Here is a 72089-nt window from a genome sequence, read left to right on the forward strand (position 1 = left end):
ATTACGGGATTGTCTGTGTACAGCCCCTGCTTTGGGAATGCCTGATTATTCCAAGGAGTTTGCTCTATTCTGTGACACACAAGACAATTGTGCATTGTCGGTCCTAACTCAGGAACATGGCTTGACTAGACGCCCCGTGGCATATTTCTCTGCCACGTTGGATCCAGTGGCTGCTGGATTACCTGGATGTTTGAAAGCAGTGGCTGCAACATGCACAAGTTTAGAACAGAGTGAATCTATTGTCATGGGACATCCGGTAACTGTGTATGTTCCACACGCAGTTGTGATTTTACTAACCAGAACAAAGACTCAGTATCTCACCCCTAGTCGGCTGACTAAATACGAGAGGATTCTCGTGGGTGCTGCAAATGTGGCCATCACTCGGTGTAATATACTGAACCCAGCCACTCTACTCCCTGACTCAATGGTTTTAGAAGACCAGGGAGAGAACGAGTATGACTGCATTGACCTGACAGAATTCAGTACTAAACCCCGCCCAGACATTAAAGAAACACCCTTGCCTGTACATGATGAGGAATGGTTTGTGGATGGTTCATGCATGAGACATGAACTTGTAGGCCTAAGTGCTGCCTACGCTGTGGTTGCGTTAGACAAAGTTAAAGAAGCATCCTGTTTATTTGGAGTAAAGTCTGCACAAGTAGCCAAACTAATTGCCTTGATAAGAGCTTGCAAATTGGGAAAAGACCAAAGAATAACAGTGTATACTGACAGCCAGTACTGTTATGGGGTTGTGCATGACTTTGGCAAATTATGGCTACAAAGAGAATTCCTGACTTCATCAGGTACTCCCATTAGGAATGGAAAGGTTATACAAGACCTTCTAGAGGCAATCCAATTACCAAAAGACTTGGCAGTGGTCAAATGTGTTGCTCATAAAAGGGGCCTTGACCCTGTGTCATTGGGAAATGATTTTGCTGATCGAGTGGCAAAACAATGTGCTATGGATCGCATGTCAATAAATATTAAACTGGGAGGGACTCTAAACAGCTGCCAACTTATGATGTTTGAAGAAGTGCCTACCTGGGATGAAGTGAGAGAATGGCAGCATGCTGTGCCCTGGGAAGAGAAAGAGAAGTGGAAGGAACTTGGTTGTCGACCAAGACGTGAAGATGGTGTCATTGTAAGCCCGGATGGTATGCCTGTGTTACCTAGAAACCTGCTTGCCCCTATGGCCAGACTGATACATGAAGGATCACACATTGGTAGGGATGCCATGGTTCTGGTATTTCAACAGACCTGGTACAACCCGAAATTCAGGAAGGTAGCAGAATCCTTTTGCCAGAGGTGCATGACGTGTCAACAGTTCAACGCTGGCAAAAGAACAGTAGTCGAACTGGGGAAAATTGGGAAGTCAGGGGGTCCCTTTGTGAGGATACAAATTGACTTCATCACCATGCCCCGTTGCGAGGGAAAAAGATATGTCCTTGTCATTGTCTGCCTATTTTCAAAATGGGTGGAAGCTTACCCTGTCCCACAGAGTGATGCCTTAACAGTAGCCAAATTGTTACTACGGGAATTGATACCTAGGTTCGGGGTGCCAGTCACTATTGAATCAGATAGAGGCGGACATTTTCAGAATGAGGTGATGGACCAACTCTGTAAAGCTTTTGGAATCACACAAAAGTTGCACTGTGCACATCGTCCAGAGGCTTCTGGAGTGGTAGAGCAAATAAATGGCACTATAAAATCGAGGTTGGCCAAAATGTGTGACTCAACTGGAATGAATTGGATTACTGCCTTGCCTCTTGTTCTGATGGGACTCCGAAGTATTCCAGATCGGAGAATAGGCCTGAGCCCCCATGAAATCTTGATGAGAAGAGTGATGAGACAAGCATGGGTACCAGGAAACAAACTGTTAAGCATTTCTGATGATTTGGTACTTGAGTACTGCAGGCAACTGGGTGACCAAGTGCGTTCTATCTCTTGCCAGATTGGGGAAGACGCCGTCGCCAACCCGACAACTCCAGTTCACAAATTGGTTCCAGGTGACTGGGTTAGAATAAAGAAGCACACTCGTTCGAGTTGCCTTGCACCGAGGTGGGGAGAAAAACGCCAAGTAATACTGGTGACCACGACAGCAGTGAAGTGTGCAGGCGTTCCCAGGTGGATCCATGCCAGTCATACTCAAAAGGTAATGCCTGACAAGGAGCCTGGAGCTGAAGGTTGTCTAGCTGAGGGGTCTGCGGATGTCGGTCCTGAAATAGCTGAAGACGAACAACCGAGCACCAGTCCAGCTGAGGGTCCTGCAGACGTTGGTCCGGAAGTTGCTGATGACGAGCAACCGAGCACCAGCCAAGATGATTGGATACCTATAATCGATTTCATTGAAGACCCAATCAGAACAAGAGAGCGAATCTACGAAGATAGAGAGTGGAATAGAGAGGTCGAGACAGGCACAGGCGAAGACCCTCAGATCATTGAGATTCACGTCAAATCTGAGGACGAAGAGGGAGGTCAGACAGGGACAGAACAAGTGATCGATACTCCTCCACTGACTCCTGAAATTGAAAAGGGACAGACTAGAACTAGTACAAAAGTTCGAGCAGAAGAAAATCAAGAGATCGAAGTGCTTGAACAGGATCAGGATCAGATAGAACTAGAAAAACGTGTTCAGGACACAGAAACAGAGACATTTGAAAGCCAGAACCAAAATTCACCTGAAACAGGCCAGCTTAGTAACCAGGCAGAAGAAATAGATACAAGACCTGGGACTAGTCAGACAGGAAGGGAAGGGACAGAAGAAGTGCCACAAACGAATGAAAACAAAAGAGCATTAGAAGAAAGTCAACTAACAGTGCCAACCAAAAGACTCAAGAAAAAGAAAAATATCGAACCAAGATACATTAAGAGACTAAGACTGAGAATAAAAACCGTAGAAGAGAAACTTGCTGACAGAAGAAAAAGCATACGAATAGCAGAGCAAGCTGGAGAAAGCTCCAAAAGAAGGAGTGATCGAATAAAAAGACTGAATGAAAAATACCAGGATCCTGAATGGACATACCTGATTCTGGAAAATTTGGAGGATCTTGATATTACTGACGAAAGCGACGGGGAACCGATTGCTGATTACTCTGCAGAAGAAGAGGACGAACCGCCGTGAAATTGCTTAGCATAAAGATACCTGGGCAAGGCCACAAAGAGGGGTTGAAAACTTCTTCTGAGCCAAAATGTCTGATTCAAACGTGAGTGGTAGACCTAGCCGCAGTTGTTGCAAAACGTGCTGCAAGGTATGTATATGTAGTATAGTTATAGTTATATTAGTTTGGATAGGACTAACAGTTTTCATTCCTTTTATGGTAAGCAAGAATACTGATATTGACCCTACTCAGACTACCGACACTGAAGAACTGACAACACGAAGTGTAGAAAGACGTGAAAAAGCACTCAGACAAACAAAACGAGACTTAGAAGCATCAGATGAGGAAGGACTACATTATCATGGAGTTAAGAACCAGACTCATTTAAACGTTTTCGCAAACTTGTTAGTGCATTATGTAGAAACTATGGAAATAGAAGATTGCTATGTCTGCATGAAGCTACCTACTTCTGTAGCTGAAGGCGTGACTTATCATCACCTACCTCTGACCTATGGAATTTCCTGTAGCATTTTAGCAAGCTTATTTTATAAAAGAGGACCATTACAGTATTACTATTCTAATTCAGACGTGATATTTTCTGAACTTCCCATACGTGGAAACTTGAATCCTGTACATACTAAAAGTGACATTACACGGTATATGGGAGAATACTTTCTGACTATAGGTACCATAGACTTAAATGAAGCACACAGAGACAACTTGACCTGTTCATTACATGAACAAGAAAAAATATTTTTGAACATGGCAGAGAAGAGAAGGGAGAGTTTCCAAAGAAAGGCAAATGACAAAAGACAGAAAACCCCAAAATGGGCTGAGGACATGGAAAGCACCTCAAATGGCGGGGCAGGGCCTGCTTTGTTGCTGGATTTCGAAAAGAAAGGGAAACTCTGTCTTCATCGCGAGAAGACTAGTTATTATAATAACATTTTCATTGGTTCCAGTCAATGTGAACACAATTACAAGGTAATTGGAGGTTGGGGTTTTAAAAATGGGTCAGAACCAGTGTTTCCCGGAATTTATTATGTATGTGGAAACAAGGCTTATTTCAAATTGCCGGATCACTGGTATGGAAGCTGCTATTTTGGCATTGTTTTCCCGAAAATATACCACGTGAATGAAATTGCTGGAAGCAATGAAAACACTAATGGCTTAGTGCGTAGTAAAAGAGAAAGCGTAGGAGAAATAATGGGTAGTATTTTTAGTGCACTGACACCTGGAGTGGGAGTGGTTCTGAACACTCACAGAATTTGCAAATTATCCACAATAGTGGATGTGTTGTCTACTGACATGGCTCATGGATTTCTGCTGGTCAATACCGAGATGGTTGCGATCAGATCAATGGTTTTGCAGAACAGACTTGCTCTTGACACCTTATTAGCAAAAGAGGGCGGAGTCTGCCGGATGTTGAAGGCGCAACATTGTTGCACTTACATTCCGGACAAAAGTGTACAGCTCAAAAGGTATGTGAAAAACATTACTAATTTGGAAAAGGAACTCAAACCACTCGAGGTTGACAGTGCCTGGAAGAGACTGGTTGATGGTCTCTCCAATGTAGGTCATTGGTTTGCTAGCTTAGGTAAAAGCTTATTGTTTAAGGTACTGATGCCAATTGGAGTGATAGGTCTTATCCTATTTCTCATATTCGTCTGTTGCAAATGTCGCAAACACACAAAGAAGTACCAAGTGAATGCGAGAGGAGTGAAACGGAGTGCAGATGAGCTTGAATTAGAAGAAATGAATAATCAGATTTATAAAAGGGTGAAAAATTCTCACCCTACCAAAAATGAGAAAGAGAAACTGAATCGCCTGTTGGAAGAGATAGAAATGTACAAAGTGTGAAAGAAAGTTGGCATCTGGTTCCATTATTTTATGATGATAGTAAATATCATCAAAGAGGGGATTGAAAGAACAAGATTTCGCATTGCGACTTGCTCGAGTCATGAACCTCGATTCTGTTGTAACCCTATAAACAAATTGTGCGTTTTACTAATCTCCTTTATTTTTGATATGCGTGTGTATTAGTGAAGCTTGCCTATGTGTTCTACTAATACAACTAACCCTTGTATCTAAAATGGCCGCTGCTTGAATTTTTGCTTCTGCGCATGCGTTAGTCATACTCACGTGACTTTACGTAGAGGTAGTTCTGGAGGGAAAGGGTGCGCATGCGTAATCGCCATAAGATGGCAGCTTAATGTGATAATGAGGTGAAGCTCGTGCTGTTGCTCATTGTGTCGTTATGTGTAGCACTTACCCTTAATCGCATAGTATATTTTTATGATGATAAACCTGAAGTGTGAGATCATGACATGTAATACATTCATTAATTTCTATGTTTTAATTTGTTTTCGCTTACTTTTCATGTATCGCGGGAAATGGGGGTCTGAATGTACTAAGAGCCATCTTGAAGGTCCCTTCCACGCATGCTCACGCAGCCCGGGAGAGATGTAGCCTTGAGCCGTGGAACTCAGCCAGCTGGCAGCCACAGTCAAGATGCTCATGTGAAAGCCACCTCTGCCCCAGCAAGATGGAGTTAAAATGTGCTGAAACTGTTACAATGATATTCTTCTATTGTATTCTGTGTATTCTCTCATGGGAACCCCAATCTTGCTAGGCGGTACCCAAGCATGTAGATTAGGCCTTAGAAAAGTCTGTTCTGATTGGTGTGTTAACCCATCCTACCTTAGGACCAATCGAAATTGGGGATTCTGACACTTTGCAACATTTGGGGGTGGTACACTGACCCAAAAGAGTATATCTAGCCTAGGTTTAGCTATAGAATTTGTCCGACTTGTCCGAATAGCTGACCTGTCACTGACCCAACGCACTCAATAGGTGACTGAATATACAGAGCGCTGCGGAGCACTCTGTCCGAATTTGACCATAGACTAAGGTTTTACTGAACCTTAAGTGCTGGCGGAGCACTTTGCTGGGGAGTTCGCTAACCCAATCGGGGTTCCGACTGATAGCTGCAGAGAGGGTGGAGCACAGGCGTTGCTTCCGAACTGCGGGTGCTGGTCGTATCCTGGTGGTCCTGTCCTGATCCTAATCTGGGTTTCCTGTCCTGTCCTGGGTTGTCCATTCTGCACCTGCTGTCCCATTGATGACTGCTATTTCCTTGGGGTATTTCCTGTCCTTAACTGACCCGTGGCCAAGGTTGGTTTTCACACCAGTCTAGGTAAATATCTTGCTGAAACTCTAAAAACTGCACCTTTCTATTTTTCCGTCTTTGCTTCAATAAAGACATTACCTTTGCATATGATAATTTTCCATGCTTTCCGCAACCATTGCATATCATAAAGTTGTTTGAATTTAATTTCATAGCGTGTTCCTATGTTACCCTACCTTTTAGAAATCATTTTCTCCATTGCAGTTTGCAATTTCCTGATGTGGTCTATAATTTTCTCTTATAACATTGACTGAAGTACTTTACTAGAGTTATAACGTGTTTCACTTTTCACCCTTAATATAGCTATTTAGGATTCCTAATTTCCCTTGTATATTCATGAAAACTGTTTCCATAGTATAAATTCTGACTATTGACTGTTTTTACTGTAAACATTATGATTTTCCGAAACTGAATTCTAGATAAAATTCCTAAAACTTCCCAGTTGTCCGTGGTCATTTGATGAAACATCGAAATTATTTTATGTTGGGTTTTGTACTTTGCTGCCTTTCCTTTTACAGCTAGCTCCCTGACCCATCGTGGTCATAGGTACCCGTAACGGTGGATGGTAAGTCGGGTACATTGGGAAATAATCGAAAGGACTCATGATTATTGGTAGTGGATTGTAAGGTCATCTGATCAATGTATATGATGAATTGAAGTATATGGGCCCGAAAACATAAGTGGTGAAATTATTGGTCGGGTGACCCGCGATCTCTATCAACTGTACTCTGTACCTTCCCGAGTATGAGCTGCATTCTGAATGGCTGCCAATGTCTGTCAACACTCCAAAACAGAAATTGTTGGCAGCCATCTTGTACCTCGGTAGACTGAGGCACAGGAAAGCAGAAAAACAAACGTGTCTTTTTAAATCGCAGGGTACCGAACGAGTACCGTACGAGTACGGTGCGCGCACCCCGTGATTTTTAAAAAAACAAACAATTTTTGGGGGGCCTGGGGGGTCCTTGTGGGACCCCCTGAGCAGGCCTAGGGGGTCAGGGTGCTTCTACCCTGCTCTCTTTGCGTGTTTTCCACCTTTGTTTCACTGCTTTCTTGTGCCTTGGTTCTACCGAGGGACAATATGGCTGCCAACACTTCCTGGTTTGGAGTGTTGACAGAGAGTGGCAGCCAATCAGCATGCCTTCCCGAGAAAGCTGCATGCTCATTGGCTGTCAACACTTCTAACCAGGAAGTTTTGGGATCCATCTTGTGCTCAATAAACCGAGGCATAAGAAAGCAGAAAAACAAACGTGAAGAACACAAAAAGGGGGCAGGGTAGATACACCCTGACCCCCTAGGCCTGCCCAGGTGGTCCCACAAGGACAAAAAAGGCCCAGATTTTTTAAAAACAAAACCTGGTCTGTTTTTTTAAAAATGACCCCCCCCGGGGGGACCAAATCACAGTGGCATAGTGATAAAGAAGTGTGGGGGGTCCACAATCCCCCCCCACACTGCCCCGGGGACCGCCGCCCCCGGGGCAAAGCAACGCAGCCCCTTGGCGCATACTGGAGGCTCCTGGTGGGCTACTTGGCCCCCAGGGACCCCCAGTATGCAAGGGGAATTAGTTCCTATTCTGCAAACACGCCAGGGGTTGCGCTGCAGAGACGTGTAAAAAAGGGTGTGGCCACATTACACCTCTCTGCAGTGCAGCCCCCTGGCGCATACTGCAGGTTCCAGGTGGGCTAGTTGGCCCCCAGGGACCCCCAGTATGCAAGGGGAATTAGTTCCCCCTCTGCAAACACACCCGGGGGCTGCGTTGCAGAGAGGTGTAAAAAAGGGTTTGGCCACATTACACCTCTCTGTAATGCAGCTCCCTGGCTTATACTGGAGGCTCCTGGTGGGCTAGTTGCCCCCCAGGAACCCCCAGTATGCAAGGGGAATTAGTTCCTCCTCTGCAAACGTGCCAGGGGTTGCGCTGCAGAGTGTTGTAAAAAGGGGGCATGCCCTCTCAACACCTGCCTGCAAAAATGTAGTAAATCAGTATAAAAAAATAACAATTAATACATTTAAAAATTGTCATTTAAAAAACCTTCGAAATTCAATGAAAAAACCATAGGTTTCAGGCCTTATATAGTTAGGAATTAGCATTTAAAAAACCTTGCAAATTCACTTAAAAAACCATAGGTTTCAGGCCTTATATAGTTGGGAATTAGCATTAAAAAAACCTTGCAAATTCACTGAAAAAACCATAGGTTTCAGGCCTTTTATAGTTAGGAATTAGCATTAAAAAAACCTTGCAAATTCACTGAAAAAACATTAGGTTTCAGGCCTTATTTAGTTAAGTATTAGCATTTTAAAAAACCTTGCAAATTCACTGAAAAAACCATAGGTTTCAGGCCTTATATAGTTAGGAATTAGCATTTAAAAAACCTTTGAAATTCACTGAAAAAACCATAGGTTTCAGGCCTTATATAGTTAGGAATCAGCTTTTAAAAAACCTTTGAAATTCACTCAAAAAACTATAAGTTTTAGGGGTGTTATAGTTAGCTGCACATTTCACTCATACAAACCCATTGAAATTGCTCCTTTATAGTTAGTTGTACTAACTAAATTTCGCGCACCCGCAATCCACTGCTGTTGATGTCACATATTAGATCATTCATGACATGGTCAGTGACATCACTGATGACATCTCAAATGACATCACTGATGACATCATCCACGTGACAATCACATACACCTTTTCATACACCATTAAAATCTTTCATCACTCTTTGTAAAATATAGAGTATCATATTTGAATCCATTGTCACAGCAATACAAGTATCTAAAAAAGTATACATACATCTAATCACTTACTTGTAGATTCACTCATACATGATTTCAATGAACAATAGAACACTATCAAAAATACTTATACACCTATATCGACATTAAACAAAAGCACACATCCTATTCACATATGAAGTCATCCTACTCACTTATGCAAACAATGGATCATACTTACATATTTACTTAGCAAAACACTTATACAAACACCACTTCATCTATTCATTTAGATAGTAAGTCATACTTAGTGAATTATAAAATCATTATTACAAGTATACAGTTATCCATACAGTCACTCACACAATCATTGAGTCTTATGTATACTTATTTATATACAACAACTGACACATACACTGCCTTTTATTTTTCTAGTTTGTTGGACATGTACCATTGAGAAATATATTTGCTCATCAACACACCCATAAAGAGATTCACTCACCCAAACTGTTAAAACATGTAGTTTTAACTTCATATATCTACTGAATCAACTATTCACACATCTTTGGACAGTCACACACCCCCCACCGAACCACACACACTTTCACACTCCCATACAAATACTCAGTTAACTAATCAATAAATAATATAGACTTTCACATAGCTAGTAACCAACTGTAGAATCAGTTTACACAACAACTGAAAAAGTGATACTGATATTCACACAGTTTATTCACTATCCACTATATTTAGTGTGACACTATAAATTGGTCAAGTAAACAGTGAATTACACTGCTACTAAATCCTCCATCCAAATATTTATTTATATATATCCACTCATTCTTCAATGCAAATTGCTATATATATAATGTATATTTAAATAACGAAGCAAACCACATTCACTGGATGATGTCATCAGTGATGTCATCAGTGATGTCATTTGAGATGTCATCAGTGATGTCACTGACCATGTCATGAATGATCTAATATGTGACATCAGCAGCAGTGGATTGCGGGTGCGCAAAATATAGTTAGTACAACTAACTATAAAGGAGCAATTTCAATGGTTTTGTATGAGTGAAATGTCCAGCTAACTATAACACCCCTAAAACGTATAGTTTTTTGAGTGAATTTCAAAGGTTTTTTAAAAGCTAATTCCTAACTATATAAGGCCTCAAACCTATGGTTTTTTCAGTGATTATATATATATATATATATATATATATATATATATATATATATATATATATATATATATATAGTACCATAATTAGGTCTCTCAACCTACAAACATATAACTTGAATAGGGGCAAAAACCAGATCATCCTTTACTAATTAGGATGGGAAGCAATCCATGGGCCCTACAGCTAATAGAGACTATCACTACTCCATCTGTGTCAGTCCTTCTGTGGTATTGTAGTAAATGTCCTCTCCACTGTTCTTCTCTGGATAGACTGTACTATGTTATCTGTGACATCTTAGAATGCCTGGCTGTCACTCTGGCTCACAGTGCCTCTCTCTAACTGACTGTGGCAGTTGGTCATCTCAGGCTGAGCTGCTAACAGCTGGCTCCTGGTGGGTTTTACTTATGATCTTAACCTGTCTACCTGACTTGGAAGGAACTTGCAATAATGGATCTTAACTTACACAGTGGACTATGCATATTCATTTACCACAGTTTGGCGACGAGGATGGGATGCAAACCCACGTTTGTTCATTTTTTTTTTTTTATCCTCATTAGCCTCATAGCCACCCATATGCAAAAATGAAACTCAATACGATACCGTCCATGGGCTTTTATCTCATACGCCGACTTTAACATCCAAGGCTTGTGCTGCCGCCCAGTAGATATTAAGCCTCTAACTTCATGCTAGCTGAAAAACCCCGAGACTTCAATCTTCTGGCAGCTGCTACCTTATCTGTATAGCCTCCATTAGAGTAAAAGGCCGCCAGCGAGATAGGCCAAGACCTTAATCATCGGATTTTTATTTTTCCCCCCCTTAACCAAAATGTTGTAGAAAAGGTAACCAAAATCTATACTTTCTCCTTTTCTGACCCAAAGAGTCTAGTTTAGCAAAGTATCTCATGGCTTTTACCCAGTCCAGTAGTGTTGGGGATGTAGGCGAAACCCATAATTTACAAATCTCCCTACGGGCAAGTAAAACTCCATAGAACACCAATTTAACCTTATCCGTAATATTCTTACTTTGCAAGTCATATCTTCCAGTGATAATAAGTTCAGGGCTTACCTCCATATTTACATCAAGCACCTTTGACAAGCTCTTCCTTACATCCTCCCAAAACTCTCTGTTGTTTGGACATTGCACAAACATGTGCAGATCGTCTACGTTGATACTTCTGCATTTAGGGCATTACACCATACCTCCAGCCTTGAACTTCGAGAGCCTTCGAGGAGACCAGTAAGATCTGTGGATAGTGAACAAAAGATTTCTCCTTAAATTTGCAGATTTGACCACTTTATACAACATAGCCATCGTTACTTGCCATTGTTCTTCTGTAGCGATGTCTGGCAAGCAATCTCCACACAGAGCCTCTGGAAGCTGGAACGCGCCGTCTTCAGTTTCCAACATTGCCCAGTACCATAAAGCAACTTCTTTCTTGTATGCTTGACTAGAAAAAAGTTTATCTTCCAAATCGTTTTGCCGGCCAATATCGATCTCCAGTTTACTTGCCCAACTTTGTATCTGGAGGTACTTACATTTTGAAAATCCCTTCCCCCAGGTAGCCTCGCCCTGGCCCCAATCAATCAGTTTTCCGCCCGGAAATAGATCTCCCCAACAGTCTAACCCTGCTGCTCTGAGCGGTGTAGCCAAGGCATCCTGAGACCAGAGTGGAGAGCCTGGGGCATCCCATATTGGTGCCCTATGTCCATAATAGGAAATCTTTATAGTCCTCCTGACCTTATACCACAATTCCGCTGCATCCCGCAAAATTTTCAACCTTACTTTCTTGAAGAATTTGGGGTCAGAAAATTTACACATATAGCCCTCCTTTTTATAGTTACTTTTTTCAAGCATAACATAAAACATGATTCCAACATCTGTATCCTTTGGAACTCCTAATAAGATCCTAAAATTCTTTAACTGAAAAGCCATGAATATAACACAATATCCGGGGCCGCCAATCCACCTTTACATAGTCTCCTCCTGAGTTTTTTCCAGGACAGGCGAGACCCTTTCATGGCCCAAGTAAACTAACAAACCTCACTTTGAAGTCTCTTAATCCAGACTGTATTAAATAGCAAAGGTATTGTCTCAAACAAGAAGGTCATCTTTGGAAGAATCATCATCTTTACCAGATTGGTGCGTCCGTAAAGAGTGAGTGGTAAGTGGCCCCAACTTCGCAGAATAGAGCTTATTTCTTTTTGTATCTTCTTAAAATTAGTTCTAGTCATGTCTGCTATGTCATGGGTGATCCTTACCCCCAGGTAGCGCATGTCTTTTTTTACTACTATGTCTTCTGTATCCAAATTCCATGACATAATTTCAGTCTTATCCTGATTAAGTTCATATCCAGACACCTGACCAAACTCCTTAGTTATTCCATTTAAGCTCGGCAGTGAATAATGCAGGTTGGGGGTATAAATAATAATGTCGTCTGCATACAGACCTATTTTTTTCTCCCATCCTTCTACTACAAATGGTGATATTCTGTCTGAATTCCTAATCCTAGAAGCAAGAGGCTCAATATATAAATTAAATAGTAATGGGGATAGGGGACACCCCTGCCGTGTACCACGCTGTACCTCAATAGATTTTGTCAAAGTACCATTTACCAAGACCTTGGAGGTAGGGGAGCAGTAGAAAGATAATATAGTGTTGGTGAAACTTGTGCCTAAATCAAGGTGCCCCAAAAGAACCTTCAAAAAAGACCAGTTGACACGATCAAAGGCTTTAGCAGCATCAAGAGCGATTACTGCCAATGGAAGCCTATAAGTTCTTGCAATATCTATAGCACCAATCAATTGAAATGTGAGGTCCTTTAAAGATCTTCCCCTGATAAATCCCTTTTGGTCCTCGCGAACTATCTGTGATATAACTAAACTTAGCCTATCCGCCAATATCTTAGCAAAAAGTTTATAATCACAGTTAAGCAGTGATATCGGCCTATATGACTCTACATTTTTTGGGGATTTACCGGGTTTAGGAATCATGACTATAACCGCTTCATTCCAAGAATCTGGTATTGTTGCTTTTCCTTGAAAAATACTGTTGAATAGCTGATGAAATATTGGAGCAATTAAACTTGTCAGCGATTTATATACTTCCGATGGAAGGCCGTCCGGACCAGGTGCCTTGCCTCTCTTGCAGAGACTTAAATATCTTTCAACCTCCATCAAAGTTATCTCAGAGTTCAAAATCTCTTTACAGTGTGATGGAAGTGGGTCTACCAGTTGCACCCACTCTCTGACAACCCGGAGGTCCGGCTCTAAATCTTCTTGATAGACCTTTGAAAAATACTCAAAAAAAGCCTCTGTGATCCCTCTGCTATCTGATATTGTAGTATCTACATCAACTTTTTTGATTTCCTTAATAAAGTTGCGGGTTAGATCCTTTTTTGCCTTCCATGCCAATAATTTGCTGCTTCCCTCCCCATAACTCAAATGTGCCAAGTTACTAGCATCCCATTTCTCTTTGATTCTGTGTGCCAGCACAGCCACCAAGTCAGATTTCAAAACAGCTAATTCCTGTACCTCCTGCTTTCTTTTCATTAAATCTCTCTCCTCCAGGACCTTCCCTTCTATTTGCCGAATCTTCTCTTCCAAGTCTGCCACCTTTTTATAATACTGTCTACGTTTTCCTGCACCCAGGGCACCCAACCTACCCCTTAAAAAAGCCTTACGAGCTTCCCAAACTATCTCAGGCTTAGCCGATCCCTTATTTGCTTCCAAGAAGACTTCTAATTCCTCCGTTACAACCTTCAAATACCCCTCATCTAGAAGAAGAGTTCAGTCAAGCCTCCAAGCTGTGTCCCCCCTCTCTATTTTAAATCCCAAAGTTAATATTATAGCCGAATGATCCGAGAGATGGACTCCTACGTGGTTGATGTTTATTAACTGATCCATTAATCTTAGGTCCAACAAAAAATAATCTATTCGAGATTTATGCTTGTATTTTTGATTATAATATGTATAACCAAGCTGTTGACCAAATTTTTTGCACCATATATCACATAAACCAAACTGGGACAACAACAACCTAACCCTGTTCGACATCTTCACATTACCATGTCCTCTCTTCCCAGAACGGTCTAGATTACCGTCGTCCATTACTGTATTAAAATCGCCTGCTATAATAATCTTCCCTGAAAAATTTAACAATTCACAAGCCAGAGTATCCAGAGGTCCAACATCGTCCTGGTTTGGTCCATAATATCCAATAATAATCAATTTCTCTCCTGCCAGCTTGGCCTGCAAAATCAACCACCTTCCTCTAGAATCAGCTACCATAGATTCAAAACTAAAATTTACACCTTGCCTTATCAAAATCGGCACTCCTTTAGTTACAATAGATTGGGATGTATAAAAAGAATATGCAACCCAACGTTGTTTTCCAAATATATCTTTAGACTCGGTGGCGGTTAAATGTGTCTCCTGTAAAATGATTATATGGGCCAATGAATCTTCTAAATATTTCAAAATTAACTGTCTCCTGGTCTTTACACGCAATCCATTGACATTCCATGACAAGACTTTTATTTCCAATAGACTAGCCCCACTCATTGGTTAACTCACCAAATACAAAAATCAACCAGGCGACTATTTGGCTTTTGAGGATCTTTTTCAATTTTTCCGCCCAACCCAATCCCGCCACCCCCTATCCCACTGTGCCCCCCCAACCCTCCCTTGGAAAACCCCACCAGCCTACCCATGGCCTAGGCCCTTCGAGTGTGGCTGGCGGTGGTGCTCAGCTTTTTTATCATCAAACTATTTACATACTTTTATGCAGGTCTATTTACCAGCCTAGATTAGATTCGGAGCTAGGGATTAAACCACTGCCTCTTTCGATAGCTCACGACATTGCTCAATAAATATGTCAACCTCCTCAACAGTGCGAATAGAGTACATTTTATTTCTCCACATTATTTTCAAAAATGCCGGAAATCTAAGTTGGACAGTTGCTCCCAGCTCTTTAAGTGGAACTATCCGCTTGCCTATCTCCCACTGCCTATTAGCTGTTACTGGGGACAGGTCGGACCTTACTTCAACTTTTATTCCATCAACAGTTATGCTTTTCTTCCTTAGAGCAGCTGACAAGATTTTCTCCTTTAAATTATATGTGAGAAAATTAATTAATATTTTCCTAGGCTTGGTTCTATTTACATTTAACCTGAAGGGATCCCAATGCACCAGCTGAATATCTATAAAGATCTGCTCCTCCTCCTCTTCCAATTCTAACTCTGTCTTCAATAGGTGAACTAAGTGGTCCCAACTTCGCAGAATAGAGCTTATTTCTTTTTGTATCTTCTTAAAATTAGTTCTAGTCATGTCTGCTATGTCATGGGTGATCCTTACCCCCAGGTAGCGCATGTCTTTTTTTACTACTATGTCTTCTGTATCCAAATTCCATGACATAATTTCAGTCTTATCCTGATTAAGTTCATATCCAGACACCTGACCAAACTCCTTAGTTATTCCATTTAAGCTCGGCAGTGAATAATGCATTTTGGGGGTATACATAATAATGTCGTCTGCATACAGACCTATTTTTTTCTCCCATCCTTCTACTACAAATGGTGATATTCTGTCTGAATTCCTAATCCTAGAAGCAAGAGGCTCAATATATAAATTAAATAGTAATGGGGATAGGGGACACCCCTGCCGTGTACCACGCTGTACCTCAATAGATTTTGTCAAAGTACCATTTACCAAGACCTTGGAGGTAGGGGAGCAGTAGAAAGATAATATAGTGTTGGTGAAACTTGTGCCTAAATCAAGGTGCCCCAAAAGAACCTTCAAAAAAGACCAGTTGACACGATCAAAGGCTTTAGCAGCATCAAGAGCGATTACTGCCAATGGAAGCCTATAAGTTGTTGCAATATCTATAGCACCAATCAATTGAAATGTGAGGTCCTTTAAAGATCTTCCTCTGATAAATCCCTTTTGGTCCTCGTGAACTATCTGTGATATAACTAAACTTAGCCTATCCGCCAATATCTTAGCACTAATAAATCCAAGGAAGTGTTCAGAGTTCTAAACGAGCTAACCACTGATGAAAGATCACTCCCAGCTCAGACCCCTACCCAGGCTACCTGTGATACTTTGAATTCCTTTTTCTGGGAAAAAGTCATCAAAATTAAAAATTCTATCCCCCACCCTTGTCCAGCTCCCCTTTCTTGACCCTTCCATTAATAATACCTTGACCTTCACTACCTTGCCTGTCTTAGACACAACCTCCTTAGTGGAACTTGCTACCCGTGTGAAATCGGGCTCCCCTAATGACTGCTGCCCTCCTTCTGTTCTGCGCAGCATCTGCCTTAATTTGCCAGATAATATTCTACATTTACTTAATAGTTCGCTCACCAGTGGCAGTGTCCCTACCTCCTTCAAGGAGGCTATCTTGGTGCCCCTTCTCAAGAAGCCCGGTGTCGACCCAGCCGAGCCATCAAATTATCGTCCCATCTCCCTCCTCCCCTATTTTTCTAAAATCTTGGGGGCTCACGTCACCCGCTGTTTATCAAACTTCGTCGAATCCTCCCAGTACCTCGAGCCTAACCAGGCGGGCTTCCGACCTGCCCACTCGACCGAGGCGGTCATCCTGGCAGTTCTCGACACACTCAGGAACAACGCCGACATCGGGAATCCCCAAGCCCTCGTCCTCTTGGATCTGTCTGCCGCGTTCGACACGGTGGACCACAACATCCTTCTCCACCGTGTCGAGCAGGCCGGCATTCGGGGCCTTGCTCTCGAATGGGTCAGATCCTTCCTTACGGGAAGAACACAGGCGGTTCGCCTGGGTCCTTTTACGGCCAAAAAATCTCCTACGTTCTGCGGAGTCCCCCAGGGCTCCTCTCTCTCCCCGCTTCTATTTAATTTGTATCTCCGGCCACTGATCCAATCCCTCCTCAAATGGGACATCACAACCTTTAATTATGCTGATGATTTGCAGCTCGTTTTTTCACTTAATTCCCCACTAGCTATCAATACTTTCCACGCAGTAATGACTCACATACAACTCTGGATGGACCAGAACCAATTAAAACTGAACCCGGGAAAAACTGAGCTCCTTCTCCCCGGCCTTAGCCACACTCATTGGGGCCCTCAGTTCTGGCCGCCGGAGCTCGGCCCCTCCCCTACCCCGGCTAAAACAATAAAAAGTCTGGGCGTAATCATTGACGTCGAACTCTCCCTCAAAGCCCAAGTTGGAGCAGTGATTTCATCATGCATGTTCCAGCTTCGGAGGATCCGGAAAGTCCGTCACCTTCTCCCCCCTGCGGCACTTACCCAATCTGTCACCTCACTGGTACTTTCCCGTCTTGATTTCTCCAACTCCATTTACCACGGTCTCCCACTTTATCTGCTAAACCGCCTCCAGGTCTTCCAAAATCAGGCAGCTCGCCTGATCCACGGACTACCTCGATGGCAATCCGCTAAACCTCTACTTCATAGCCTTCATTGGCTCCCAATGCATCAAAGGGTCGCCTTTAAGGTGGCATGTCTCACCTTCAAATGTCTTCACTGCCCCAGTCCAGGGTTTCTCAACTCCCTCATTCGACCCTACCGCCCCTCACGCAATCTCCGTTCCGCCCGCAATGACCTACTAATTACCCCAACAAACAAAACCAAGAAATTTGGCGGTCGCCGTTTCTCTCACTTGGCCCCCACTCTTTGGAATTCTCTTCCTCTGCCTATTAAATCTTCCCTCTCCCTTCTCTCATTCAGAAAACACTTAAAGACCCATCTCTTCCCATCCTTATACTAGGTTGGTCTGTACTCTGTTTTTCCTTACTCTGTCTAGCAGCGCCAGGAAGCTTCGGCGTTTGTGCGCTTTATAAATAATCACTTAACATAACATAATCACAGTTAAGCAGTGATATCGGCCTATATGACTCTAAATTTTTGGGGGATTTACCGGGTTTAGGAATCATGACTATAACCGCTTCATTCCAAGAATCTGGTATTGTTGCTTTTCCTTGAAAAATACTGTTGAATAGCTGATGAAATATTGGAGCAATTAAACTTGTCAGCGATTTATATACTTCCGATGGAAGGCCGTCCGGACCAGGTGCCTTGCCTCTCTTGCAGAGACTTAAATATCTTTCAACCTCCATCAAAGTTATCTCAGAGTTCAAAATCTCTTTACAGTGTGATGGAAGTGGGTCTACCAGTTGCACCCACTCTCTGACAACCCGGAGGTCCGGCTCTAAATCTTCTTGATAGACCTTTGAAAAATACTCAAAAAAAGCCTCTGTGATCCCTCTGCTATCTGATATTGTAGTATCTACATCAACTTTTTTGATTTCCTTAATAAAGTTGCGGGTTAGATCCTTTTTTGCCTTCCATGCCAATAATTTGCTGCTTCCCTCCCCATAACTAAAATGTGCCAAGTTACTAGCATCCCATTTCTCTTTGATTCTGTGTGCCAGCACAGCCACCAAGTCAGATTTCAAAACAGCTAATTCCTGTACCTCCTGCTTTCTTTTCATTAAATCTCTCTCCTCCAGGACCTTCCCTTCTATTTGCCGAATCTTCTCTTCCAAGTCTGCCACCTTTTTATAATATTGTCTACGTTTTCCTGCACCCAGGGCACCCAACCTACCCCTTAAAAAAGCCTTACGAGCTTCCCAAACTATCTCAGGCTTAGCCGAACCCTTATTTGCTTCCAAGAAGACTTCTAATTCCTCCGTTACAACCTTCAAATACCCCTCATCTAGAAGAAGAGTTCAGTCAAGCCTCCAAGCTGTGTGCCCCTCTCTATTTTAAATCCCAAAGTTAAAATTATAGCCGAATGATCCAAGAGATGGACTCCTACGTGGTTGATGTTTATTAACTGATCCATTAATCTTAGGTCCAACAAAAAATAATCTAATCGAGATTTATGCTTGCATTTTTGATTATAATATGTATAACCAAGCTGTTGACCAAGTTTTTTGCACCATATATCACATAAACCAAACTGGGACAACAACAACCTAACCCTGTTCGACATCTTCACATTACCCTGTCCTCTCTTCCCAGAACGGTTTAAATTACCGTCCATTACTGTATTAAAATCGCCTGCTATAATAATCTTCCCTGAAAAATTTAACAATTCACAAGCCAGAGTTTTCAGAGGTCCAACATCGTCCTGGTTTGGTCCATAATATCCAATAATAATCAATTTCTCTCCTGCCAGCTTGGCCTGCAAAATCAACCACCTTCCTCTAGAATCAGCTACCATAGATTCAAAACTAAAATTTACACCTTGCCTTATCAAAATCGGCACTCCCTTAGTTACAATAGATTGGGATGTATAAAAAGAATATGCAACCCAACGTTGTTTTCCAAATATATCTTTAGACTCGGTGGCGGTTAAATGTGTCTCCTGTAAAATGATTATATGGGCCAATGAATCTTCTAAATATTTCAAAATTAACTGTCTCCTGGACTTTACACGCAATCCATTGACATTCCATGACAAGACTTTTATTTCCAATAGACTAGCCCCACTCATTGGTTAACTCACCAAATACAAAAATCAACCAGGCGACTATTTGGCTTTTGAGGATCTTTTTCACTTTTTCCGCCCAACCTAATCCCGCCACCGCCTATTTAAGTGGAACTATCCGCTTGCCTAGCTCCCACTGCCTATTAGCTGTTACTGGGGACAGGTCGGACCTTACTTCAACTTTTATTCCATCAACAGTTATGCTTTTCTTCCTTAGAGCAGCTGACAAGATTTTCTCCTTTAAATTATATGTGAGAAAATTAATTAATATTTTCCTAGGCTTGGTTCTATTTACATTTAACCTGAAGGGATCCCAATGCACCAGCTGAATATCTATAAAGATCTGCTCCTCCTCCTCTTCCAATTCTAACTCTGTCTTCAATAGGTGAACTACATATTTTTTAATATCAGTTCCCTCTCTGCCTTCAGGTAATTTCAAAATTTTTATGTTGTTCCGCCTCTGCATGTTTTCCAATCTCTCCACTCTATCTTCCTGGAGCCTCTCTCTGAATTTAATCTCCTCAATCTCTTTACGGTTTCCTATTACCGTCTCCCTGTGCTGCTTTGTCTCATTTTCTAAAACTTCTGTGCGAGAGTTTAGGTCACAAAACTTAGCCTCTAACAAGTTGCAAGAAGCTCGAATACTCTCTTGGTTGGCCCGTGATATGTCGAAGCCTTCATGCATGTCTCTATCAAGTTTCTGCAGTAATGCTATTATAGGTAAATCCGGGTTGTCCTGCTCTGATTCATCTTCTAAAATATTCTGCTTTTCCATAGCCTCCTCCTTTTTTCTTAGATCCTCCACCCCGTTTACAAGTAGCTCCCCTACCTCATCTGGTGTGTGCACTAAGGTGTTATCTGAACTGTCTTGATCCGTCTTACTTACTAGCTCTAGAGTATCTAAAGTATCTACGCCTTGCATCTCGATATCCATCTCCGTTGCTAATATTTGAAACCTATTGGGGCTTATGTGGGGAGACCAATCTTGCCAGCCTTCTAAATCTGAACCTTGCTCCTTAGTGTCCGCTCTTAAAATTAATGTTTTAGGAATGGGCTTAAAGTACGCGTTAAGGGAGGGGGTTGGTTTTGTTTTATGCACCACGGAATGTTTCACCAACTTACAACTTTGTTTACTGGCAGTTCTATTTTTAAGAGCCTTTTTCAATGATCTAGCCCCGTCAATAGTAGGTACTTTCTCCACACCTTTTGCTGCACTCCTCAAAATATACGCCTGTTTAGTTTGCTCCACTTGTTCTACTTGTCCTCCAGCGGTCTCTTCTTCTATTTGAGTCCCGCACTGAGCCTCTAGCCTAGACCGATTATTTTTATTTTTCACAATCTCTTTACACGAGAGTCCTAGTGCTGCCTCTGCCCCTATTCCACGACCTCCTGCCGGTATCAGGGGAATCTTAGCCACTGCTCGCCGCCCCCTTCCTACCTTCTTTGCTGCCCTTCCCCAGCCGACTGAATCTGCCCGAACTCCCGCAGCTGCTGCCGCTTTGATCTCCTGCAGGGTTTCCACGGCTGAATTTGCGCTCCCCAGCGCCTCCGGCGTCTCCCGCGTCTTCGGCGTCCCCGAGCACTCGCTAGCAGCGCAAGTAAGCTCTCCGTTGCCTGGCTCCATACGGAACCGTTGATTCCAGTTAACCACTCTGTGTAACAGTTGCGACAGTGAAACCGCCGTGGAACCACCGTAAGCCAATCTAAACTATGTGGTATAATTTAACCAAAGAACCGCTATCCTGTCCCTCCGCTAGACAGCGATTAAGCCGCCTGCAGAAAACTAACGCACCACCGCCTGTCCTCACACCCGCGACCTGCTACTAGCCGGCCGCCATGTTTTCCTCTCACTAATCCACGTTTGTTCATTTTTGTAGCACTTAGCATCCCAGTGCATGTTTTGTGTGCGCGTATGTTTTGCATAGTGTCTTCTTGATGTTACATTTTGGGGGAGGAAATTCACCCTATTGTGTGTTTTTTGGGGGAGTTTCAATTCTGTTTTGAAAATGGTGTAGGTTTTTCATTAGGAAAATATGTAATGCCCTTATGGAAAGTGTCTTGTGTGCTTTGGGGGCTCCATGGACCTACAACTAGAGTTAAATGGAACTCTCTCTAGGGTGTTTAGTACTTTGACTTGTACACTATTTTGAGAACATTATCTTCTGTAGTTTGTTTTAAAAGAATAACACATTTTAACCCTAGGTGTACCCTTCTGTGGGGAGGTTGTGGGGCCAGTCAATGCCCAATTTTGTTTCTAGGCTGATATTATACCTTATGGTGTACCCTATTTATGGGATGTTGTAGTATGTGGGTGGATGTGTGTTTGAGGGTAGTCAATGCCCCATTTCTATTGTTTTTTTTGTGAGGTAGTGGTGTTTGCGGGTAGTCCATGCCCCAATTTGGTTCCCAGGTTTATCGTCCTGTGGTGTACCCTACTCAGGGGATTGTGTCTTTGCGGGTAGTCCATGCCTTAATTTTTGGTCCAGGGTTATTGTCCTTACCCTGCGGTGTACCCTTTTCAGGGGAGGTTGGGTATTTGCGAGTAGTCCATGCCCCATTTTTGTTCCCAGGATTACTGTCCTGCGGTGTACTCTTTTTAGAGGAGGTTGGGTGTTTGCGGGTAGTCCATGCCCCATTTTCGGTCCCAGGGTTATTTTGCTTACCCTGCGGTGTACCCTTTTCAGAGGAGGTTGTGTGTTTGCGGGTGGTCAACACCCATTTTTGTTTCCAGGATTACTGTCCTGCGGTGTACCCTTTTCAGGGGTGGTTCAGTGTGTGCGGGTAGTCCATTCTCCATACTCTGCGCTGTTCCCTGTTTTTTGGTGCAGATTGTTTGTGCACTATGTTCTTGTCAAAGTCTACCTTCTTGCAGCTACTGGCCAGGGTTTCATTTTGGTAAGATTTTGTGCTGTGAATTTATCTTACGTTAGTGTCAGCATATCTTTATCAGGGGTAGTTTGTTTATAAAAAATTTTTTTTCTCTTTGGTGAATTCTTGTTAAGGGATCTGCTCTCTTGGATTATCTTAAGTGAATCTTACCCCTTTGTGTCTCTCCCAGTCTACGCTCATTTTTATTTCTAGGGTGTTTACCCTGTGGTGTACCCATGTGTGGGGAGGTTATGAGTGTCACCAGCTAACTTAGCTGTTGGTCTTGTATTTTCGAAACCATGCTGTTTCGTTAAAGGAGGGGGATGAGACATATAGTGACATAATGTTGTTTTCTTTGTTCATTTCTCTGCTTATCATACCTCATGCTAATGTCATCTCATGTCGTACATTATTACTTTTGGTTCACCTCAATTCGGTACTTTCCTGCTGATGTTGCATTTGAGGTATTTTGCCTATCGTTTCTTTATTCTGTTCTTGTTCCATAAGGGAGGAGGATGTGTAGTAAATGTCCTCTCCACTGTTCTTCTCTGGATAGACTGTACTATGTTATCTTTGACATTATAGAATGCCTGGGTGTCCCTCTGGCTCACAGTGCCTCTCTCTAACTTACTGTGGCAGTTGGTCATCTCAGGCTGAGCTGCTAACAGCTGGCTCCTAGTGGGTTTTACTTATGATCTTAACCTGTCTACCTGACTTGGAAGGAACTTCCAATAAAGGATCTTAACTTACACAGTGGACTATGCATATTCATTTACCACAGGTATCAAATGGGCCCTAGGTATTAACAATGCTTTCAGGGGAAATGGTGATACTCTTTGTCTGAATACGTCCTGATACTGTTCTACTAAACAGAATACTACTCTTAAATGATGTCAGCAAACAGTAAGAACAGTCACACATATTCACTTCTGTTGGACTATTTTGAAACATATCTAACATTTGCTCCATATTATTAGACTGAAATTGCTTGTGCAACTCTGCCCAAAGTCCGTTCTAAGCCTCTTTGGTAGGCTTCTATTGTCCATCAAATCTGCTTCCATTTTCTTCTTCCGCGTTAGGCTTTCTTGATCCAGGCCTTTCCATACCGATAGTACTCCTTAGTTTCTGTTAGAGTGCCCTCCTGGCAAACACTCACAGCTCACTCGAAAGTCTCAATGTCTCAAGGCAGTGCACCAATATCTCTCCTCTGTGGCAGGCACTACAAATACCATGCTCTTCGGTGGCCATGGGCGTAGATTACATTGTACATACACAAGTACTGTTAATCAGGAGAGACCAACAGGCTTTCACGCTCAGCAACACTCTCAGGCTCCAAAACTCGTTATTCAGTATCAGAGGATGCTTGGGCTGCTCTTCCATTCTAATTTTTCTTTCAACATAGGTATTTACAAATATAGTGCCTTTTGCCAATCTTGGATCCTCCGGTGCACTGCCCTGCTGATGGAGCAAAGAAAAGGAGGGGGTGTTGTCAAAACTTAGGCCAAGGGGGTCAAAGAACCGCACGCTGTCAGAGGTTACCAGCACATGACAGGTAGGAAACTGAAACCTCAAACCAGCCCTGCCGTCAACAACAGGGCTCCTTCTTTTTCGCTCCTTTACACTAAAATTCTTGTCCTTGTGCAAACAGGGAACCAGCTCCTCTTTCTTCTCTGAGTCCAACGCCGTATGATGAAGAAAACACAATACTTTGGAAGACTGCTATTTGATGATACGCTGGTGATCGCTGTCCAGCCTTGCTACTTTCTGGGTGTTGGGACTGTAGGTCCAAGACGTCCGCCCCTCATTTGTAGCTGTCACTGATGGGAGTTAGGACTCATCGTTGTGAATGTTCTGCAGGTTATCATTCTTCCTTTTACTCTGTAAGATCCTGCAGAACCTAGTGATGTAGGAAACGTGACACAGTTGTTAGTTTCCATCAAATTAGCGAAGAGACTATTTATTGTATTTAACAATGGGACTGCAAGCAGGTGGCCTGCAATCTTCAAGGAAGTGGCCAGACGCCATGGGACTACTCTGGTCTAGAATGCACTGTCTCTCTTATGGGATACAAAGGCAGTACTCCTAGTCTCCTTAATTGGGTATTTTCATATTCTCACTAACTTCAATGTGAGAGCATTATCCTTTGCCATCTAAGGGTAGATAGCTACATGGGGATCCTATCTAAATGTGTGTCCTCACACATAGTGGCATTATATTATTACATCTGTGTGTTCCTACATTCCTTATCTAGAACATCTCAGAAAGGAAAAACGCATGATACATATAATCAGGGACATGTAGATACCTCCTTTTCATAATTGTGCATCAGGGGTACTATACAATACACAGGCTAATGATCAAAATGTGGAAAGAAAAGACAAGACCTAAAGAGTCCTGGCATTTCCATTATTAGAACACATCTGATCTCATTGAAAATTAAAACAGCAGGGACAAAAGGGTAAAAACCAAACTAGAATGGGCATTGAAAATATATCATGTAAAAAAAATAAACATAAGGTATTCCCTATTTGAGATGGAAAACTTGCCTTACTATAGTATTGAGTCAGTTAACCAATCCATCACTACCCTAACAGTCAGACTGGAAAACATCGAAGTGGGCCTAAAGAAAATTCTTAAGAACCAGCCTGGTCATACAGAAGGGAATTATATATAATGTGCAGTCTGGGAACAATGCATCAACCATAATACAAGGGCCGATTGGTGAAAGCAATGCAGAAAAAGGGAAATGGGACTAGGACACAGCTAAAATCCCCAATAACTAGGCACAATGCGACATTGATCAGGGGAGAAGTGGCAAAAGAAAAATCTATAGGAAGAACAAGAAATTACTTGGGTGATACTCAGGCATGTAACACAACACCAAGAAGACTGGTGATACACAAAAAACCAAAATAGTACATAAATCTTAACTCTACCACCGGCCGCTACACCATATACTGTAATCTCAGCTACAGATCCAGTTTCTTTTGAGGAACAAAACCATACACTACCTAGGAAGCAGAACAGGTTTAAATAGTGCAATATTATGAGAAGATTTTAGGTCACCTTTTGCAAGAGCCACAAATTTAGAGTCTTCCTTAGGGTCCAATCAAGGAACATTTTAATCAAGGGCTGCATGTTCCTTGAGGGAAGGGGGCAGTAATGTGACTAACTGCAGGTGACACACTTTTAATCCTGTATAACTCTTTTATTTTTCTTCAATACCATTATAACCAAATGGACACGCCTGATGAAGCGTTGTCTCTCATGTTCACAGCATGAAATATCATATCTGTGGAATTTAGTGACCAGAACAAGTCTAACCAACTGTTGCGTAGCGATGGGCATTGTCATGACCATCCCCTCACAACACAGGGGAGCTTGTAATAGTATCAAAAGTAAAATTGTCAAAACAAAAACAATAAAAAGAAAAACACGCATAAGATAAAAAAAACTCACATGCCAAGCCATCAGGTATACTTGCTGTATACCAAGCGCAAAAAGCATAAACGTATTATAGTAGCACATGCAAAGGAGCGGTGACACACAATACTTTGTCATGCACTTTATGCACAGTGAACCTGTAGCCCAAAACCCAATATTTTGGCCTGCTCAATTTGTCAGGTTTAAAATCAAAATTGTACCAAAACCCAATATTTTGGCCTGCTTATTTTTGTCAGGTTTAAAATCAAAATTCTATTTCCTTACTTCCTCACCCTCCTTTTGGCAGCAGGTCACCGTAGTGGTGATCGGCTGTCAATACAACTTACTGTGTCACTTCTGACACACAGGACCAGCAGGAACAATTCATAAAAGGACAAAATGCACAAAAATAGAAAAACACACAAACATTTCTTTTCAAAGGAGTTATGCAAAAAACACATCTTCTTTCAACATGTTACTGACAGCACCCTACTTTTTGCAATTTGCATGTTGACATATGGAACACTTGTTCCACCACCTTCTGGAATGGACCATCACTGATGCGCTTGCTGTTGACATATGCTTTTCCACCACTTTCCTACACCTGTTGTAACATTCTTGGTCCGTTCCAATCTTTTTCTACCCTCATTTCCTACCTATAGTCATTCAGGGTGCACATTTCACCTTTTTCCTCTTACAACTATGGCTTTTTTTGTTGTTTTTTTTTGTCAAACCAACTCACGTGTCTTGTCAGCCTTAAAACCACCCAGAACAATCCATGAATGATCTGTGGGCAGAAGCAAGAATACACAACACACAAAACAGAGACACTTCTCATAACATAAAAATATCAACTGTAACTTTCAATCAGGAGACAAAACATAATGCTCATTAACAGAGCACAAAATAGAATATACTTAACTGTAACCAGCTTGTAAATTTTGTACACTCCGTGGTTCCTTTGTGCCACAATTTTTCTTGTGAAAAATAAATCTGAATTTGCTAATCGTTTTTTTACCTAGGCCTAGCCCACAAAATTCTAAGAATGCATCACTTTCTTCACAGCATATAGCATGGTGTTGGGATTTTCAGAGAGTAACCCTTCATCATAAATTTTCCCTTTGGGGGGCCCTGTTTTAGCAAGGCTGTTCAGATGCACTTCTCCAGAGACAAGGCCCTAATTGATGAGGCCACAGATGTCGACATGAAAGCCTCCTTCCATTGTTTACAGAGAAACTAAAAAGCGGAACTTTTCTCGGCTGTGAGACAACCACTGCAAGCGCTCCTAGCCCCCATCTTCTGTTCACTCAGAAGCTGTCAAAGACAAAAAACCTTCCTAATTCCTCCTAACCTGCAATAATTCACCCTATTTTAAAAATAATTTTCCCTTTTAGGGGCTACAATAATTCACAGAACATAATATCATAACATACCAGCATAGAGCAAACGTTTCTCACTACCCCACGCAATGGTACTCTGTTTTTATCAACCTCAAATGGATGAAAGTTTCAGTAGGTCCAACTAGAATTAGAACCTACAACCATGATGTTAAACACAAACCTCTATATCAGGCGCAGTGGCTCACTGAGCCAACACCGGGCAGAGACTTGTACACTCAACATTCAAGATAAACTTAAGGAGATCATGTTCAATGCTGTCTAGCAAGATATTTTAATCTACAGATTAAATCAATACCAAATGGCATACTGACGTTATTTTTGAATATATTACTTTGTACACTTTCTTCCAGACAAAAACTATTTCCTTTGCCAAAAGAATATCTAGCGACTATATATATGTGATAATCATTAAGGCTGTCAACAAGGAATGGGTTAGTTGCACCGGGAGTTGAGGGCACATTAAGTTGGGCAGGCATGGGACCAGTGGGAGGTGCAACAAAGGGAAGGGAAAGGTGTACCTGCATTGGTACAGTGGCCTGAATAGTCGGGGGCGTTGGGAACAAGTGGACCAGGGCATGGGCAGGGGCAACAACTGGACCAGGGCATGGGCAGGGGCAACAACTGGCAACAACTGGAGCAGTAGCGGGAGTCAATTGTGCGGGATCAGGGACCGGATACAGGGCGGGGGTATAGGGTGGAGGAGTGCTCAACATAGAGGACATGAGAGGGTCATCCCCCTTGTCCTGAGTCTTTTCAGGGACCTTTTTAGCAACGTAACATCCGTTAACCTGTATTTATGCAATCTATCATGTATCAGTATACCCTCTTCTATTTCCTGATCATCATAATTCTGTGCCTTCTGAATCACACTCATACGCATTGCTTTAGCTTTGCTTTTATTTACTTATTTATTTATTCTTTTATTTTAGTTTGATTTCCTTCTGTTTGGACTCCTTGCGCCAAACCCGAAAGGAATCAAGCATCGCAGGCCTAACTTTTCCCTGAACTAATTTCTCCTCTAAATTATCTAAACAGGAGGCTCAAAACTACCATATAGCATAGACTTCATGATTAGGGGTCCCCAGAGGAGGAATCTGACAAGATTCCTCCAATGTGGAGTGCCGTGTACAACAACAATAATACCATTTCCGGAATTTACTAAGTCCAGGCATCTCTAGATGTGTATCCTGGATCCAAACATCAAAGGGTCCAATCGAATATTTACAGCCTATAACTGTACCCTTTGGCTTCGGCTTTTGCAAAAGTCGAATCAAATACCAAAACAAAGATGCAAATCACCAAAGAAGTGGGCCACTCCCACTCTTACCTTCCCATCAATCTTCCGTCGCACGGCAAGTGTCACAAAGGTCTCGATCTCCAAAGACTAGGAACCAGAACTGGTGCGTCAGTCGCGGCCGCAGTCGGGTAGCCCACTGGAGGGAGGAATCACGCAATCGGAGACCTTGGGCCCACAATGACAGTTTCCAGTCAATGCAGTGGCGCGCCTCCCTTAGCGGTCGATCACGGACTCCTCACGACCACCATGCTCGATGGCGACCACCGAAAACGCCCCGCGTTTGGGCGCCAAATTGTAGAGTCGGCTTTTTGGAGACCCCCCCACTGGGAGAGTCAAAGCCAGTGGCGCAGGGAAACGCTTTGAATCTACGGGTCCTTCTTGCATCAATCATACATTACCAAAAAGACCAGGACAACCAGCCGTGGAGGGAAGCAAGTCATTTATTCGCTCGAGCTAAGGACAGAGGTCCCAGAATGGTACAAACACAATTCTACGGAGAATGCTACTTACTTCACAGCATGACACATATTTATAGCGCTAGCCATGCCCATTTGCACAGTACAAGTTCCCTATTCAGACAAGTTCCTCATCTGACAAGCTCTTCGTCAGTCTTGTGTGGTGCAATCGTCGCCAGGGGACATCTGTCTCTGATTGCACAATGTACGCAGCCCCCTGCTTCCTTGCTCAACTGGTGTGGTCATGGGACACAGCCTTGTGCTTCCTGTATCAGTTGGTGTGGTCACAGTGCACAGCCTTGTGCTTCCTCTATCAGTTGGTTTGGTCACAGGGCAGCTGGTCATGACAGGCTGAGTTACCAACAATGGACAGGATGTGGCTGAGTCTCTGACACAGCTGTGGGGGTGAGGCACACAGGCAGCTTCTTGGAATCGGCTCAACCACAAGGAGCAGGGAGGGTTGGGCAAGTTTTGACAGGGAGTGAAAGGCAATTCTTTACCAAGTTGCCGAGAGCATGGCAACGCAAAATGGAGTCATAAAGGGCATTTTAAAATGCAGTGCAACAGACTGTATGAACAAAGGTTTTCCTAATGGAATAATGTACATTTTTAGAATGCTTCTATGGTTGTATTGTATAAACCGAATAAAGCTTGACTTGACTGACTGCCATAATGTGTCATAGTTTGGTGTGGCATAGAGTGTCGTAGGGTGGAGTGTTGTAGAGTGGAGTGGCATAGAGTACCACAGAGTGTTGTAGTGTGAAGTGTCATAGAGTAGAATGGCCTGGAGTGAAGTAGCATAGTGCATCATAGAGTAGATTGGCGTGGAGTGGAATAGAGTGAAGTGCAGTGGAATGGAGTAGAGGGTCATAGAGTAGAGTATTGTGAAGTGGAGTGTTGTAAAAGGGAGTAAAGTGGCCTAGAGTGAAGTAGCATAGAGTGGAGTGGCATTGAGTGGAGGAGAGTGTCAGATTGGAGTGGCGTAGAGTGGAGTGAAGTGTCATAGAGTAGAGTGGCGGGGAGTAGAGTTTCATGGAGTGGCATAGAGTGGAGTACAGTGGTGTAGAGTAAAGTGATGTAGAGTGTAGTGGCTCAGAGCAGAGTGGCATAACATAGAAGAGTGGAGGGTGAAGCAGAGTGTATTGGAGTAGAGTGTTGTAGAGTTGAGTGGCATAGAGTGGAGTTGTGTAGAGTGGAGTATGCATTACAGACAACACATTTTCATTACAGACAACACATTTTCAATTGAAATGGCCAATAAATTTGCAGAATGTTTTACTGATAAAACTATGCTGTGCTCAAACGATAATGTGTGGAGATGGCATCCTCTAGTGTATTAAGTTGTTCTTTTCACATTAAAACATGTTTCCACAACACTTCAGAATTGCAAAAAAGTGTGCTTCATTTGGCTTTGCTAATTTTGATATATTCTGAAATATTTGCAGACTTCATTTACAGACATTTACATTTTGTTGTGTGCTAGTAAAAAAAGAACTCCCTGCAGCAAGATTGTTACAAATATTTTTTCAATTTGAAATTAGAGAAAGAGAATGAAACACCAATCTTCCTCGGAAGACAGAGCCTGACATTTGACGTCTGTATTTGAATGCATAGCAAATGTGACCAGATGAGAACATAATGTAAAGGCCTGTTTACAGAAAGAAGAACACATGGAAGATTGCAGTAAATAGGCTGTGCTTTACGGGATGGACAAAGACATGCTTGGCAGCCTAAAACAAATACAGCCAGCAAATAGAAAGCAAGCAAATGTGAGTTACAAACTACAAAGCCAATGGTAAGCAATGGGCGGAATGCATTTGAATGGAATCTTTCATACTGTCCCCAAGAAGTCTTTACAAACCAGAGCGCAGCACTATCTTGTAGACTGTGATCTACAAATGCATGATCAAGTAGTTTTGATGCAAAAAGTGGCCATGTTTCTTTCAGACACCAATTTCAATGTAGAAAATCTCAGGTTTTCCCCTGTAACCACTGTTAAAGCTGACAAATATTGTTGTGTGGGCCTACAGTTGACAAAACGAGTGCTTATCAGGTATCTTCAGGTTATGACAGATGGCTGAAACAAAAACCAACTACAATTTTTGAATAGTTTAAAAACTGAACAGCTTGTTTGTCTAAAGAGTGTATTGTCGAGACAGCCTGTCGTGTATTTCTATAGGTTCTGAATCAGTCCCCCTATTCCTGACCCTATTCTGGTTAAACTAACTATCAAGTTAACTAACAGTCAGCCCATGAGGCAAGAAAACCCCCATGATGCAGATACCGTTATCTGACGCAGTCACACTACGGCACAGGAACGTGTTATCTGACTAGGTCATAACGCTTGAGATCTAATTAGACAAGCGACATTCCTCCAGCCCCTGATAAGGCATACGACGTTCTCATAACAAATCAAACCTATGACAACCTGGAAAATCCGTGCGGCCATTGTTTTGATTTCACAGAGAACTTTTGCAAAAGAATGTGCTAACGAGCAAGTCGTATGACATCTTTATTGACGTACCTATGTCCATCCTTACGTCAATCTCGGCACCTTTAAGGTATAAATATTGCCGACCTTGCCCTATGCAAACACACGCGTGGTGACAAGACGGAGCAGCCATACTTGCCGAAGCCGAGAGCAGAAGCAGACCCCGCAGGCAGCAGCCCCGCCTTCCTGACGCGCTGAGAGACGCGCTGCTATCTCAAACCGAGAGACCCAGCACCGGCGCTTCTGGGCAGCCCTCGCAGGCAGCCTGGAATATCGAGAGCAGAGAAAGAGATACCATTCCTCATCCATCCTAAATTCCAGGTACAGAACTGAATAACCCCTCACAGAGAATTCTTTAGTTATTCACTTGGCAAAAACAAACTTAACTTAAACTGTAACTTTCTATTCCCGCCCACGCATTAGACTTAGGTCAGGTACACGGGGTAGGCGTATTTAGAAACACCAGTTGAGTACGTTTAGTCAAATGTATATGTGTATGTAAATATATTTTAATCATTTTAAAACATCATATGGCTCAGAAACCATATCAATGTTTTTACAGTATTATTTTATACTATTGCTTCTAATGTATGCACTTTACTTAACTATAAGTATTGCAATAATATCGATCCATTTCTCTTGTACGAGAAAAGAGACTGATCAATAAATAACACCTTTTTATTGAACACGCCCGTCTCTTCCTTTTCTCTACATTCTGATGAGACTAAGAATGCACGTACTGACTGAGTAAAATAATTGCCTTGTGCTCACACGACTCTTGAGATTGACTCTTGATTAGGGGAGAGCAAAGTTGTCATGTTCTATGGTTGTCAGAAACTAAATCCCTTCTTGTCTAATCAGGGGAGTTAATTCCTTCCTTGAACATTCGAGAAAGTTTCTAGCGAACTCTGAGCTTAGCTGGCAAACCCAAAAATTAAGTCTAGTATCGACAGTAGTAGACCTAGTTAACGTCTGGTCTAGGCCTTTACTGCTGTAGGTACTATTCCAATGCGCAGAGCCTATTGGGAAAATAGGAGCTACACTACATGGCGCCCAACGCGTTTGGAAAGGGCGATAAAACTAACGTAAGACATTTAGAGTAACTCAGTCGTGCTTTCTCACTCAGACCCCTTTTCCCGAATACTCCAAAGACGTCTGGAGTGGGTGAAAGGTAATATCCTCCAAAACCTCGCAGGAGGGAACTCCTATGTATGGTTTTTGGTCAAGTCAACGTTGAAGGATAAACAGTGTTCCAAAATATTGTGCATCTAATCTCTGTTTCCATAAAGAAACCTGATCTGCAAATAAACATAATACCATCCTGTCAGTAAAATGGCAGAGAGTGATGATGAAAGAGAGGCAATTAGATTAGCTACTGAAATAGCAGATGCTGATGCTACCATGCAAACAGCAGACCCGGATATAATACTCATCCAGGTCGCCAAAAGGAGATCTATAACCTTAAAACTTATAGAAAATGGACTGACACCTAGAGGTGGCACAGTCATATTCGTAATTGAGGCACACGAATATCGGCAGACAGAGGTATACTATACATGGATACATTTTCCAGCAGCAAATGCTGTAACAAAGTACTTCCACTATTACAAAGTAGAGGAACCTCCTAATGAGTACACTCCTTTCGAGGAGGTGGAAGTACCACTCAAATTCCAAGAGCATTTGCTCTTATTTGATGGCGCCCTAAAACATAACAATCACATTACAAGGCTCGGTCCTTTAGGAAGACCAGGAGCAACGTGGCCGGTCCTAGCCGGATACACACCACATCCAGACATCGAAAGAATGCCTGCAGCAGAGCTGTTAATACAGCTAAAACAACTACTAAAAATTCACAGACAATTAGTTCAGTATGTAATGCGGACTTCAACAATTCAGCCAGCGATTAAACTACCACAGCTGACCCCTCACCAGGGGAACACAAATAAAATTACACCACAGAACATCCAATCCTGCCTAGGTAAAGTTCCAGCTAAACGGGAACAAATACCATTCTGGTTGGCACAGAAAATTACCCAAATAGAGGCGGTGTTTCCTGACACCACCCCATTAGAAAAACACAGGATTCTGACTATATGTCTCCCAATGGGAATCGCACCACACATTGAGGACTGTGACACTTGGGGTACAGTCTTTGCTTCCATCTATACAAAAACGCACGGTGTTCCATCCATTTCGGTGATACCAGATGTGCTAAAACAAATTCAAGATGAATACGGTCCAGAACCTGCTTTAACTCTTGGTATGAAATTACTGAAAGACTTCAAGCAGGTCTCGGCTATATTACTAGCCAACATAAAAGGTGAAGCAGCAAACGTGGCGATCCGCCAGAGGTTAAAAGAGACAGATATAGCAGACCAACCAGCTGAAATTGCCAGAATCATAGAAAAATCCTATGAAGAACTAGGCAGAGATAGTCTAGGTGGAATACCAGTAAAACCAGAACTGACTGCAAGTCCAGAAAAAATATTTCTTAATAATAATAATTCACCGAAAAAGAACTGGGATGGAAACAAACAATCCAATCCCAAAGAAAAGAAATTCCAGTCCAGAGGAAGGTCTCCTAGGCGAAGAGAGAAATCTCCAAACCCGAGACAAAGATCACCCCAGAGTGAACCCTCTGGGAATAGATATAACCTTAGAAATAGGGATAATATTAAAAAACCTGATAGATATCAAGACATTGATACACGTCCCTCTCAATCTTTTCAGAATTCCTCGCAGAAATCGGAAAGAAGAGGACGATCAGAAGAGCACGCCAAGTCCAAAGACAAGGAACCTGCTCAACTGAAAAAGAAATCACAATTTCCAAAAAAGAAGGTAGCTAGTATCAAGGTAGTTAACAATGCCGAGAATACTGAGGACACAACTGAAAAACAGAGAGTGGGCTCAGACAATGCTAGACAGCACAGCAGAGGTGAGCATAGCTCGCAAAGTCCTTATGAATCATCTGGAGACAGTGGACACGAATGAATATCTTCAAGTGGAAACTGCAGATACCAGAGTTAGCAAGCCCCACAAGATATACGAGATAACATTACGTATAGAGGGAGATAAGACTAGGAAAATAAGGGGACTATTTTGGGATAACCTCTCCAAGGGTTATGACATCCTTCTAGCTGAAAAAGACTGGCCACCAGAGTTTGTCAGGGAGTGCCCTCATGGCGAAGAAGTAATTATGCCTGCCTTCTCGAATCAAATCCCGATTCATAAAAAATATACACTTGCTAGAAAGTGGGCAGTGGCCTTAGCACCTGCTTTATATAAGAATCATGTAGGATGGGATGAGGATTCTCCTCCTCACAAAATCCAGTTAAAATCACAACCAACTGCACAAAGGCAGTACCCAACTAAGCAAGAAGCTAAAAAACAAGTAAATGAAATACTAGATCAGTTAGAATACCAGGGGGTGATTGAAACTTGCACCTCACAAATGAACAATCCTTTGTTTCCGGTCTCCAAACCAGACAATTCATACCGTCTAGTTTTGGATTACCGACACCTTAACACATGTTGCAAAACTTTTGCAGTGCAAAACTCACACAGTGCTGCACTAATGAATAACATAGTGCGCAAAAAATACAAAACAACCTTGGACATCTCCAATGGATTCTTTTGTCAAAACATAGCACCAGAGAGCAGATATTTAACAGCTTTCTCAGTAAATGGCACTCAAAAACAATTCTGTCGGTTAGCCCAGGGGTACAAGAACAGCCCGGGGGTATTCTCAGCGAGAGTAACAGAATTACTACAACAATATGATGATGAAGCATTATCTTATGTCGATGACATTTACTTAACAGATGATGACTTGGAGACTCACTTGAAAAGAGTGAACACCATAATACTTGGTTTCGCTGCAGAGGGTTACAAATTCAACTTCAAGAAATCCAGAATTGCCCATCTAAAAATCCAGTACGGAGGATATGAATTATCAAGTATTGCCTGGTTGACAGTCTTTTAAGAACTAGAAGAATTAAAAAATCTAAAATATGAAAAGACGTATCCTCTGCCAATCGACATTCTGCCTCTACGACATTACGCCTGTGTAATCTATACAGACGGACATGCTCAACCCTCCGTTTGGGGAGAACAAGCATACAATCCCACATGTGAGATTACAAAAGAAGTGTGGCGCGGAGGTAAACTAAAACCTCTATTAACAAAATCACACTCAGTAGAAACTAATTCAGAAATACAAACTGAAATAATAGCTTTGAAAATGGCGCTAGATAATGCGGATTGCGAATTCCCGACACTTATAGTGTCAGATTCATATTTCTGCGTCAAAGCATATAACAAGGATTTGCAGACATGGATTCAGAACGGTTACAAAGATGACACAGATTCACCAATAAAGCAGAGACTTCTCTGGGAACAAGTAGCTCTTTTGAAAAAAGAACTACCAAAGACTCACGTGACTCACTCACTGAGTCATCAGCGTGATGGCGTTCACGTTGTAGGGAATTCATTGGCTGAAACAGCCGCAGCGGCAGCCAGTAAACCGGCTCCCGTAGATCGAAAAAAGCGTACATTAAAATACATTGACGGCGAAACATTGCTGGCGGTGAAAACGTCATCAAAAGGCGACTGCTCAGCGTTACCGATCAATTATCCACTCAATTATACATACATAATCGATGCAAACTCCGTCCCTTTTGCTCGAATCCCTGGAGTGGGGGATAGAGTGATTCCAAACATGGACAGGAGACACTTGTTAATCGCAGACGCACACATGGGCGAGGGTCTCAGACACCTTAAATTAAAAGATTCTCTGGAAGAATTACAATCACGGTACTGGTGGCCAGGCATGAGCCTGCACTACACCATGTTTGTAAAAAACTGCCCAAACTGCAACAGAGATCGCAGTGGGGAGAGAAGCAGTTTAATACCTCGTCGTATCAAGGCAGATAATATTACCAACAAAAAGAATGGCTTGCGATTAACATACACAGGCTAGTTCCACTTATAATGTAGATCCACAGCACTCGGCTGACGTCCGGACTGTTATACAAGATTTGCGAGTCTAAATGGCATATACGCTAAGAGCATGCTACGTTCGACCATTTGTTTTTTTTCCCTCAGGCAATCCAGCCTGGGGGGGGAAAGAATGGCCAAATGAGCACAGCCCAGCGGGAATCTTCTCACTTCCTTCCTGAGGGTATGGGATGGTGTAAAGAAAAAACCAAGGCAGAAAGCAATCTATAATGGAAAGGACATTAGGTTCGGGAGCTGGGTGGGTCAAACATCTAATAAGTGTCCAACGTAGTCTAAATAACTTGCCAAGAAATTCTCTGAAGGGATTCAGTCCGTACGAATTATTATTCGGAACTAGGATGTTGATCTCTGACCTTGATAGTCAGACTTCAGTGGTAATAGAAAAAACCTTTGATGTCAAAGACCGTTTGGCTATTTTGCAGGACTTAAACAAAACAAGAAAAGACCTGAGCAACATACAGTTGAAACAACAGCCAACAACCACTGAAGAATCACCACCTGTCCCAGCAAGACCTGTCTGGATTCCAAAAGTCGGGGATCTAGTCAGGGAAAAGATCGCGGTAAAGAAGGAATTTGGGCCTTCTTACAGAAAAGCAGTTCCTGTCTTGTCTGTCAACGGGACAAGATCAGTTGTACTACCGCCACTTGCTGGAAAAAAGGAGAACCGAGTTGTATCCATCGACCTGGTAAAACCACAACATGTGGCCGATAACAAACAGTAGGCCAAGTGGACTCCCAATAAGTAGCAGAACACCAAGGTTTGCTACCAGTACAGAGGTCCTAACAAAGAGGCTCATCACATTCGAAACGCCTAAAGAAGAACAACAAGGACTATGCAACAATGCAATAGAACTCAGACCTCTGAAAACCCAAATAAAGACATTTAGCAGAGACACACCAATCTACAATGAAGTTCCAAGTGAAAATGCAAGAAACAAAAATCCTGAACCAATTGGAACAATTGACAGAACTGCATCTGGTTACTTCATCAACTTCGATGATTCCTCTGAAGGTTTCAGCGAACAAAAGACACAGCCATCATCAAAATCCTTTAAAGACAAAGCTAAGGAACTTTTGAAACAACTGAAAGAAACATATCTGGTTACTCCATGGATTGAATTTTGGGTGGGTTTTGGTGCATTTATCCTCATACTTTGGCTCATCATGGTATTTACCTTGGGACGCTTCATTGAGGGAAAATATGCTAAAATGGACACAGCAAGTCAGAACATCAACTTGGTCCTCAAACCACACACATCTTCACACGTCGAGAAACGAGAACTTTCTTCAGAACTTTCTTCAGCCAACTTCACAGCAATTCCAATACCTGGTGGGGTAGCCTGGGACAACACTGACTATGAAATTTATGGTCCGGTCGAGATCCTGAAATATCCACACCAAATCAAGATCTCCTTGAGTGACTTTGCAAAACCAAACTCATTTGCTGATGATTGGGACTTTGAAAGTATAAACAATATGATGTCTGACTTAGTAATGTCTGCTAAATTTACAAAACATGATTATTTGCAAGGTTCTACAAATTATGATAGTATGTATTGCTATAACCATTATGGTAACCATTTCTTGCATAAATCTGCACAACCTAGAAATGTTTTAAATTATAATCAATGGGAACATTGTGCTACACCTCCAAAAGGGAGCTCTAGAACCGTTTATGACAAATATTCATATTTTTCAGGTTTTAACATAACTAATGCTGAAACATTTTATTACAAATTGTCAAACAAGACAGGGATGAAAACCATGATAACCAACACAAAATTGATATATTCAGATTCATTCTTTGAAAAAATGAATACTTTTGGATTGGATTATTGGGACAAAAATGTTGATTTGAAAAGTGTTTGGGGTACAAAAGAATGGCAAGTACAGGGTATAGAAGCTTTGTTTAGAGCCTGCATGATCCCAGAACAAATGATATTTTTAAATGACACTGTTCAACAAACCACCTGTCTTGGCTTAGCCAAAATCAAAGATTTAAATAACCTGTCTATTCCAAAGCCAACAATGTTTAGCAATAACTCTGATACAGATGAAGAAATAGACATAAGCCATGTACTTAACCAAAACAGAACACATCCTGATTGGAAACAATGGTTGATCTGGCCCACAGATACAAATAACTGTCAAGATAGATTCCTGAATAAAACACAGGGTTTCAAAATGACCAGGCCAGACCCTAGATATCCTCAAAGACATCACCCAGGGATAATAACAACCTACAGTGTGGGCAAATTATGCCTTCAATGGCTACAAACTTCCACACTGCCTGAAATTAAGCAACACCTAACTTTACTTACTGATGGTGCTGACTTGCGTGATTTCATACTGGGACCACGCAAACAGCGTCAAAAGCGTTTCATAGCAGCCTCTGTATATGCAGCATACAATGAGGCCTGGAAGGTTACTCAAATTGAAACAGCAGAGAGAATACGAGAAATTGACCGTATCAATTTGGAAAAATCACTTTCTGTAGTGGACAATGGGTTAATGACTCTGTCCTCCAGAATATTTTCATTGGACAGCATTGTGTCTTCAGCAATCGATATATTATCGCAAGACTTACTGTTATTACAACATGGTCAGTCACAATTGCGCTCTATCGTACAGCTTGGCTGGACGTTACAAAATCTGCGTTCAGGCTATGTGCCTTGGCGTTTAATCAACACAACGTCACTATTCCAAATCTTTAACCTTACTGATAGACAAATCGGTATGGCGCAGAAGGGTGCTGATTATACAATCTTGAGCATTGAAAAACTAGAAAGATTACCAATGACAATGTCAGAATGACCTGTCAGTGAATGGATAATCCACGGAATCATAAATATTCCAATCTCAACCTTCAGGTTTCAATACTGCCAAAAATATATACAGGCTGGCATGTACGAGAAATTGGGAAAGGGGTACCTTAAAACAACTTGGAACCTGCCCTATTCACATGCATGTGTCAGTAACAAAGGACAGAAAGTGTTTCTTAGTGGCAACAATTGTGCTATGTCACTAAGCGGCACGCTTCTGTGTAACGGTATTAGTTTGCACGGAGCCTGTGAAGGGAATTCATACAACCTTTCATGTCACCAGCAAGGCGCACCTGCAACTGAAATAGAACCATTCTTTCAAAGACTCTATAATGGGAGTTACATTCTTATTGTAGACCGCAGATGTTGTAGTCTTATGCCCGGGACTCCTTATCTAGTCACTACAACGGCGAAGGTCAAGTGCTGTGGACGTTCTTTGTTCCCCAGCTCCTTTCCAGACAGGGAGGCAAGGGCATGGCCCGGTTTGAAAATTACTTCTATTCGAATAGATACTTTAAGCAGAATGAAAACAGTGCTTCTTCAGACGCCTACAAGGCTCACGTCATCTAAAGAAACATATGATCTACAAGTCGCAAGGACGACTGCAGAGATACATACATTACTATCAACCAATTCCCCCGTACATTTCGCGGAAATCCTGAGCGAAATCTTAAATATTTCTGATACCACTGGGGTCTCAAAGGTATTTAAGACAGTATTTTCGATGGCATTAACACCATTCAAAGCCATACTGGGTATTTTTCCAGATTTCGTCCATTCGATTTTTGGCGGACTTCCCCTGATCCTGGGACTAATTGCAGGAATCCTATTCCTAGTCCTTATTTTTCGTTATGGCAACCCATGTCACAGATCAAACTCTCGCGACAATGGAAGATACGATCCTAGCCATTGGATACCGGGACCGGATATCAAAAATCCTGGGACTCTCCCGGCTTAGAGACCTAAACATGACTTGGTTTCTATCATTTCGACCAATGTGGCAAAGGTGTGTTTTACCTGTACTAAGGTGTCTGCTATGCGGAGAAGAATGCGTGTTAGACACCTGTCTGACGCTACAATCGGATGCGCCGGTGGATGCAGATACACTGTTGGTTCCTACCAAGGTTCACGCACTGTGCTGCCCTCAAAGGCTGCCAATTCTGATGACGGCATTCCTGGAATCTTCACCACTACGATTGAAGAGTAGTGAAGTTCAAGATGAAAGCAGCATCGAACAGGTACGACCTTCTGTCAGCAATGCAAATCAGAATGTCAATGGAGACAATCATGCGCATGAATGCATGGTTACCCCTATTTCCGACTTAGTGGAACTTTCCCATGAAGCTGTTGACAGTTTTTTCGAAAGCCTGAATGATATGATGTTCTCTCCAGAACAGAAATAGAGACTTTTGAGTAAACTCGCACACGGCGTTCCCTGAATTCGGCCTTCAACTTTAAAAATAAAGTCACATGAACAATTTCACTCCAGTTCACGGACAGCAATTTTTTAGCAAGCCGCTTAAAATATTTTTCTATATATTTTTTCCCCGGGACACTGATCTTCTGCTTAAAGTAAGAAACTATTCCTAGAGAACTGAGATTTCTATTTTAGATACTTTATATAGACTTTAGCTGCCCGCTGGTATGTTCACAAATATTTTATTATGTAATGAAATGGTCTCGACCTTCCTTTCTGTATAGCTATATTAAGAGCCATTTAATGTGTATTTCTCATATACCAAAAAGCAATAATGCATTACATTAATTCATAGCTTAAGTGCATACAATATATATGACTGCAATTTTTCAGTATATTTGAAAATTTCGAAATGCATTTATGTATTTTGGGGTGGTAAGGTATACACTATACTCTATAGTATGTTGTACTATGTTATACTATGCATAGATTAGTAGATATGACCATAGTTAGCGTGGAGTGGGTATCGTGTATTTCTATAGGTTCTGAATTAGTCCCCCTATTCCTGACCCTATTCTGGTTAAACTAACTATCAAGTTAACTAACAGTCAGCCCATGAGGCAAGAAAACCCCCATGATGCAGATACCGTTATCTGACGCAGTCACACTACGGCACAGGAACGTGTTATCTGATTAGGTCATAACGCTTGAGATCTAATTAGACAAGCGACATTCCTCCAGCCCCTGATAAGGCATACGACGTTCTCATAACAAATCAAACCTATGACAACCTGGAAAATCCGTGCGGCCATTGTTTTGATTTCACAGAGAACTTTTGCAAAAGAATGTGCTAACGAGCAAGTCATATGACATCTTTATTGACGTACCTATGTCCATCCTTACGTCAATCTCGGCACCTTTAAGGTATAAATATTGCCGACCTTGCCCTATGCAAACACACGCGTGGTGACAAGACGGAGCAGCCATACTTGCCGAAGCCGAGAGCAGAAGCAGACCCCGCAGGCAGCAGCCCCGCCTTCCTGACGCGCTGAGAGACGCGCTGCTATCTCAAACCGAGAGACCCAGCACCGGCGCTTCTGGGCAGCCCTCGCAGGCAGCCTGGAATATCGAGAGCAGAGAAAGAGATACCATTCCTCATCCATCCTAAATTCCAGGTACAGAACTGAATAACCCCTCACAGAGAATTCTTTAGTTATTCACTTGGCAAAAACAAACTTAACTTAAACTGTAACTTTCTATTCCCGCCCACGCATTAGACTTAGGTCAGGTACACGGGGTAGGCGTATTTAGAAACACCAGTTGAGTACGTTTAGTCAAATGTATATGTGTATGTAAATATATTTTAATCATTTTAAAACATCATATGGCTCAGAAACCATATCAATGTTTTTACAGTATTATTTTATACTATTGCTTCTAATGTATGCACTTTACTTAACTATAAGTATTGCAATAATATCGATCCATTTCTCTTGTACGAGAAAAGAGACTGATCAATAAATAACACCTTTTTATTGAACACGCCCGTCTCTTCCTTTTCTCTACATTCTGATGAGACTAAGAATGCACGTACTGACTGAGTAAAATAATTGCCTTGTGCTCACACGACTCTTGAGATTGACTCTTGATTAGGGGAGAGCAAAGTTGTCATGTTCTATGGTTGTCAGAAACTAAATCCCTTCTTGTCTAATCAGGGGAGTTAATTCCTTCCTTGAACATTCGAGAAAGTTTCTAGCGAACTCTGAGCTTAGCTGGCAAACCCAAAAATTAAGTCTAGTATCGACAGTAGTAGACCTAGTTAACGTCTGGTCTAGGCCTTTACTGCTGTAGGTACTATTCCAATGCGCAGAGCCTATTGGGAAAATAGGAGCTACACTACAAGCCAGTTCTCACATTGAGATTAATGTGCAACGCCTTTGGGTGATAAGAGCCCTTTCAAGAACCTTAGAGATATTAACGCCATTTTAAGAATAGCAGAGTCTTTTTTTAAAACCAGAAAATAACCTTGCATTTGAAAATGTGCTCCAAAAAAAAAGAAAGGAAAAAACAATTTTAAAAGCAGAACAACAGTTGCAAGTAGCTGAGATGACCAGGGGTAAAAAGCAACACCTTTTACCCCAAAAATGGAGATTTGGAGTTGAAAGCTCAATCATGTATTTTTGTTTCATCTGGTAATATCTTGGTCATCATTCCTAATTGTGTGCCTGAATTCAAACATGGTGTTATTAATAAAAGTATCAATATATGAATCAAGCAGTTATTCTAAACAGATGTTTGAATTCAACTTAAGGATATCATAGGAGAAAATTCTTCAAGTGTAAATAAGTAATACAGTAATTAGGCTAATACAGTGTCAAGGAAAAGCTATTATTGAGTTTGATCTAATAAAAATGTTTTCCCTGGATGGGGCATGGATGTCTTAAGGAAGTGGTTCCCAAACTGTTGACTCCTGAGGATGATCTAAATTTGAAACATTAAAACAGAAATTAAAAAAAAAAAATTGTGCACACAAAACAAATTACTAAGGATTTTAGTATTTTATATTGAACGAATTTGCAAAAAACAAAAACTTTTAATGGGAAGGTTGGTGCTGCATCTCCGTGACTAACTTTTAAATGGTTGGTTTTATTTCGCAGTACGAGGCTCCTGCTGCAGCCAGGGCCAGACTGGAAACCCAAAGCAGCCCTGGCAAATGTTTTCAGACCAGTCCCCATACGGTGCACACCAAGTACAGTGAGTGAGCCTGACCACTACAAAGGGGACATTGGGAGGTTCTCCCACCAAGAAAATTTAGGAAACTATTGTGCATTCTATAACACATTTATCATTGTATATTGAATTGTATTAGCTTTTAAAGAATAGTAAAGGATGACCTTATTATGCACCAGGATATGACATTCTTTGATGGGGTTCTTCGATGATTCCCTTATTATCACCCTCCAACAGTGCCTCTCGTCTCTTTATAGCCCCTCTGTCACATGTATTTTATTTGTTTCATAGAATCTCTCATTCCATTGTAGGATGTCAAAGCACTTTACATCACACACATATAGAGACAATGAATCATACATGTGAATCAGTGTATAGAAAATGTTACATAACGCATAGGGGACTTGGTCTGGAGAAGCACAAACTCATGATTCAGAACATAACACATGGTTAGCATTGACTTATCAATAAAAATGTATTTTCACCCAAATAAATCATTTTAGCAGCATCAGGCTAATGAAAGACTGGGAAAAAACACAAGTTACTAACTTGTACCATGCAGTTTGCAAGCAGCTCTTTGATGACAGTTTATAGTTCTCAATGCTAGATTACGATTGTCACTTATGAACTGCAGAGTAACAAAAGAATCTCCGTGACAAAAGCAGTAACCCACTGACCTATGCACCTAAAATGCTGTTTTTTAAAATTCATGGTAAACGTTCCTTGCAGTAGGCATATTAACCCTCTGTACTACATTGGATAAGTCAAAGCTGCACTGGACAAAACTCTCATCTCTCTCCAGCAGCTACATTAATCACTGGCATTATCTTGACACTTTTATTGTTGCTCGAAAATTACTAATCATACAAGGAACTTTGCAGTGCTTTTAAAACTGCAGCCTGCGGACCCGCTGGGGGGCCGCAGACCACAGTTTGGGAAACACTGGATTCAGACCTTGCATGTCAGGCAATATTGAGACCTAACACGGAAAATGTGAAGGTACATCAAAATAATATAAATAAGGGAAGGGTAAGCTCACTTGAGTTATCATCAGACTGAGGGTGTCTCAAGACCATAGCAAGCAATGTACAACAGATAGCTCTGTTAGAAATACCATTGAGCCCATTGTCTAACACAACAGATGCTGGGCTTTAAAGGCCTTAACTCGAAGGTCCAACACATGTTCCCAACTAAATCATCAGTGGTCCACAAAAATACTTTAAAGAAAACTCTCTTTAATTTCATAGAAGATTTGCTACATTTTCTGATTCAAAGTAATGTTTCAGATTGTGTTACATACATACAACATTGTGTATCCAGCAATGCAGAATGAGTAAAGACATTGCTTTGGATGGTTATCTTTCATGGATTAAACTAGGTAGAAGATTCCATATCAAGGTCCATTTATGTGGGGATCTGGTAGTATATATCTTATTCAAATAGAAGACTTGGGCAATTATGGTTGAAGTTCTGCAAGATAATAGTCAATTCCATGAGCTAAATTTTACAGAAGCTGTTTACCCCAGTATAGAGAAAATAGTCAACATTTGCATTCAGTTAGGCAAAGGTCAAAAAGATGTCACAAAATCTTTTTTGATGAAAGAACCACAAATCCTCAAAAAATGCATATGTCCAACCTGGATATAAAAGTTATTTTTACTATATTTTTGAGGCTGTAATCAAAGTAACAAAAATGACATCAATATTCAAAATGAAAATCAATGATAACAGCACTCTACTAAGCGTTCATGCTTAGATGTGCCAGTGGTACAACAAAGCCTGACATTCTAGCACATCCTGCTCACTTTTCACAGAGAACAGAAATTGTTTACATTATACATTTGTGAGTTCAAGAATATTTCATTATGTCACTTCATTTGAAATAATTGATAGAGCTGAAAGCGACCATTCAATTTAAAAGATTTGCTTAAACTGTAATAAAATTGAACTGAAAATATTTCAGGCTGCTGGCATACTATTTAGTACAGTTGCTTTCAAACACTGGTGTCTCAGAATAATGCTGAATGGTACAACAAGTATTGCTGAACTGGAACACTGGACCTGTAATGTTCCGGCTGTGATTCGAACTTTCTAGAAACGATTTTTATCTAATGGTGTATGCTACTAACTTGATTATTAATAAGCTTAAGCATGAGTAAGTACATTACTCTGGTAAAAATGTAGCTACCACAAGGAAAGAGGAAGGTTATATCTGTCTCCCTTAGTTTATATTTTTGCTGAGAAGAAAAGATTAGAGGCAGCCATACGACAGAACTGAAAAGTCTGCTCAATTAAGAAGTTCAAGAAAATAAATTTGCGAAGCCATGGCAAACTTTTACAGGAAGAGATTGTATGATATTTAATCCTAGACAAAAATAGAGATTCAATGTTATTGAGAGAACTTGTAAATTACTTTCTCTGGAAAACAAGAAAAACTGTTAGGAAACTCTCTCCCAGCAAGGTGGTTGAATTATTTTACATAACTCTTTTTGGATGAGTCATCAACTCTTTGAACATCAAAGGATGATACAGCTTATAACATCACTGTGAAATACATTTTAAGAAAGCTGTTAAGAACTTGGAGCTCAAGTGCACCAGGGCCTAATGGGATTCAGATTAATCTATTAAACAATTAATCTTACATTTTGGACACCCAAATTAGCATTTTTGATTTCAGTTTGCTGGTATGGCTCAATCCTTCACCCACATATTTAAAAAGAGACACTTACACAAACACAAAACTAATGTCTCATTGACCTCTTAGATATCAGTGCTAAAATCCAATATCCTTTTGGAAGTGTTGGAAACGTGGGTAGAGGTGGCAAACAAATTAAAATATTTTTTGTAAACAATGGTCCCTATCTGGCCAAAAATGGTCCAAGAAGGATGCAGGAGTTGCGTCAGAAATAGGAACACTAGGCCTGAGTCTGGATAGGCATTAATTGCCTATTCAGACTCAGGCTTAGTGTTCCCATTTCTGACGCAACTCCTGCGTCCTTTTTGGACCATTTTTGGCCACATAGAAACCATTGCTTCTAAAAAACATTACTTCACCCAAGGATCTAGTATCGGGGTACCCTTGTTTTCCTTACTAAACAAATTACATTATCATCAAGTCAAATTCAGTAAGGGCAGTTAGACACTTCACAACATCATGGTTATTATCATTATTAATCCGCAGACTGGCAAGGGTCCAGGGCAAAGGTTGCTTGTCTGCTTCCTGAACTAATCCACCTTTTTTTGAGTTAAGACTCATTCTTTGGGCAAAACTCAGAGCATTCCTACTGCTTCATTTGGACACTTGGGTAAGAGTAAAAATTGGAAATGGATCTAGATTAACCAAAAGAATTATGACTAACAGTGGTCTGAAGCAGGGCTCTATTCCGGCCATATACTGATTAATATTTGCTCCTCTGATACGGTTATAGTATAAATGGGTTAAATGTTTTCCACTTAAGTTAGGGGTGCATGACCAGTATCTTTCTGCCATTAATCCAAACAATTATTTGATTGGAAATGCTAACAAAACACAGGTAAATTGGTATAGCTGGAAGATTATGTCATTTTTGGTGCCACTTATATGGAACAATTTACCATGGCATATGACAAAAGGGAAGCACAGGTAGAAAATCTCATTTAGAGGCCCTTAAAATTAAGCTGCATTTGTACAATACACAATGAGAAAACCCTTCCTGAAACTTCATATTCCAGAAGTCTCTACATTTTTGACAATATTTACATTTATGTTTGCACATTTTCTGTCTCAGGGGGTGATGTCATATTTGACAACTTGGCTTAATTTAGCAGTTGGTAGGTGCGATTTGAATGTGGTTCAATGATCGTGACCTATCAACAGGGTTCAGTATACATTCCACTCTAGGCAGCCCACAGAGGGGGTCACTTAACTACTTTATTTTGCTTGAGATGTCTGAGAGACATCTTGGTCCCTCTGCTACTTAGATGGATCACCTACTCTTGATTATTGGGAAAATGAGGGTAGAAATCACTTGCAATGAACTAGCAATATGTGCCCCACTTAATCATAGAGAAATTGTTAGAATGTTCTTACATATCTGGTTTAGCAAAACACAGGACTCTTAAGGCAGAACATTAGATATTGACACATGTAGTGCCTCAAACATTCACTGATATCTAACAGAGCACATAAAATACTTGGTAAGATCAAACATATTTTGAGATTTCATTAGGTCTGGAATTAGCAAAGGCCTTTTGATTTTACGACATTTATTTATTTTATTTATTCATTTATAAAATCATTATTTTAAGGACTTTCTGCCAATCCTCTTTATCCATCAGTCTGTTGCACTGTCATTCACATTGTTGTTCTGCCCACTAAAGTATACATCATGGAGCAATAGATCAGCCAATATCTCTGATGCCTGGTGCACATATGCTTCTGTGCATCTGCACCAGTTATTAGGGATATTTACTGCCACAGGCTAGAGCGACGGTGGGATTTTTATTCAATAGGTTATTATTCACTAATGGTATAATAAAAACAGGAGCCGAAACAAGACGGAATCACCATAGAAGATTACAGGATTTAGCCTGCAAACCCTTCTGAAGTGTATTATCAAGAGGAAGAATTTTAAAGCTGGCATGTCTCTTTTTTGTCATTATACGTTCCCTTCTCAGCAATCTGTCCCCCTTAGCTTTGCACTAGGTTTCTGATTTGTGTGATAATTAAGGTTAAGATCATAGTAAAATTGGAGTGGGTCTCACTACCGTGTACAAGACATTGAGACTGCAACTAAGTATTTGCTTTTAGAGCTGCAGTGTTTCCAGTATTGACCAATGAAGTAATATTTTTAAAATGCTTAATTTATCACACTTTTGGAAAACATTTTGTATAAAATGTAGCGCTGTGACACAAACCAAATAAAGCCTTTGTGAAAGGTCACAATCTGCGAATGAGACCTCTTTCTTTGGGGTACTCATACCTATTGCCAGTCCCATTGCGACCCTGGTCATAGGAACCTCAGATGGTAAGCGAGTGTCCCTCTTTGTAGACAGTCGTTTCTGCATGCAGAATAAACCTGATTTCAGTTAATGAGACAAGTGAAAAATGGTGCTTCAAATCCTTAATAGATTGTGTCCAATGCTAGGACATATGGAAAACATAGTTTCTCATAAGATGAATGTGTTCACAGTGTAGAACGTACAATAGGACTGAATCTCTTTCTTATTGATGATCTAAAGAATACCTCCCTTTAGCACCCACCAATGATTTGAAATACATTTTAATACAGGTCAACACTAGTGAAATTTCAGCGTGTGGTTGTGTATTATGCTGAAACACATACCTTAAAATTAAAGTGAAGTTATGTTGGTAATTTGGTTTTGGTGTAGTTACACAAACTCAGGTCAAAAACAATGTTTGCACTGCTGTAGTAATGGTGTCGAAAGGAGAAATGGACTGGGTAAGAGTGGTCTGCTTAATTCAGACACTCTGTTCATCACCACCCCCTTTTCTGAATCGTTTTTGGCCACTATAGGTGTGGCAGGGTATACTCAGACATGAGTCCCTTGCTCACTGCTCCATCAGGATTCAAGCAAGCCGGGCCGACGAGGCTGAAATGCCAGAAACCGGTCCCCGGTAGCTTGTCTCCTTTCTGGTGAAGAATTGGCTTGGTAGTTTGGTCTGCCCTGTTCCCATGATGCACTGGGCCAGGGACAGACTAATTTGCATATAGCCAGGTTCTGAGCTGGGATGGGGCAGTGAGCTAAATAACGGTGATGGATCAAGCCCTGATCTTTGGACTGGGTAAGAGTGGTCTGCTTAATTCAGACACTCTGTTCATCACCACCCCCTTTTCTGAATCGTTTTTGGTCACTATAGGTGTGGCAGGGTATACTCAGACATGAGTCCCTTGCTCACTGCTCCATCAGGATTCAAGCAAGCCGGGCCGCCGAGGCTGAAATGCCAGAAACCGGTCCCCGGTAGCTTGTCTCCTTTCTGGTGAAGAATTGGCTTGTTAGTTTGGTCTGCCCTGTTCCCATGATGCACTGGGCCAGGGACAGACTAATTTGCATATAGCCAGGTTCTGAGCTGGGATGGGGCAGTGAGCTAAATAACGGTGATGGATCAAGCCCTGATCTTTGGACTGGGTAAGAGTGGTCTGCTTAATTCAGACACTCTGTTCATCACCACCCCCTTTTCTGAATCGTTTTTGGCCACTATAGGTGTGGCAGGGTATACTCAGACATGAGTCCCTTGCTCACTGCTCCATCAGGATTCAAGCAAGCCGGGCCGACGAGGCTGAAATGCCAGAAACCGGTCCCCGGTAGCTTGTCTCCTTTCTGGTGAAGAATTGGCTTGGTAGTTTGGTCTGCCCTGTTCCCATGATGCACTGGGCCAGGGACAGACTAATTTGCATATAGCCAGGTTCTGAGCTGGGATGGGGCAGTGAGCTAAATAACGGTGATGGATCAAGCCCTGATCTTTGGACTGGGTAAGAGTGGTCTGCTTAATTCAGACACTCTGTTCATCACCACCCCCTTTTCTGAATCGAAAGGAGAAATGGTGCAACATGCATTCCTGACTGTGCTCTATGGACCTGATATTAACACTTTTGGGGTCGTTCCATTCGCAAAATTAGAATGTTGGCAACCGCAAAACAGGATTTTGTTTTATGTAACAAACCCATTTTAGGAATCAATAAACTTTTACCAACTTCTAAAGAGTGTTTCTGAATGGTTACTGATTTGCAATTTTAGAGGGTCGTATTTTTCAAATTGCGAAACGGTACCATATGTATCAATGTTTTGCAACTAGAGTTTGGCCCCAAACCAAACACAACGTCAACATGTCACAAGATGAGGTGTTAACAGATTTGTAAAATGCTTGGGGTCCCTTTGCACTCCTTCCTTTTTTCCTTTTGTGAATTGGGGTAAAATAGTGATTGGTTCAGCAGACTACTACCAGCTCTCACAGGTTTAAATAGCTTTTTTTGTCGCAAATCTCCATTTATGGAAATGGGGTTGTTTTTTTTAAAAAGTTGATTTTACTTCAAATGTTTTCCAAACGTGGTGGTCTGCTGACTTGTAGGACGCAATCCTGTGAATTTGAGCAATCGGAGTGAGTCACATAAATATCCTAGCGGTCTCCTGTCCCGTCAAAAAACGGATTTAGATTAAGCAAGATATGCCTTGGATACAGACAAACTTCTTGCTGCCTTTCCTGGACACTTCAGCTCAGATGGGAATTCTGCATTGTCGCAAACCCATCTTCTCCCAAGTCAGCTCCCTGTCCCACCTGCAGGCCAAACACATTACCTAACACAGCTCAGAGTCCTAACACTGACTGACCAGGCCATATTCCACATCAGGGGAGTAGCCAGATAATATCAATACCACCATATTGGACCCACATCCAGAATGGCTGAGAACAAGGCCGTTTCTCCCTAAAAGAGTTATTCTTTCATATTTTCTACTTTTTTCTCTTGGCACTCCCTTCTTCTAGGTATCCCATTCTCTGTTCCTCTCCTTTTTATCTGTCTTCCCCCTTCCCATGTCTCCCTTCTCCTTTTATCTTTCTTTTCCTTCTTCCATTTACCCCTGATTCCCTCCTACTTTTGTCTTACCCTCCCTTTCTTCTCACCTCTCTCCTTCCTGCCCACTCCTATTTATAACTACCCCTTCCTCTCTCATCTCCCCCTGCTTGCCCAATCTTTCACTTCCAGTCACTCATTTACCTATCTTCTCATCTGCCATCCATCGTTCTATTCCATTTTCTCTTCCCTTTTCTCAACTGTAATGCCTCTTCCCATATGTCTCTTCCTCTCGATCACAGAAAGTAATGCAGTTGATTAAATAGAAGCAAGTTAGACAAAATAATGGCATGTTTGTAATTTTTCTTCCATGGGGGGAAAGATTAATATAAATATTAAGGGGCCCATTATGATGTCGGGCGGATTGCCCTCGCCAGGCTGGCGGTGGCCACCGCCAGCCTGGCGGGGGCAATCCAGCTGACATCCACACTCGTTTTCCCCCCACCATATTAGTATGGCGGAGGGGGACCTCGGCGGACGGAAAGACTGTCCGTCGCTTTTCCGCCCCGGTCGCATTGCGGCCGGGCGGAAAAGGAATAATATGGTGGCGGTGTCTATCAGACACCGCCACCCATATTGTGATGGGCATTTTCCAATGCCTTTCCTTGGTGGCAATGCCGCCACGGAAAGGCATATGGAGACTTCCTGCGGGGGCCCGTTGCGGGCCCCCTGGGAGTCTGGGGGTGCACATGGGGGATAACTATGGTACCCGCCCGCATTTCAAAGTGCAACATGGTAGGCACCGCGCGGTGCCGGTCATGTTGTGCTTTGAAATGCACAACGTGCATTTTTACCATTGCGGCGGGCGGCGCTTTCTGCACCGCCCACCGCAATGGTAAAAATACAGGATGCGCCCGACACTGTGGCGGGTGCATCCTAATTGTCAAGGTGGGACCGCCGCACCTATGGCGGGCAGTCCCGTTTTGCACTGGGATGGCGGGCGGACTAAGTCCGCCCGCCATCCTAATGGACCCCTAAATACGAAAAATTAGTCTTGACAGGTACAAATGAAGTTCAATAACTTTCTACAGTGAGCTATATTCATTTCTGGTGTTATAAAAAAAAAGGGAGTGACATTGTTTCTGCTGTTCTAAAAGCGTGGTAGTGAAAGAAGTTGTTGGTCTTATTCCCTGTTCCTATTTTCAACTTATTAATTACCTGAGTATACATTTAGTGCTTAGAAAGAGTAGAAATATATTTTGAGCCTAAAGGAAACAGGTTTGAAGTATGTCAATCTTCCCACATCGACAAAACACTCCAGCTGATGTACATCTTTAAAGGAGAGGAAGGAGGGAGAAAAAGGCCTCTATGGCCTCGCTCATTCTCCTGTTAAACACAACTTTTTCAAACTTGCACCTTTTAGTGTGTAAATATAAGTTTGCTAAACATACCTTTTTCCATCTAGCATTTATGGACCTAATCAGTGCTTTTGATTGTGGAAATAGATCAAAATTGTGGGATATTTTAACTATGATGGGTCTTGAAAGAGGCTTGGTGACCTTCATGAGATCCCTGCATTTGGACTTGGTTGCCTCTGTGAGATACGGGAAGGTGCTATGGGACTACAGGAGCAACACACAGCAGGGTGCCCTTGGGTCAGAGTTGGAGCTGCACAACCCAAGGGGCCACAACAGAACAGCAGGGCTAACTCGCACAACATGGAGCCGTAGTGCACGCTGCCACGTTGGGCCAGGTGGCAGTCAGATGCACAGGAACCAATAGGAGCAGAGGCAGAACCATAGGGTCATAGAGCAAAAACAGGATAGGGTCATAGAGCAAAAAGAGCATAGTGCCAGCACACAACACTGTAGGACACCTCGCTTTACCGAGAAGAGTGCAGTATACTCCCCTCGAGTATACCGCACTCTTCTCGGTATAGCCGGGTGTCCTACATGGTTGTGTGCTGGTGATAAACAAAAAATCCATTCATGATTTTCTATATGCAGATGATGCTGTGTGGCTCGCCAGGATGGCCATTGGCCTTAATTCGCTGCTTGGCATTTTCATTTCCTACATGAAACAGCTAGATTTGAAAAAAAAAATATCTAAAACGTTTATTATGGACTGTGGCCCCAAAAACACAAAAACTTGTTGTATGAGCATCAACGATAGGTTTATGGAAAAGTGAGTCAGATCCTATATCTTGGTTTGATGTTTGATAGTTCTTTTGCATGTGCCCCTTGTGTTAGCAACAGGGAAATATTGATTTTTACAAGGAGTTGTTATCATCTTCTCCCTTATTCCCTCTCTAGGGAAAAAGCTATACAGCCCATAATCGTGATCTATAAAGGAAATTGTTGGAAAAGGCCCTTCTAGGGGATTTCCCTAAAACATTATGGGCCCCATTAGGATGGCGGGCAGATTGCCCCCACCAGGCCGGCGGCGGGGGCAATCCGCCCGCCATCCGTGCAGAAATGACCCCCGCCATATTACAATGGCTGGGGGTAATGACCGTCCGCTGTTGACCGGGTAGAAAAAGGGTTCTATATGGTGGCGGTGTCACCGCTGGCTGGCGGGGGACGCTGCCAGCAATATTAGAATGTAGGTTTTGAAATGCCTTTCCATGGCGGCATTACTGCCAAGGAAATGCATGCGGAGTCTGCTTGGGGGGCCCGTTGCGGGTCCCCAGGCACTCCGGGGGTCTGGGGGGTGCACATGGGGGGTACCTATGGTACGCCCCTTCAGTTCCATGCACAACATGACAGGCACCGCTTGGAAGTGCACAACACGCCTTCCTGGCATTGTGGCGGGCGGTGCTGAGCGCACCACCTGCCACAATGTTAGGAATGCAGGATGCGCCCGCCACTGTGGCGGGTGCATCCTAATGGCACCCACGGGACCCCCGCCCTTATGGCGGGTGGTCCCTTTGTACGACGGGATGGCGGGCGGAATGTGCCCCTTAGTTTTTTTACTCCTGATTTTTGCTGATTCTCTTTTCGTGGTCTTAGGACTCTGGGCACTTTTCCACTGTATTCTAGTGTGAAAGTGTGTGCGCCCTTCCTACACATGCTAGGAAGTGGTGCTTACCTGATTGGTTTACGTGCTGTCAATACAAGGGGGAGGGACAAGGATAGGACAATATTTTACGGGGTCCAGTGTACTCGTCCTATAGACTAGTGACACAAAGGGATGTACAAAAGTTCCCCGGGAAGAGTGACGGAGAGGGGTGTGTGTGCTGGTAAGTGGGGGGAATCCCCTAGTTGGAACTAGAACCCTCACACACCCAGCAAGATAGGTGTCATGCTTCATCATATGGGCTCTGCTCCTCGTCAGACTGGCGCTGCAATGTCTGACGGGCTCCCAAAACCGGGGCTCTTTATCGGAGATCTTCTGTTCCCGCCATATGGTGCATGCGTGTGAGAGGGCCTGGGGAGTGTGGTCGTGACGTGAATTTTAAGTTAAAAAAGGTGAGTCAGTCCACATACTGAATTTATTCTCGTAGTAGACTCCCTTGGTTAAAAACAAAGAATGGTGGTGTGGGAGGGGAGAGACAATGACCCTAACACTATTAGAGTGAATTGGACTACTACCCTCAATTATCGGTGGACATGTTTCTTGCCTGATGGCAATTCTTCAGGACCTAATAGGATCGTACCACACAGTGAAAATACTAGTGACAAATATATATACAAAAGTAAAGGGTCAAAACTTGCAGGCAGGTATACGACCGTTTTTTAGTCAGTGATACCAGGATGCAGGCTAGTCAGTCCTGCTGCAGTTTGAATGCCTGTGGAAATGAGATAAAGTTTAAAAAACATAGTACAGGACAACTGCATTAATGAATTTTACACCCTGAAAGTATAGTGAGCGCACACACACCCACAATAACCGTGCTAGTTAAAAAACCGAGCATGAATGTTGCTAATAGTGGCAAACCATCGATGTGATCAATTAGTGCAAGTCATTGCATGCATCGGTCAGAATTGACATGAAGAAACAACATAGTACAATGCTGTACAATCTGAGGAGTGTAATCTAGGTGGCCTTACCCTAAACCGGATCCCTGATGGACCTCTCAGTCTGCTCCCGTGGGACTGGCTGGGGAGGTATAGTACCTAGTTTACAGGAGACAATGGTTTTTACAGAGTGTATAGTCTCCTGGCATTATTGTTTGAAGTGCTGGCAAGAAGGTGTGGGCTTACCATGTGGCATACGAGACGAGGTAAGGTAGAGTGCCTCCCTATGTGCCCTGAGCACTAGAATCGTCCGGTGTGTCTCCCACTGCCACAAACGGCCAGGACAACACCGAACAACGGGGCGAGAGCGGAAAACAAGGCCAGCGCCCGCCGTCTGCGCGCCGAGCCCCAAACACTGCGTTAGAGGACCAACGCGAAACGGCAAAGCAGCCGGGCAAGGTGGCCGCGTCCGCCCCGCATCCATAGCAAGGCGCGCTGCACCGTCGTGCAGCGAGAGACGACCACCCAGAGAGTCACATACTCCTGGGATACAGTGGGGGTTGACGGAAGAGCTTACCTGGTCAGTCGTTGATGTACCATGGCGGCTACATGAGAAAATCTCTCACCTTCGGCGGCAGCAGTCCAAGCCGGTTCACCTACCCCACGAGCAGCGTCTGGGTACTGACGCAGAGCAGCTGGTGACGGTCTCTCTGCGCGGGCAATATTTAAGCGCCACAGAGGCTGCCTGCTGTAGCGTCGTTCTCCACTAAGGGACCGCCCCCACCCATGACTGCGCATGTGTAGTGTAGAGGGCGACTTGCTAGGAGACGGTCTGTTGGCTATTGCGGCCATCTTAGAGAGGTGTAAGTTACCAGGAAAGTAGGTGGGGAAGTAGGATGATAGCTATTCCGTTTAAAAGGTTGGGCAGTGGACCTTGCCCGGCTGCTTTGCCGTTTCGCGTTGGTCCTCTAACGCAGTGTTTGGGGCTCGGCGCGCAGACGGCGGGCGCTGGCCTTGTTGTCCGCTCTCGCCCCGTTGTTCGGTGTTGTCCTGGCCATTTGTGGCAGTGGGAGACACACCGGACGATTCTAGTGCTCAGGGCACATAGGGAGGCACTCTACCTTACCTCGTCTCGTATGCCACATGGTAAGCCCACACCTTCTTGCCAGCACTTCAAACAATAATGCCAGGAGACTATACACTCTGTAAAAACCATTGTCTCCTGTAAACTAGGTACTATACCTCCCCAGCCAGTCCCACGGGAGCAGACTGAGAGGTCCATCAGGGATCCGGTTTAGGGTAAGGCCACCTAGATTACACTCCTCAGATTGTACAGCATTGTACTATGTTGTTTCTTCATGTCAATTCTGACCGATGCATGCAATGACTTGCACTAATTGATCACATCGATGGTTTGCCACTATTAGCAACATTCATGCTCGGTTTTTTAACTAGCACGGTTATTGTGGGTGTGTGTGCGCTCACTATACTTTCAGGGTGTAAAATTCATTAATGCAGTTGTCCTGTACTATGTTTTTTAAACTTTATCTCATTTCCACAGGCATTCAAACTGCAGCAGGACTGACTAGCCTGCATCCTGGTATCACTGACTAAAAAACGGTCGTATACCTGCCTGCAAGTTTTGACCCTTTACTTTTGTATATATATTTGTCACTAGTATTTTCACTGTATGGTACGATCCTATTAGGTCCTGAAGAATTGCCATCAGGCAAGAAACATGTCGACCGATAATTGAGGGTAGTAGTCCAATTCACTCTAATAGTGTTAGGGTCATTGTCTCTCCCCTCCCACACCACCATTCTTTGTTTTTAACCAAGGGAGTCTACTACGAGAATAAATTCAGTATGTGGACTGACTCACCTTTTTTAACTTAAAATTCACGTCACGACCACACTCCCCAGGCCCTCTCACACGCATGCACCATATGGCGGGAACAGAAGATCTCCGATAAAGAGCCCCGGCTTCGGGAGCCCGTCAGACATTGCAGCGCCAGTCTGACGAGGAGCAGAGCCCATATGATGAAGCATGACACCTAGCTTGCTGGGTGTGTGAGGGTTCTAGTTCCAACTAGGGGATTCCCCCCACTTACCAGCACACACACACCCCTCTCCGTCACTCTTCCCGGGGAACTTTTGTACATCCGTTTGTGTCACTGGTTTACGTGCTGTACCTGTGAGTACCCTGTTAAGGGTACGTACTGCACTGGCTACTAGTGCGCGCGCAGCACTGATTGTGCCACTCAAACATGTCTCAAGCCTGTCATTGCAGGTCTGTGTTTGCACAGTTGCACTTATGGTCAGATTGGCATTTCTAAATCATTAGCCAATGCTGAGTGGACTGTTCGCTACCACTAGGACACCCCTAGGTTAAGCCCTGAGAAGTGGGGCAAGTAGTAGGGGAAAGGCAGGGCAGCTACACGTGTGTTCTCTGCCACAAGTAGTGAATAATCCCCCTGTAGATTTTCCCTACCTCGGAGGTCTGCTCTTCCCATGGATCAACATAGGGGAATTGCAGAATTACCTTTAAATGCAGTTTTAGCTTACAGCAGGGAGTAGCCTTGTGGTGTTTTCAACCATGACTCAAGTCTGCATTGCAGGCCTGTGTGTGCGCATTTGCACTCATACTCAGGTTGGTCTCTATAAATCCTTGATCAATGCTGAGGGTTTCTTTCACTAACACTAGAGCACCACTAGGGTGAACCCTGGGGTGGTGAAGCAAGTGATAGGTGAAAGGCAGGGCAGGTACACATGGGTTCCCTGCCCAGGTAATGAAGAGCCCGCATGTGTGGTTTTACGACCTATGAGGTTTGCTCTCCACATAGGTGCGGTTCCATGTTAAAATATCTATAGTAAAAATATTGATGAAAAAAATATCGATGTGAAAATATCGATAACAAAAATATCGACTTCCTATACATAATCAGGTAAGTACAATAATAACAACACAAAAATATCGATGGAAAAAATATAGATGTAAAAAATATCGACTTAAAAATATTACATTACTTAGATAAAATTAATTAAATAATATTAATATTATTAACAAAATAAAATAAAGTAATACATATTTTAACTAATTATAACTAATAAACCTAATGTAATAAATAGAAACACAAACAAATGTGTAAATATACATATATTTACTTGAATACATTCCACTAACTATTAACTTTGTTTAATTTATAAACTTTTTAAATGATATAAAAATAAAATATGTACAAATATAAATAATTTAAAATAAAATATTCTATATTAATTAACACATTAAACTATTAAAAAAAGAACAAAACTTACATTTAATAACAAAATAAACACAATAGTAGTGAAAACATTGGATAGGGAGGGGTACTAGTTACTATTCCCACTCCAGTGAGTGTAACAGTAGGGAAAGTGTTGGATAGTGTAGGGGTAAAAATTATTATTCCCACTCCAGGGAGTGCAACAGTAGGGAAAGCGCTGGATAGCGTAGGGGTAAAAATTACTATTCCCACTCCAGTGAGTGCAACAGTAGGGAAAATGCTGGATAGCGGAGGGGTAAAAATTACTATTCCCACTCCAGTGAGTGCAACAGTAGGGAGAGCGCTGGATAGCGGAGGAGTAAAAATGTGTATTCCCACTCCAGTGAGTGCAACAGTAGGGAAAGCGCTGGATAACGTAAGGTTAAAAATTACTATTCCCACTCCAGTGAGTACAACAGTAGGGCAAGTGCTGGAGCCCACAAAACAATAAAAAACAAAAACATCAACATTTTTATTAAATTTCATTTCCAATATTAACATAATTATTATATAAATGTAAATATATTATTATTAACAGATAATAAAAAATAATTAATTGCATATTAATTAACACTATATTATGCACAATACACACCTACAATTATTACACAATTAAAATTAATAATTACTAATTAATGGAAATTAATTGATAAATATTTAATAATTAATCAATGAAAAAATAATTACTTACCACCCTTCACAACATTTACACATATAAACACCACAACACACACTTAAAATTAGTAAAAAAATAACATAATTAATTATTAGTTGATTAATAGAAATTCCTTTACTAATTATTAAACTATTATTAATTAATCAATTAACACATTAATTATTCAATACATTGTATATAATTAAATTACTTCCCACCCTATTCCCCTATAAACCCACAACCCGCTAAGGAATTAAAAACGCAAAATTAAAAAAAAAAAAATTAACTACTATAAATTAGTATTTAAATCTATAGAATTAAATGACTTCCCACCCTATTCCCTTATAAACCCTCAACCCGCTACACTAAATTAAACTTAAAATAAATTAATAACTAGTAAAAATGCAAAACATATAATAAAATGACAAACATTTTCTCATTAAAAATACTAAAATACATAACATTATTAATAATTCGATATTTTTGTGAACTATATTTTTGTAAGCGATAATTAAGATGTCGATATTTTTTAAATCGATATTACTTACCTGTCATTCGATATTGTTGTCCACGATATTTTTGTTTTCGATATTTCTTCCCCACGATATTTTTGCGGGGATATTTATGTCCCTCGACATTTATACGTCAATATTCCTGCTCTGCAACCATAGGTTAAGATGGGGGAATAGCTGAGATTAGTTTAAGATGCATTGGTGGCTTAGAGTGGAGCAACCTCATGTTGTTTACTATCACTGGATTCACAATGACAATTCATATCTTGTGGTAAAGGTGGATTTGTCATTAATAGCTTAGAAGTGCCACTTCTAGAAATTGTGATACAAAAGGGGGGGTGATGGACGAAGCACTTGAGCAAATCAAACACTCACCCCCAGTCAACTGATCTGGGTTTAATCCATCACCATTCTTTAGCTCACTCTTCAACCCCAGTTCAGACATGGCCATATGCAAATCAGTCTGACCCTGTGCCTCATGTGAACAGTCCAGCCCGAACTGCCAAGCCATGTCTTCCCTGGACCGGAAACAAGCATCCTGGGACCGGTTTCTGGCATTTCAGCCGTCATCAGCCAGGCTAGCTTGAATCCAGTGGCAAAGTGAGCAATGGACTCACGCCTGAGCATACCCTGCCAACTTAGGGCGAACAAAGCAATACAAAAGGGGGGTGATGTACCGGTCCTAAGATGGTTGTTTCCGGTCCAGTGAAGGCATGGCTTGGTAGTTCGGGCTGGACTGTTCCCATGAGGCACAGGGTCAGACTGATTTGCATATGGCCATGTCTGAACTGGGGTGGCAGAGTGGGCTAAAGAACGGTGATGGATAAAACCCAGAGTTTTTGACTGAGTGTGAGTGTTTGATTGGTTCAGATGCTCCGTCCATCACCACCCCCTTTTGTACGACTTCTAGAAATTGAAAAAATACACATATAGCCAAACTGACTTTCCTGTTTTTGCCTGCAATGAATCAAAGAACGCTATAATCAATAAAAGCAAGCCCTATTTATTCTTTGAACAACATCTAACAAACCTTTTCTTTTTTATCTTTTGTCACACATAAAAAATCATATCCAATTGATCAATAATATCTTTTGTCCCTCCCTCCAACACAAATATACACTTCAGTGAAGGCACCCAAAATCAATTCAAACAAATACATACATAAGAAAATACTGTACACAAAAAAACATGACTGCAAAATCATTAATAGATCAGTTCTTATTTTACAATGCCCAGTGCACAACCTAAAGTGAAATGCACACCCTGTACAGAAAATTAGCAAAATTCTAGAATTGGGCCTTCCTCCACGCTAAACTCTTTTGTGTGCCTTTTTAGTTTGACGTCAGTCCTCACTGGAGGCTGGGAAAGCACATATGTGCATTCCCCAGAGACAACCAAAAGCCTTGGGCTTGCAACTAGAATAACAGACCTCGGCCATTGGAGGTCTTGGCTGGATAGAATGGGGGAAGAGGTTTTGACACTTGGCCTCTGGGAAGCCAGATTATGGCCCCACTAAAGATTAAGATCTGCATTCCAAGGCCTCATGGCAGACAGGAATTACATTTTGGGGAGACAACTGTGGTTCCAAGGGGTAACATCTAAACCATCCCCAACTTCAAAGGCACACTACAGTATAACTACTGGTGCCATACGTCAGCAGGGGAGAGATACACTTGTGGGGGCATGGCACCAGACACCCTGGACTGTGTGGTGCACACTGCAAGAAGAATCTGTTGTGAACAAGGAGACTGCAATTGGAAGGGACCGTGCACCATACCTGAATAGTGGCTTGCCTGGGCCGACTACCTGCTGCTGTGTTTCTCCCTGAAGTGGGCTCTCCAAGGGCATGTTGGATTGCCCCCTATTCTTTGTGGAGGTCTCAGGGACACCAGAGATCTCCCATGAGGGACCTACACCGTTTACGTGTTTCACCTGGAGAGGAGTGCCCTCTCACGCGCCTATGTCATCTGCTGGTTCCTGACTGCAGCTTGGTGTGAGCGAGCAACTAAGTATTATGCCTGGAGACTGAATAGCCTTGTACGGAGCCCCCAAACCATGCCTACATCTAAGGAGTGTGGCCCCTGCATCGTGGGAGCTCGGCACGCACAAGCTTCTCATTGGTGGTGAGAGGGTTCACCGGATGCGGGACCCCACCTGGCCCGCATCATCGTCCGTGCTGCATCTCTCTCGTGCATGCTCATTGTGTCCGATTCACAGGTTGCGACACTCAGAGGGATGGTGGATCCATAATAGTGCCTCATTCTACCTCATGCGGTACTACTGAACTGCGACTGTGTGTGTGGGACCATATTGTCTTGTGTGATTTATTTCATCGCACACCAGAGGTTTTGCCTCATTCCAGGGAAGTACAGCAAAACCTGAAAATAGGTTGATTGTGACCAGATTGTCTGGTGTGACTCCTGTCAACGCGCACCAAACGTGTTGCCCCATTTCCAGGGAGTTCCGGCAAACCAGACTCTGGGTTGATTGGGACTGGATTGTTTCGTGTGACTCGAATCATCATGCACCAGAGGTTGTGCTCATTTGCAGGGAGGTATGGGGAACCCAACTTTTGGTTCATTGTGACCAGATTGTCTGGTGCAACCTGTATCCTCATGCCCCAGACATTGTGCTCCATTTCCAGGGAGGTACGGAGAACCCAACTTGTGTTTAATTGTGACTCGATTGTCTGGTGAGACTAGGATCAACAAGCACCAGACATTGTGTATCAATTCCTGTGGGGTGCTGGGACAACTGCACCCCCCATTCACTGAGTGTTCCATCTTGCCCTCAGTGCGGAAAACCAACTACCCTCTCCTCACCTGGCCTGACAACTTGTTGTTAGCAGGTAGTATCACCCGGATCAGGCCTGGGTAGTGAGAGTAAGTGACTGGGCTGAGGAACACTTCCAAGAGTGATTGGAAGCAGGTCGAGAGACTGTGTGACACCCCTGAGCTTTGCAGAACTGGGATGATGCTGGAAGGGATCACTGACATAACCACGACAGACCGAATATCGACTGGACAAAATATCGGTGACAAATTATCGACTACAAAAATATCGATTCCCTATACTTAAACAACAAAACACAAAAATATCGAACCCATATTATCGATTAATAAAACGACTACAACAATATCGACCAAATATATTATCGCATTTTAAAACATTGATTATCACATCTTAACATGAAACATAGTCACAATATCGAATACAAAAATATAGAATACAAATAAATCGTCTTTTAAAAAATATCGACTTTACTAAATACTTCAATAATGCACTTTATAATTAAAAATTAAGATTACACATCACAAATAATCACAAAGTGTTTCATAAAATATATAAAACATACTATAAATATTGCAAACATTTAAAAAAAATATTGACATCAAACAAACATTTTAAAACACATAAACAACTTTGCTAACAATAAAACATTTCTTACAGCAGATTATAAAGATTCTTACACTTTAAATACATAAAAATGGCATTACCTATAGAAAAAAATGCATTACACCTAAAAAAATCATAATTGGCGTCACCGATATAAGGAAACCAATTAGCATAACATTTAAAAAAATTCAAATCCACAAATAAGAATAGACTATCAATTTAAACAACCAATAAAATTTCAGAAACTATTAAACTAATGCTATAAAAACAAGAATTAAACAAGCTAAAAATGCAGTCAAAATCTCCAAACTAAAGCAAGGGGAAACTCTGCTGGATTTCTGAAAGAAAACTGATTAACCTCTACAGAAAACAAGCTACACCTATCTAAAGTAAGTACTACTACCTTTATATCCATCGAAAATCTAAGTCTCAAGCCTCACACCTGTATTTAAAAAACAAATACCTAAAACAATTCTTTTATTTCTACTCTATTTTCAACAAAGAAAAAGAAAATACTGAAGACCTAGATAACATCTGTACTTCAAACTAAAAAGAAAAAAGTAAGTATATAATTTAAAACATAACTTCAAACTTTAATAGATAGGTAACAAAGTAGAAACTAGCTACCAGACCACAACCAAAAAGACATAAATACTTGTAAAAGATTGTAACACAATTTCTAATTTTCTACAGGTACAAAAAGAAATACACTGAAAATAACAGTTTAAATAAAAGAAACACCCGAAAAGAACAGTTTGAAATCATCAAAAGATATACAGGTAAATAATAAATGTGGTACACTGTGTTATTATAAAACAACTTTGATTATTTAAATACTTTCCTAATGTCTTCATTTAATTGTCTCCTAGCACCAAAAGACAAGCATGACTGAAGGAGCAAAATGTATTTATTCTCAAAAAGGGAAAATGCTTCTTTGTTATATGGGATATGTTTACACTCAAGAGAAACAGAAAGATATGAAAGTTTTTTGGAAGTGTACCAAATATTATTCTAACAAATGTTATGGTAGAGCTATAACTCAGGAAACCACTGTTACGTATACTAAGGAACATAATCACCCACCCAATGTAACAGAAATAGAGATTAGACAAATGCTTGATTCCCTCAATGAAGCTAGTACTAGTACTGATCAACCAACAACTGCTATTTTAAAACATCATTTAAGTGTACTACCCCAACATGCTTCTAGCCAACTACCATCTATAGAATCCCTTAAAAGAACTGTAGCTAGACAAAAAAGAGCTACATCAACTACTCCTCCCACACCTACAACTTTTGAAGAAGTGCAAATTCCCCCGGAACTCTCTGTCACTCACAGTAAAGAACAATTTATACTATATGACAACAAATCTAAAGATAAAAGAGTTATACTGTTTGCCACAGCAAACAACATGACTAAACTTAGCCAATGCCAAACTTGGATGATGGACGGCACTTTTTCTGTATGTCCTAAACCTTTTTACCAATTATACACTATCCACGGTCATTTCCAAAATGCTAATATTCCCTTCCTATATGCCCTCCTACCAAAGAAACAGCAATCTACCTATCAAGAAATACTAACCGAAGTCAAACAACCTACTAACGACTATTTTCCACAAAGAATAATCATTGACTTTGAGAAAGCAATGATAAACAGCATCCTTAAAACATACCCACACACAGCAATACAAGGTTGCTATTATCATTTCAATCAATGTATATGGCGACATCTACAAAAATCTACATTGAGTATCCAATACGCCACAGATAGCACCTTTGTTTATCAAATTAAAAAACTAATCGCCCTAGCTTGTGTACCCGTCACAGAAGTTGCTGAACAATATAACTTATTAATAGACAGCCCCTACTATAAAAGGAACAAAGAAAGACTAAGCCCTATGCTTGACTACTTCGAAGATACATGGGTAGGAAGGCTACACAGATCTGGCCATAGAAGACAACCAAAATATCAAATAGCCTGGTGGAATGTCTACCTTAGCACACTAAATAAGGAAGCAAAAACAAACAATGCAGTTGAAGGATGGCATAATGCCTTCCAATCAACTACAGGCAGAGGGACACCTACCCTTCACAAATTAATACAATCCTTACAAAAAGAGCAGAGTTACCAAGAGCTCCGAATGGAGCAATCAGTAACACTGATTGGACCTAAACTAACCAAAAAACAAAAAAAATGTATAACACACTCCAAAGCCAAGTTACCCTCTATCCAACTAGCAAAGGAGTAGAACATGCAACATTAGACATTTTTAAATGTATCAATTCCTTCGTTTGTCATATGTAACAAGTTGTAATTAAACTATCAAATACATTGTAAAAACATATATTAAATGTATTATGATAATGTATTTACAAAATGTTACATATAACCTAACAAAATAACAAATTAAAACAGTTTTCCCACCCAAAACCATTTTTTTAATACTTACATTTCCGTTGCACCTTCATAAGTAATCCAATGTCAAACAATCCATACCAAAGCGTTCAAAATGTCCATACAATCCAAGGAATCCCAAAAAAATGGAAAAATACAAGCAAATCCATAGCGACTCCTCTCCAATGTAATCCACAGGATGTACCCTTCAAAACCCAAAAATATTAATTTAAAAAAAGAAACACTCCAGGAAAACCCGAAAACGAAAGTATGTGTGTAAAAATAAGAGTATATAATACTCGTCACTCAACTTTAAAAAAAAAACGTACCTCCTCCAAAACATTAAAACACGACGATAACCTGAAAGTTAGAAAAATACATACCCACCCACACAAAAACACCCATACATATATAAAAACACATATTTATACTTTAAACATATCCATTTACAAACATTTAAACATATTAGCATACCTCACACACCTACAACTAAAACGCGGTAAAAAGCACATATCGTACACTCTACCTAACACCTAAAACACAATCTTCTATCGATAATACTAGTGATTTCACCGCTGTTTGGCGGGTCCCGGGTCCGGGGAGACGATTTTGGGTGGGTGACATCTTGGGGGAGGAAGGGTCGTGTTTGGCCGCCATTTTGGTCGGCACTCTAGTTCGAGCGGGTCTCGCCTGACGCTTCGCCGCTACTTAAGACGGAGCAGAAGGGGGCTCTTCCCTCCAAGGTAACTCTGCCACCATTTACAGCCAATTTTTAAATATTTGCTTGCCTGAGTAAGAGCGCGCTGCGCGGCTGCGCATTTGATCCTCTGTGCAGTTTTATATTTTTATTTTGCGCCGCAGTTTTGGGGTTTGTTTTTTGTGAGACCACTCACCTGCATTTTAAATAGTGATTTCACCGCTATTTGGCGGGTCCCGGGTCCGGGGAGACGATTTTGGGTGGGTGACATCTTGGGGGAGGAAGGGTCGTGTTTGGCCGCCATTTTGGTCGGCACTCTAGTTCGAGCGGGTCTCGCCTGACGCTTCGCCGCTACTTAAAGCCGCCAATGCTTACGCGCAGCGTTTGCGCGCAGCGTGCGCGCCATAGGCGCGCCAGAGGCGAGCCCATCTGCGCCCATCCGCAACCAGCCGGGGCCTGGGGCCAGGACCCCTGGCTCTTGCAGGCCGTATACGAGAGGTGAGCTGCTGGACTTAAATCAGGGGTGTCTCTATCCTAGCCAGATATGCATTGACCGACTTAGTCAGGAAGGTCTGTTGAAACGGAAGGGTGCCAACATAGGTCTAAAATTCGGCGGCCCGTCACAGGAGCTATGTTATGGGCTCCTAAATACGCGTTCTCTTCAGAAGCACAATCTGGAAGTGTTCTCCCTATTACAGGATGGAGAGTTAGACTTCCTGGGGATCACGGAAACGTGGTTAGAGGACTCGTCAGTGCCAGATTTGGTAGCCTCTTTACCATGCAATTTCGCATCATTCTGCCTTAACCGTGCAGACACCAAGAGAGGGGGGGGAGTAGCCCTGCTCTACAGTACACGCCTGAGGGGTGAAAGACTGTTTGCTGAGAACCCGGGAGGGGCAGAGGTTTTGGGCGTTAAGCTCAGGCTAGGGATGGTCTGCTGGATAGTTATAATAGTCTACCGTCCCCCCTGGGCGTTGCCGATCTTTCCAGATCTTTTTCTGGAACTGGCCCAGGATGTTCGATCCCGATACAACAACATCATTATTATGGGTGATTTAAATTTTCATTGGGATAAGTCCCCTAGGGAAGGACAAGCGAACCAGATAGACGTAGCGCTTAAGTCTTTTGGACTGGCCCAGAAAGTGTTGGGCCCTACGCACGAGAAGGGCCATACCTTAGACCTTGTCTGGATTACAACTCCAGAAAATGGCCGGGATCACGGACTAGCGGAGGCACAGCCCTGTGCTTGGTCAGACCATTATTTGGTGAAAGGCAGGATATCGGCTGCTGAACAGAAGGGGAAGCCTGGAGTAGGCTGGAAGGTTGTGAGGAAATGGAAGCACATAGACGGGGATGATATGGTAGCTCATCTCCGTGCTCGCCCTCTGATCAATAAAACAGTTCAGAATCCAGATGTTATCCATAAACATCTTACTGATAAATTAAACAGGGTTGTGGACCTTGTGGCACCGGCTCGACGAATGAAGATGGCAGATAGAGGTGCAGGGGCTCCATGGTATACTGAATCCCTTAGGGGGAAAAAGAGGGCACTACGGAGAGTGGAGAGAGCCTGGCGGAAGGGCTACAACCTCAACGCACAGAGTGCGTATGTGCAGGAACTAGCCGCTTACAAGCAGGCGATTTTGATAAGGAAAGCTGAGTTCTATGAGGACAGGATCTCTAGAGCCTCTGATCCACAGAGAGAAACTTTTATGGTCCTTAATGAGCTCAGGAAAAACAAGGAACAGAGTCCGGAGTTCAAGCAAGAAGATTGCCAAAAATTCCAGGACTATTTCTCCAAAAAAATCGAAGATCTCCTATCGGAAATTACCACCACTCCGATTTTAGACTGCCCTCTGCAGATAGTTCCAGTCATTCATCCAGTTGATGACCCGTTGGCTATCCTGCCCTTGATTACAAAGGACAGATTGACTAATCTTGTGGGGCGGGTTAAATCCGGCTCCCGGGCCGACCCTTGTCCCCCGGAGGTCTTCAAACTAGCCTTGCCAGGCATTGAGGAAGACGTCCTAATGCTTCTTAATAGTTCCCTGCAACTAGGTCAGGTCCCCCCCTCCTTTAAGGAGGCCCGGTTGATCCCCCTGCTGAAAAAGCCGGGGGCAGACGTAAAGAACCTAAAGAACTTTAGGCCGATCTCTCAGCTTCCATTTTTAGCTAAGGTCTTGGAGCAGCACGTCCTTACGTCTCTGTCTGACCACATGGAGAAAAACGGCCTACTTGAGCAAAATCAGGCTGGGTTCTGTGCGCATCACAGCACAGAGTTAGTGATGTTATCCATCTTAGATGAGTTACGGAACAGAGCGGACAAGAAACTTCCTGGGGCCCTGGTGCTATTGGACCTCTCCGCGGCTTTTGACACCGTGTGTCATAGCCAATTGCTGCTGCGGTTGAGGGACTCTGGTATCCAGGGCACAGTACTTGTCTGGCTATCCTCTTTTCTCCAGGGGAGAACTCAGAGAGTTCAATTGGCAGATTTAACTTCCACCACATTGCCAATTACTTGTGGCGTCCCACAAGGCTCTGCCCTCTCCCCCCTTTTATTTAATGTTTATTTGCAACCCCTGATATCGGCCCTTAACCAGATGGACTGTCAAGTCTATAACTATGCCGACGATACCCAGATCATAATACAAATGGAGGACTGCCCGGGCGCATATGAAAGAATGCAGAACATCCTAAGATACACCACTAATTGGATGTCTCTGAATTCTTTGAAAATCAACCCGGACAAGACAGAGGTGTTGCCGATTACAACTGCAGGCAACCCATGGAGCGATCGGTTCTGGCCAGAAGATCTTGGTACACCTCCAGAACCGGCAGTAGTTGTAAAAAGTCTGGGTATCTCCCTCGATGGCAGCCTGTCGTTGCAAAGACAAGTCTCTGGGGTGGTGGGCACTTGTGTGGGTTTGCTTCGACAACTTAGGAAAATTTCCTCACTCCTGTCCTTTACCACCCTAAGACGTGCAGTTTCTGCTATGATTCTAGGGAGGATAGATTATGGAAACTCACTGTATGCAGGGCTCCCTCAAAAACAGCTGAGCCGCCTTCAGATCGTGATGAACGACGCCGCCAGGCTGATTTTTAGGAAACCTCGGAGAACGCATGCCTCCCCGCTATTGCGCGAACTCCATTGGCTTCCGGTCAAACAGAGGGTTCTGTTTAAAGGGCTTTGCATTACGCATAAAGCCCTGTACGGGAAAGCGCCAGGTTACATCAAAGCTCGTCTGGCCTTATACAAACCCGGCAGACAGCTGCGCTCTACAGATGCCTCTCTGTTAGTTCAACCGCGCTACAAACTATCCACCCTTGGGGGCCGCGCCTTTTCAAACATCTTTCCAGCTGTCTGGAACAACCTACCCATGGAATTGCGCAAGGAACCTAACTTGCTGCCGTTTCGAAAGAAACTAAAAACAGTGCTTTTTCAGCAAGCATAGGGTGTGCTGTAAATCTTGACTATTGGCGGTGGAATTTGTGTGGCACTATGTACCTGGAAAGCGCTTAGAGACCCCGGGGTGATTATGCGCTATATAAATTAAATAAATAAAGAAAATAATAATACTATCTAAATAAACCTAAACACGCCACACATACACTTAAAATAACTTCATTAACTTATAAAATACAATGAAAACAAACTTACCCTCTCCAACGCGAAGCAGCATCCAACCGTGAGCTGTTCCAGCACCAAATGAGCCAAAATAACATTACGCGGTTAAAAAATAGTCCCTGTATATGGCAAAAAGCTATTTAATTTCTAGTTTTCAACACTTTAAAATTATAAACTCAGTCTTATATTATATGTAATTAATGTTAAACATTTTTTTAAATATTTCTAAAATATCCTTGACTTTAAATATAATTTTGCACTGTTATTTAACTAACTGTTAAAAATAAAATATTATTTATATGTACACTTTGTAATTAATTTCTATGTTAAAAAAATTCTATATATAACCTTGTGTTAAACATTGGGGTCGATTCCGATCCGGTAAAATGCGCTGCGAATCGTCGCACGGAGAGTTTTTTCGCCATACGAATCGTACCCGTAGACGTCCCGTACGTACGACGAAGTACGATCCGTACCAGGTGCCAAACTCCGTACGAGTCGTACAGGACTCCGTACGACTCAAATCTCCGTACGAGTTTCACTCGGAACCGGCTGTACGTGACATCACTACGGTTCGCGGCTGGTTTTTACGACCCAGCAAGTACGATTCGTGTCGGGTACGCGCCGTATGACCCTTTTCCTACGGTAGCCGAAAACAGTCGTAAACGCAGAGTTCGTGCCGAAACAGGTACGGAACGCCCCCCCCGGGTACGGCACGTACCCCCCATGATCGCAGGGGTACGCGCCGTACCCCTGTGATCATGCGGGGTACGTGCCGTACACCCAGCGTACATGGGGTACGCACCATACCCCATGTACGGTGGGTGTACGGCACGTACCCCATGTACGCTGGGTGTACAGCACGTACCCCGCATGATCACAAGGGTACAGCGCGTACCCCTGCGATCATGGGGGGTACGCGCCGTACGGTGTGTAGGTGATCGTGCGCTTTTCCGTAAGAATCGACGTGTACCGTACGAAACGCGTCCAGGTCGGCCGATCGGGATCGGAATCGTACGGTCGTACGGCGTCCGTACGAGTCGTACGGAAACGGCTCTGGATACGAATCGTACGGACGGGGATTTTCCCGGATCGGAATCGACACCATTGTGTTCATAAATATGTTAATATTATTTTGAAACTTTTGTATGTATTTAAATATTTATTTGTTTATTTACCTATGTAAAAATTAATATTATTAATATTTTCAATATCAATTTTATTAATTTCAAAATGAAACTATTACCATTTTGTAACCCACAAAAATGTTACTATTGTAAAAAATGTATACATATGTATCAATCAATGTTCTCTACTTTAAAATATGAAAAAATGTATGTACAACAAATATAACAATTATTTTCAAAATGTTCATTATTAAAATATTTCCAATGTCTATGTGATTAAAATAATTGTTATTAAATATAATGCACAGTGTGTAATCTTTTTTGTTATTAAAAATTTCTGTTAAATATATGTGAATAAACATAAACATTATTTAAATGCAATTTATCATTTAAAAAAAATATATATATATATTGACTTGCTATATTTGTTGTGATAATAAACACTATTTACTTATTAATTTGTACTCCAAATAAAAATGTTTGCTCTACTTTCCATTTGTTTTACCATCGTAATAAACTATTTTTTAATTGTTCCATTTAACCCTGTGTGTTTCCTTTTTCAATATTCAAAATAAATATTAATAAAATATTTATTTTTCCAATTAGAGGTAAAAAAAATAATTTCATAATTATTACAATGTATATATCAATTTACTACTACACTAACAATAATTATAATTATGACTATAGTTGTTATATTTTTTTCAAAAACTTTATTATAGTATGCTACTAATAAAAACATTTTTGTACAAATCTTTTGCTATGCCTACTCCACCAAGCGCAAACTCCAAAAAGGTGCTGGACACTAAACCCATATAAATTACTATTCCCACTCCACCAAGTATAAACTCAGAGAAGGTGGTGGACACTAAACCCCTATAAATTACTATTCCCACTCCACCAAGTCTAAACTCAGGGAAGGTGCTGGACACTAAACCCATATAAATTACTATTCACACTCCACCAAATATAAACTCAGGGAAGGTGCTGGACACTAAACCCATATAAATTACTATTCCCACTCCACCAAGTATAAAGTCAGGGAAGATGCTGGACATTAAACTCATATAATTTACTATTCCCACTCCACCAAGTATAAACTCAGGGAAGGTGCTGGACACTAAACCCATCAAAAATTACTATTCCCACTCCACCAAGTATAAACTCAGGGAAGTTGCTGGACATTCAACTCATATAAATTACTATTCCCACTCCACCAAGTATAAACTCAGGGAAGGTGCTGGACACTAAACCCATATAAATTACTATTCCCACTCCACCAAGTATAAACTCAGGGAAGGTGCTGGACATTAAACCCATATTAATGACTATTCCCACTC

Source organism: Lissotriton helveticus, chromosome 7 (assembly GCF_964261635.1).
Source record: "Lissotriton helveticus chromosome 7, aLisHel1.1, whole genome shotgun sequence".
In the NCBI taxonomy this organism is placed as follows: domain Eukaryota; kingdom Metazoa; phylum Chordata; class Amphibia; order Caudata; family Salamandridae; genus Lissotriton; species Lissotriton helveticus.